At 40.6% G+C, this 61,680-nt stretch overlaps 4 protein-coding genes and 1 pseudogene across 5 annotated transcripts in view; 1 reads left to right on the forward strand and 4 right to left on the reverse strand.

Moving 5' to 3' along the window:
- Nucleotides 1-209: 209 nt before the first annotated feature.
- Nucleotides 210-21,356, reverse strand: CUNH6orf163 (chromosome unknown C6orf163 homolog). The gene is made up of 5 exons (XM_028108109.1): nucleotides 21,209-21,356; nucleotides 17,490-17,584; nucleotides 15,798-15,905; nucleotides 9,661-9,863; nucleotides 210-645 (listed from the first exon to the last, which is right to left on the reverse strand). Exons 1-5 carry the CDS (start codon nucleotides 21,354-21,356, stop codon nucleotides 210-212), a joined length of 990 nt encoding a protein of 329 aa, XP_027963910.1.
- Nucleotides 6,235-7,435, reverse strand: LOC114213064 (delta(3,5)-Delta(2,4)-dienoyl-CoA isomerase, mitochondrial-like). The gene has a single exon (XM_088024285.1). The coding sequence runs from the start codon at nucleotides 7,175-7,177 to the stop codon at nucleotides 6,431-6,433; it is 747 nt and encodes a 248-aa protein (XP_087880411.1). The 5' UTR covers nucleotides 7,178-7,435; the 3' UTR covers nucleotides 6,235-6,430.
- Nucleotides 21,357-24,984: 3,628 nt separating the features above from the next.
- On the reverse strand, nucleotides 24,985-35,917 carry SMIM8 (small integral membrane protein 8). Of its 2 annotated transcripts, none has more exons than XM_028108111.1 (3): nucleotides 35,850-35,917; nucleotides 27,144-27,304; nucleotides 24,985-25,432 (listed from the first exon to the last, which is right to left on the reverse strand). In XM_028108111.1, exons 2-3 carry the CDS (start codon nucleotides 27,276-27,278, stop codon nucleotides 25,274-25,276), a joined length of 294 nt encoding a protein of 97 aa, XP_027963912.1. In that variant the 5' UTR covers nucleotides 27,279-27,304; nucleotides 35,850-35,917; the 3' UTR covers nucleotides 24,985-25,273. The 2 variants fall into 2 exon arrangements, with proteins under 2 accessions (XP_027963912.1, XP_027963911.1); XM_028108110.2 differs by having other exon boundaries at nucleotides 35,738-35,877.
- Nucleotides 35,918-37,045: 1,128 nt separating this feature from the next.
- On the reverse strand, nucleotides 37,046-37,428 carry LOC114212969 (multifunctional methyltransferase subunit TRM112-like protein pseudogene; annotated as a pseudogene).
- An 18,630-nt stretch (nucleotides 37,429-56,058) lies between these two features.
- GJB7 (gap junction protein beta 7) overlaps nucleotides 56,059-61,680 on the forward strand; it is a 10,927-nt gene continuing 5,305 nt past the window's right edge. Inside the window, exon 1 of the mRNA XM_028107994.2 lies at nucleotides 56,059-56,252. The gene's annotated coding sequence lies outside the window, so the exon portion shown is untranslated. The remainder of the gene's footprint in view (nucleotides 56,253-61,680) is intronic.

The raw sequence follows: 61,680 nt of genomic DNA on the forward strand, positions 1-61,680 counted from the left end.
GTTTTGTTCCCTCTCACTGTTTTCTCTCCTCAAACAGACTTAGAACCCAATGTACCTGGAATGTGCTTTTTGAATATTTTTGTTTTCCATCAAAATGCCTGCAGCCCAACAGTACCCTGTATATAACTGGGGATCAATAAATGGTTTTTGAGTTGATTTATTTAGTCTTGGAACATTGACATTTGTAGTGAAATTTCACTCAAAGATTTCTAATCGAGAGTTGTTTCTTTCTCCTGAATAACAAGACTGGAAGGTGTTTTCTTTCTTTCTGGCAGAATAAAATCTGCATGTCCTGGCGAAAGCTTAGGAAACGTATAATTGATGTATTTTTGAAATGCTTCCCTTGTTTCCTGTAATTCCTCCTCCAGGAAATCTTTCCAATTTGTCATAATGCCTAGTTGTTTCGCTATGGACAGCAGCTCCCCCTCGGTGTTAACCAGTTTATCCATCACATTTCCAAGCGTGGCCTGATGTGTCTTCTCTGCTTCTCGAAGCACTTCCTGGACCTCTTCTTGCTTCTGCCTCTGAGCCATGCAATAGTACACATTCATTTCATGTTCTTTTTCTTTGATCATTTGGTTCACACTCTTGCTCTGATCCTTCATAACTGTTATACCAGTATTCAAAATTTCCTCCATGGCTTTTCTACAAAAGATAGGGATTTATAAGTTAGATGGGTTAGCCACTAAAAACAAAAAGATGTTGTCTTTTGCCTCAGATGTATGAGAAACTGTTGCATTGTTTAGATGAGCCATCAGTCTGAGATAGGTGGGTAGAGATGAGCTTTTGGATTGCAGTAGCTGTTAACAATCCAAAAACATTTTTCAAGCAGGGAAACTGCCCACTGACTTCCCTGATGGGGACTAGGGTGAGGCCTACTAGCCTAGTGTCTGATGGTAATTTTAGGGACCTGAGTCCTCTGTGGCCAGAAAAATATGAATGCAATGTGATTAAAAATGAAGAAATAGGGTCAGAGTTCTAAACCCCTAGAGAAAGTATTTCTGTGTATCAATCCAGCTACTTCCCTTTAGCCAGAGGGGAGGAAATTGTACTCACAGTTTTATCTGAACAATACTCTGATAGCCACCTCAAACCTTTTGGTCTCAAAACCCCTTTTCACTCTTAAAATGACCAAGGAACCCAAACAACTTTTGTTTGTATGGGTGACATCTAGTGACACTGACGGTATTAGAATTAAAAGTGAGACATTAAAAAAATATTTATACATTTATGTAAGGTATGATTAAATCTATGAAATATTAAACGTAATTAACTTTTATGAAAAATACGTTTTCCAAATTAAAAAATTTTGGTGAGAAAAGTGGTATACTTTCACATTTTTTGCAAAACTCTTGATTTGTCTGGCTTAACAGAAAAAAAGATGGATTTTTTCATATTGTTTCAATCTGTCGTGCCATCACACATCATAAAACTCTGGAAAATAGTACTCTGTACTCATGAGATAATGAGAGTGAAAAGGCAAATAATATCTTCGTATTATTAAAATAGCTTTGACCTCAGGGCCCCCCTGAAAGGGTCTCAGGGACACTGAGCATTCCTTGGACTACACTTGGAGAACCACTGCTGAATGAGTTCACAGACCTCTGGTTGTAATGTATGAAATTATATGTAATTTATAGCAGCCAACTGTTTTGAATTCTTACCATGTCCCAGGCAAGTAAGTGGATGAGCATCCCACGTATATATTAGCTTAATGTTTCCTCAAAACGAGTCCATGAGGTGGGTTTATGATTCTGCCTATTTTACCGATGAAGAGACTGAGACTCACAAAGGTTAAGTGACTTGCCCTATTTCACTTTATCAGTACAAGTGGCAAAATGAGCAACCCAGGCAGTCTGAGTCCAGGTCAAAAGCTTTTAGCCACTGTAATGCACTTTTTTGGTGGACATCTCTGCTTAACCTAGTTTCAAGACCTCCCAAGAGGTCTTGAGAATAAAACCTCCCCAAGATTTGAGAATAAAATAACTTATAAATGTTGATTCAAATACTTATGATTGTTCCTGAAAATCCTCCCCCTCTGCCTCCGGGTCTATTACGATCTTCCCAAGACTTAGCACCTGTCCTATCTCCTAACTTCTAACCTCCAAGATGCAATTCTCTCATTATCTCTGATTCTTTCAACTTGACTTTCAAATGTGATGAACTTCCCTAATCATGAGGTAAACATCAGTTGTCCTTAGCCTCTGTGGCTGCTATGCAATATTTCTCTCCTTCCTTTTCCCACCAATCAGGCTACATCTATGACTAATAACAAGGGTTAACATTTAACTGAGTACTTACTGTGTCCCAGGGACTGTGCTAAGCATTTGACATGCATTACATCTCATTTAATTTTCACAATAACTGAAGATGGCACAATTTTTATTTATTAGCTCTTATTATTCCCATGTAACAGGGGAGGAAATTGAGGCTTAGGGAGATTTAGTTATTGTTCAGTGACACAACTGAGCAAGTGGGAAAGTTCCTGCCCTTAACCATTACCTGCTGCAATAGCGTGAGAGATCATTATACATTTTTTATTGGGAGAACAACACAATGAAAGTAATTGTGTTTTAGAATGTTATTCTGGTAATAGCGGTTAAACTGAAAAGTAACGGGGTGAAGTAGAGATATGAATTGGTACTATTTTGCAACATTCTGGGTGTGCAATGATTAGGGTCTGAATTAATGATGAAAAAGAGAGGGGTAGGTAGAGGGAGAGAAAAGGATAAGTCCAAGAAATATTACAAAGCCATAAGTGCCAGAATTTGTGTTGGCTAGGATAAAGGGGAGGCAGAAAGAAGAGGAATCAAGACTAACTTCTCGATTCTCAGCCTGGGTCACAGGAGAATGGAGGTACTATCAGTAGAAATCACACTGTGGGTAGAGCCGGGAGTGAGCCTCTACACACCCTGAGGATTTAGTCTGATGTGTTATAGAATCTTCAGGATATTGGAGAGTCTGTAAAGGTGGCAACCAGGGACACTGGTGCTTTGATTAGAAGGAACTGAAAGGAAGCTTCCTTGAGTCTGCCTCAAAAGTCTCCACAGGGGAAGTGGTGCTCCTTCTCGGGAATCACAGCTCTGTCCCATGCAGGTGTGAGCTTCCTGCTGGCTTCGCCTGGCTTTCTCCAGGCCCACACAGAGGATGTGTTGATCTGTGGGGCCAACTAGAAGACTCCACCAGAGCTGGTCCTAGGTAAAACTGCTCAAATAAGGTGCATCTTAGATGACTCCAGCTTCCACCCTCTACAACAGTACCCCCCTACCGCCGCCCCGGCCCTTAAAACACCTTGCTCTCAAGGTCTGTTCTCACTAAAGGGATCTGTTACTTTTTGGGATGTCCCTTCCAACTCCTCCCAGCCGGCATTAGAGCCAAATTTTTGATCCTGTGGGATTCACTCCTTTTGGTTTAAGGTCAGAGTATCTCTGATCTTTATTCTGATAATTTCCTAGAAATCATGGAATTGAAGCCAGGAGAAAAGTGGGTGCAGGGCATGGAAAACTGGTCTGGAGTACCCATTCAGCTTTCTATCTCCCTTGTCTGGCATGGTGCCTGGTGTGTGTACAACAGGTAACCAATAAATGGGTGAATGAATGGGTAGTATAGATGTAGTTCTCTCCAATACATTTTTTATGCCAAATAATACTAATTTAAAAACAGCTTAATTACAGCATTATCAGCCTGAAACAATTCATGCTTAAAAAGGATTCTTAGCGGGCACCTGGGTGGCTCAGTTGGTTAAGCGACTGCCTTCGGCTCAGGTCATGATCCCGGAGTCCTGGGATCAAGTCCCACATCGGGCTCCCTGCTCAGCAGGGAGTCTGCTTCTCCCTCTGACCCTCTTCCCTCTCGTGCTTTCTATCTCTCATTCTCTCTCTCTCTAATAAATAAATTAAAAAATTTAAAAACAACAACAACAAAAAAGGATTCTTAGCATAAGCAAAATATTCATCATAAAAAACAGTCACTTCTTGTGGTATCTCTAAAATATTTTTTGATTTATACAAATTACCCACAATTTTTTTTCCTCAAAAGAGGGCCTAGAAATCATATCATATGAGGAAGGACTAAAGGAACTATTTAGTACTTTTTTTTTTTTCTTTTCTCCTCCGAGAGTCTTCCTCTCTTCTCAAATATCTGGAGGATCACCATGCATCGGGGTCGGGGGAGGCAGAACTGGAAGCCAAGTGTGGATGTGAGGACGAGACCCAACACATTCTGGATCCACATTAGGAAGCACATGACAAGTAGAGGCATTCAGCATTTTAACCAACCACTTCAACCAGCTGTAAAATTCCTGGAACAGAAGCACTCAGGAGGCTCACCAATGCTCGGCGGGCATCCAACAGAAGGAACAGCAGGTTCAATGGCCTCCAATGCCCCTTCTGACATGATGCGAACGTTTATGCTTCCTTCTGTAAGTGGTGAGATCTATCTGCCATCTCTCACTTTATGAGGCTCTAATCTTGGGATTTCAAAATTACACACCATATTTATATGTGCAGTGCTGGCCACAAATTGAACTTTTTTGAATAATTTTAGTGTGTGTCCATATATATCCATTGAATTCAGTCTGCTATTTTAATAAAATGGGTGCTCAGAGAAGAAAAATAGATTAGTAAATAAAAATAGAATCTAATATATAATAATTCAACCTCATTAGGCCTTGAGGAAAAAAATAAAGCATGGAAAACCATACCAGCAACTGATTTGTGCTTTGCTCTTGAGGGACTCTCTTAGCTCTCTCTCTCTCTCTCTCTCTCTCGCTGTGTTTGGGAGGTTACTGAAATGATTCAAGATACACTGCTCACAGGTTTAAAGAATAATATCTGGCTGTTCCTTCCCTTCTACCTATTAAGTGAAGTTTTCATTTTCCCCATAAATGTTGCTAAGAGCATACTTCTTAATCTCCTTTCTATGTCCATCAGTAAAAGTCTTGGTTCTTAAGACAGTAAGAACCAATACTTCATTTCTCCATTTCTTCAATTCCTAAATTATAAAAGAATTTGTTCCCAAAATTCATTTGTACATTAAGTATTTAGAGTGATATTAAGCATTTGCCTGATAAGCCCACAGTAAACTATTAATCCATTTTTCACTTGAACTATAGCACTGTTAGCACTATTTTATTTTTTTTAAGATTTTATTCATTTATTTGACAGAGAGAGAGAGCGCGAGCACAAGCAGGAGGAGTGGCAGGCAGAGGGAGAGGTAGAAGCAGACTCCCCACCGAGCAGGGAGCCCGATGCGGGGCTTGATCCCAGGACTCTGGGATAATGACCTGAGCTGAAGGCAGAAGCTTAACCGACTGAGACACCCAGGCACCCCGGTAGCACTATTTTAATTGGTTATAACCACTGTGTTTGAAGGAAAATATATTCTGACTTTCCACCTAAGAAACGGAGAACTTACTGCACCCCAGTCTTGCAGGAGGGTTAGTGATACCCCAAACTGAGGTGACAGGCATTGTATAGATTTGGTAGGGGGACATCTCCAGAGGCCACCCCTTAGTGGTGCATCTATATCTCAGGACCATTCATATTCTTGACCTTCCCTTGGTTCTGCCTCATTACACTATCCACCTTCCCCTCTACATGTTTGTTCATGCTGTTCTCACTCTTTCCAGTCTTTCACAAATAGGACCTCCTTCCTTCTCTCCAAGGCCCAAGCCAAGACTCACTGCCTCCAACAAACCCAGCTCACCACATAGCCCACACACTTGTTGCTTGATCTTTTCAGGACTTTCCCAGCACTTAGTGTTCTTTGTACCTGTCCATCTAGCCTTGGTCTATGAGGCAGCCATGCTTTAGTTACTACACATGTTGAGGAAACAACCTTATTTCCTTGCAGCAGAACTCAGGACCACATCCATAGAAGGCGTTGGTGAAATGAGCAGGATAGTGTAATGGAAGGTCATAAACTTTGGTATGGTATAGACCAGGGTTCACATGGGGCCCTGTCACCTCTTCTCTGTGACCTTTGGCAGGTTGCTCAATGTCTCTCTTAAGACTCAGGGAACTTCATCTGAAGATATGGAGGATGATGGAATCCCTCAGGAAGGGATATGAAAATTCAGTGAGAAGCACACAAAGGGCCTTGCATGTGCTGCATGTTAAATAAAGCGTAGCTATCATTAGCAATTATAGACATGAACACAAAAATTCCTGAGCAGTCACTTCATTCATGCCTTTGTCTTGGGCTAGAAAACACCTAGAACCTTTTTTTTTTTTTTTTTTTTGCATTAAGTTGCTTTATTGTTCGGGTGAAGATAAGGCCCTGAGCATGAGGAAATCAGGGTTATAAGGTTAGAAACGGGGGAGACCAAGGGAGAAAGCACCAGGCGACCATCTTTACTAATTCTCCTTCTCTATGGATGAGGAAATGGGCATGAGGTGGGGCAAGGCCAGGCCCTGGGCCTCAGCAGCTCTCAGAGCTTGGAGAAGGTGATGTTCTTCAGTTCCTGCTTGTCCATGGCAGCCTGGACAGACTTCACGATGTCCTGGGTTTGCAGCATGCTCATGTTCCAGGTGGCCATGTAGTTGAGGCCCTCAGCCACCAAATGGTTGCGGGAGTAAACCAGGTTGATCTTGGTGCTCTGCACTGCCACGGGGCTCTTGGTGGAAATCTCGGCCGCCAGGGTGAAGGCTGCATCAAGCATGCCCACCTTGTCTGGGAACACCCGGCTGACCAGCCCACTGCCCAGGGCCTCATCAGCCATCATTTTGCGGGAAGTGAAGGCCAGCTCGTTCACCAGGCTCTGGTTTCCGATAACTTTGGGCAGTCGCTGCAGCGTTCCCACATCAGCCACCAAACCTACGTCCACCTCCTGCACCTGGAATAAAGCATCCTGGGCACAGTACCGGATGTCACAAGCAGTGATGAGGTCCACGCCCGCACCAACGCAGGCCCCATGGACGGCGGCGATCACCGGCTTCGGACACTTCTCGATGATGCTGAAGGTCTCTTGGTATCTGCTGATGAGCCTACGGAGGTACCAGCTGATGCTGGCCACATCATCTCCATGGGGCTGAAGGATTTCTGAAGCGATGTCCGTAAGGTCAATACCTGCAGTGAACAGTTTTCCTGCACCAGAGATCACCACAGCCCGACAGTCAGGGTCTTGTGCTATCTTGTTGAAGCACTCCACCATCTCTCTCCAGAAGGCTCTGTTCATGGCATTCCTCTTCTCAGGCTAGTTTAGCTGCACATGCAGGATGTGTTTCTGAGCAACTGTCACCTGAAGGGACTCATAGCTATGGTCTGGCGTTTCTCTGGGGGCTGCTGTGGAAGCCTCATCTTGAGCAGTGGAGCTCATGGGGCAAAGGCTAAGGCTGAGACCCTGGGGCGTGGGAGCCATCACTCGCCGTATCAGCAGGTTCCGGAGACTGCGAGAAGCCGCCAATGTTGCCGCCATCGCAAACTAGTAGGTAGGAGGACTCCCTAGAACCTTTCTAAGCAAAACTTGCCTGCTTGCTCTCTTCCCTCCCTCTCCCGCCTCTCCTTCCCTCCTTCCCTCCCTTCCTTCTTTCCTTCCAGAAAGAGTACAGTGTTTCCTAGATAATCTATTTAGAATCTAATCACGCCAGTCCACAAAATGTTTTCTGTGAATTTGGCATATTTGTCATAACATGTAAATGTTCTGAATCCTTAATTCCTCAGTGGAAGTTTATAGTCAAATAAAAGATCTACAGTCAAATTCTAAAGAGTGGTCCTTCTCCATATATTCATTTCTGCAAATGCTCTAAAGAACACTGGAGGGGCGCCTGGGTGGCTCAGTCGTCAAGCGTCTGCCTTCGGCTCAGGTCATGATCCCGGGGTCCTGGGATCGAGCCCCGCATCCGGCTCCCTGCTCTGCGGGAAGCCTGCTTCTCCCTCTCCCTCTCCCCCTGCTGTGTTCCCTCTCTCGCTGTGTCTCTGTCAAATAAACAAAATCTTAAAAAAATAAAAAATAAGTAAATTTCCACCTAGAAAAGTACTAGACATTTGTTTAAAAAAAAAAAGAACACTGGAATCCAGCAATGTCTAGAAATAAGACCTGATGTGCGGCAGAGTGGGTTCAGCTAATTGGAACAAATTCGAACCTTTGTTTAATAAATATTTAATGCATGCATACCATGTGCCAGGCTCTCTTCCAGGCATTTGGAATACATCAATGGACAAAATGGACGTTCTAGTTGGATATCCTTAAACAACAGACATAGCAGTTCCCTAATTTTAGTCAATTCATTTAATAAAAGGCAGCCATTGAAAATCTTCTATTCAACCCTCACAGAGGGAAGGGCCAGTGGTGGAGTGTGGGGATGGTGAAAGCAGCAGAGTGAGGGAAAGAGCAGACACTGTAAGTGTGTGAGGAGTAGACCCAGAAGCTCCTACAGATGAGGCAGAGTTCCTGCAGATGGAGGGCGGGGAGAAGGGAGAGGGGTACCACCTTTCACTGCATTGGACTACAACTCATTTGGGCATTACCACCTTCTCTAACTTTCTCCCAGAATTCTCTTTCACCTCCCTTTTCCATCTCAACAATGATTTATAGCCTGTGCCTGAAGGAAGGTACCACTGAAACAAACAGTCACAGCTGCAGCCCTCACTCTTATTTATCTGCAAAATAAACATCGTACAGGATTTGACCCTTGGTCCTGTTCTAAATAGTTCTAACAAAGAAGATTTTACCCATTAATCACAAACAGATTTGTTCCTTAAGTCAAAGAGCAAAGCAAAAGAGACAAGTCCTAGACTAGAAGGCCAAACACAGAGGTTTCAGTCTTGGTTCTGCTGCTGAAGCTGCATGATCTTAGGTCACGCAGGTCACTTAATAGCTGGAAACTGGTTTTCTCTTGGTTCCAATAATCACTAGGGATCCTGACTGCTGTCCTGTAAAAATTGGCCAATTCCATCAAATGTTCATTGCCTACGTAAAAATGGTTACTTTGGTATTGTTTAAAAAAAGTGATCTGATTTGTGTAGAAATTATTTGTGATCATGTACAAATATAAAGCTGTAATGACATCAAAAGGGCATGGAAGGACAAGGGCCCCATTATTTAGAAATGAATGTCTCTGGGAGACAGGGAAGGCAGGGAAGCAGTGAGTCAGGACTTAGCAAGTTTTGCCCTATATATTTCCAAAGTGTCCATTTCATTTACAGCATGTATTACTTGTGTAATAAGGAAAAGACCAAAAGTAACACATCCATGCTGGTGATATGATATCAGCTAGTGAATGTGAAGATTGACTTTTATGTGTTTATGGGGAAATATTTCCTGATTCCTCTCCTCAGCCTCTTAAAGCTGGAGATACAGAACGCAAAGCACATTACTTAGGATGGTAGTTATCTCTTGAGAGTGGGGAGAGGAAGGAAATGTGATTGAGGAAGTGTCATGGGAGCGTCAGAAGTGTTAGCAATTTTCAATCTCTTCAGATGAGTGGTAGGTCTTTGAATATTCATGGTCTTTTTCTTTAAACCACACACACACACACACATACACATACATTCTACAATATATTACATATTGTTCTCTATGTTTGAAATATTTCATAATAAAAATATAAAAACACAGAACCTGGGAAATATCCACCTATGTGCCTCAACCTTATCCCTTGCTCCAAGTTGATTTGGCCAGAGTAAGATACTGATTTGCAAAAGTGTTCTCTGGAATACCTTTTCTGGGCCTGGATTGCTTCTTGGGCCATCTGTCTCTCTTCAGCCCTGGCCTTCTCCACAGCCTGGACCTTCTCCCTGTGGCACTCCATCATAATCCTTTGGATTCTATGTACCATGCGTTGTTCTGCGGCCAAGTGTTCTCTCTGTAGTTCATCTTCCATGTTTTGGTGCACCTCAATCTTGCTTTTGGCTGCCATTTCCTTAAGCAACAGTTAAATAGGTTTAGATGTTATAGCTTTTATTTATTTATTTATTTATTTATTTATTTATTTTTATTTAAAAAATATATATATTTTTCTTTTTCTTTTTTAAGTGTGGAGCCCAACCCAGTGCTTGAACTTATAACCCTGAGATCAAGGGTCAGATGCTTAACTGACTGAGCTACCCAGGTGCCCTTATAGCTTTGGTGTTTAAAAATGTACACTTGGGGCGCCTGGGTGGCTCAGTCGTTAAGCATCTGCCTTCGGCTCAGGTCATGATCCCTCGATCCTGGGATGGAGCCCCACGTAGGGCTCCCTGCTTGGCGGGAAGCCTGCTTCTCCCTCTCCCGCTCCCCCTGTCTGTGTTTCTTCTCTCACTATGTTTCTCTCTGTCAAATAAATAAATAAATAAATAATTAATTAAAAAAATGTACACTAGAAGGTCCTGAGTCAGTCTCAGTCTCATAAAAATGCATATTAAAAGGTTATTCAAATTTATTTATTTTTATTTATTTTTTATTTTTTTTAAAGATTTTATTTATTTATTTGAGAGAGAGAGAATGAGAGATAGAGAGCACAAGAGGGAAGAGGGTCAGAGGGAGAAGCAGACTCCCTGCTGAGCAGGGAGTCCGATGTGGGACTCGATCCCAGGACTCCACGATCATGACCTGAGCCGAAGGCAGTTGCTTAACCAACTGAGCCACCCAGGCGCCCAAAAGGTTATTCGAATTTAACCCAATGGAATGTGCATTTTTGAACACTGATGATTTAAAAGAAGAGTATGGGGGGCGTCTGGGTGGCTTAGCTGGTTAAGTATCCGACTCTTGATTTCAGCTCAGGTCATGATCTCAGGGTCGTGAGATAGAGCCCCGCCTTGGGCTCCACGTTGGGCATGGAGCCTGCTTAAAACTCTCTCTCTCCCTCCAGCTTTCTCTCTCTCTCAAAAAAATAAATAAAAAGAAGACTGTGTATAATATGGAAAACTTTCATTTATACAATGCTAATACCAGAAATGTTGCAAACCACAGAGCATAAATATTTATATAAGTAATATTGGAATATTCCCTAATATGCAAAAAGGGAAAATAGGTCTTTTTTTCCTTGATTGTCCAAATGTTCTATAGTGTCATGTTATCTTTATACATAATTAGAAATACATAATATGATTCTCCTTTAGGAAGTCAATCCTGGAAAATGACAGAAATAATGACTATGACTCCTAAGTGTCTCCTGGGTAGGAGGGAACCTGAAGCTCAGACAGCTAACAGTTGCCCATTATTGTAGTCACAGAAGCTTGTCTGTCTGTCCTCTTGCCATCTGAGCATTCCAGCTCATTAGCATTGAGGGGCCCTTTCTCCTTCACCAAGAGGACAGGAACAAGTGCTCCATTACTCCAGGGTAGAAGGACCTGTAGATGCCTTTGGCCAAGTAAAGGGAGGAAGCACTAGTCAAAGCAAGACTCAAGAAAAACAGATTCTCAAGGAAAACCCTGTAACCATTTTGGAAATGCCTACAGACTGCCATGTGCCAGGCACTGTGCTAGGCTCACATAATACAAACACAAGAAGGCTGGGATCCTCCTCCTCAAGAAACCAGCAACTTAGTCGTGCAATGAGTGTTTTAGTAGAAATGCAAGAAAGGAGGAACAATGAATTCTGCCTAGAGTTTCAAAACTTTCATTTAAAAGTAAATTTTTATCTCTATTTTAGGGATAACAAGAGAGCATAAAGAAATAAGTTATTTCACATAGTGAGTCAGTGGAAGAACTAGGAACAGAAACAGGATTCTCAATGCCAGTTTCTTGCTTCATTGCTGGCTGTGATGCTAGGGTCTTTCAAGAGATTCATCAATTTATTTTCATTCCAGAAATGCTGTACAATCCTCTAATCACAGTGAACATGTCTGCTTGCTTTCTCTTTCTTTTGAACTCTATGTCTCAATAGAAGCTGAAACCACTTTAGCTTTTTAGAAAAAAAGTATTTTAACAATTAAAATATTTGTTAGACTTCAGTTTTTTCAAGAGAAGGAAAGTTTTCGACTTCTCACTTTGGCTACTCCAAGGGTGACAATTTTAAAAAAGGAATAAAACAACAAAAGCAACTTTAGGAATCTCTCCAGAGTGGCCTCAGTTCACGTATTTAGCAAGAAATGTTAAGGAAAACACTGGCTGTTTAGAAAGGCCAGCTAGGTTTTCCATACGCAGAAGGCTTTGCCTCTGAGAGGACTAGAACTTTTTGACGATAAAACATTTTGCATGGAAATATTTCTAAACATCTTTAACATTTATCTTACTTCATAAAAAAGAGTATAGTGAACATACTTTAACCTTTCTTGATGATCCAGGCTGGTAGATAAAACAGAATGATTGTATTAAGCTAAATATACTACACTTAGTAATTGTTCAAGTTATTATAGGGTACTTGTCTCTGTTATAAATGACCCAAAACTACTTTGCTTTTTGGGATCTGATATCTGATTTTTAAAATTTTTCTTATTCTTCACATGCAATTGTGCTGAGGACCCTCTGTTCTCATGCTGTCTGTAAGCTCCTTTTTGTTATTTCTAGTTTTTGGCATTTAATCTATTTTGGATTTGTGACACTGAGCAGCCACATCTGTTGGGTTCAGGCTGTCAAGTAAGTGTAAATAACATTTGAGTGGGGAATGGAAGGGTTCTGCTGTGAGTAATAAGCCTGAGTTTCTGTCTTGTAGTCAGAGGCCTTTATTTAAATTCTTCAGGGATATTTTAAATTATTTCTGGGTTTTCAAGTATATTCTCAGTAATTGAGACTGCTGAATGATTGAGCTTTAGATAGATGAAGTAGTATCATAAAATATTTCTATTTGAATCACAGAATTTAAAAATGACACCCCAGCCCTTTATTTTGGCTGGGTTCTGAACTGGGATTCAAAGAATTAAACCAAGTCCTTCTTTTATGCAATGATGTATTAAAAGCAAAATCATTTTCCTGCCTCACAAAGCATGTGGAATATATATTTAAAGTTACAAAAATAATTCAATGACTGACTCTTTGGCAATGTTCTTATTCAGTGGAAAGTCTCCCAGTTAAATTACTTTTACTGAAATACATTTTGAGTAAATCAGTTCATATATTGAGATATTATAAGAAACAGCCTCATGAAATTCATCATATTTACTGCATTGATGTGTGACAGACATTTATGACACAATGTCTCCCTTAGGAGAAGTTTCTCTCAGCTATCACATGTAGGAATATCTGGGCCTCTCTGAGTATCTCATTTATTTTTGCCTTATGGACATGGTGACTCATGGCATTTTCCTTTTTGCACTGACTGTCAAAAAGTTCAAGGCCCAAATAGTGATAATTGTACAGGAACGCATGCATATATACAATTTTAAGTTTTTAATTCACTTCTGCCTTCATTATATTTTCTACTCTAATTTTCCCTCAGCTTCCATTTTATCATTTGCTCTTCAATATTATTGTATTTGAAAAAGTTAATATAAACATCTTTTCAAAATACTACCTACCTGCCCATTGGATAAGATCTTGAAATTTTGTTTAACGGCAAGCATCTGAGACTTTTGCCAAATTCTTAATATCATAAAATAGTAATTAATACCTGGTGAGATCTACATATCTGAATTTAATGGTATTTGGTTTTAGAATAGCTTGGTTTCTGCTCTACATACTGGCAATCTCAAACTGTAATACGTGTGAGAATCAGATGGGCTGCTGATTAAAAACCTTGCCCCTGACTGTGTAGGTCAGGTGGGGTCTGGGAATCTGCATGTTAAGCTCCCAGGTGAGTAGATTCTAAAGCAGGTTGTTCACAGACACCACTTGAGAAGCAATAATGATGTGTATGTCTGGGTATCCTATGTTGAAATAATCCTATGCATCCCTCTTAGACAAATCACTCCTCATTACACTAATAATATCCCTGTATGCCCAGGTGGCTCAGTTGGTTAAGCGTCTGCCTTCAGCTCAGGTCATGACCCCAGGGTCCTGGGATTGAGTCCCGTGTCAGGCTCCCTGCCCAGAGGGGAGTCTGCTTCTCCTTCTCCCTCTGCCCCTCCCCGCACTTATTCTCTCTCTCTCTCTCATAAATAAATAAATAAATAAATAAATAAATAAATAAATAAATAAATAAATAAAATCAATCTTTAAAAAATATGTCCCTGAGATGGTAGTATAAATGTGAATTCCCAAACCCTAGACAAATATTTCAGAAAGGTCAACCTCCTTCTAACTTTTCCCCTTTACATTTTCTTAGGACTTCTACTTCAGCACTCAGTGTATCAACTCCACCCAAAGACTATATGGAGTACAGTCAAATGTGAACTCCTTGGAACTGGCATCACAGCTTGGTCATCCTTGTATTTTCAGAACCCAACACCAGGAGTGATGTTCAAAATGTGTATCCTCTGGCTGCAGCAATGGGGCAGGGCCTTTAAAGGGTTGCCCCTTTACACTGCTGGATGGGGGGAGGTCTTGGAGTCTGGGGGAGTGGCCAGGGTGACTGAAAGGTGGTTATCTATCAACTAATAGAGAAGTATTTAAATACTTATGGCCATACCGGGCAGATGCCAGTGGTGCAGCAGGCCCACGTAGATGTGCTATAAATGCTCTTCATGTTTTGAACTAAAATAGGGAATGGGCAGTGAACCCCTGCAGCCAACTTCTCAGGGACCATGGCCACTGAAGCCAAACAGGGAGGATCCCACTACCCTTCCTAAAGGGAACCCTGGGGCAGAGCTCCCTTTCCTGCCAACAAGTTTCCTGAAGACAAGGACAGTCCATTTAATCTCATCTAATATCCACCTGATATATGGTAGGTGCTCATTACCAAAACAATGAATAAATGGGCCGGTGGTCACTGAACTGTTTATTAGTTCTGTTCTTATTAAGTTAGGCCGAATCTGGGGCCAGACTTCTGCCAGCTTCCCTCCAGCCTCTCTCTGCCCATGAATCATCACAGCTACGCCACGTCTTGCCCTGTCCCTCCCGTGGCGGACATGAGAAAACAGTTCTATATCCTTTTCCTTTGATCAGACTTGGTAACTGAGGTACTGAACTAAATAATGAATTCCTGCACCTCTGCCTGGAAAGTTGGCCAGCTACCTACAAGTTCTGGGTTAGAAAGAGGACCCCTCATTTTATGACCTCTGGTGCTGCAGGAAGTACTTCCGTAACAGCTCAGAGTCCCTCCACGCACTGCAGTAAATGCAAATTGAGGGGAGAGGAGGCAATCAAGAGAGCCTGGGAGAAGGAAAAGAAGACAGCCTACTTCCTTTGTTCGGCCACAAACCTGAACACTTGCTAAGTCAAGGCTCTGCGCTGGACACTGGGCTAGAGTGGGAATGAGAGAGACATGCCCTACTGGAGGCTACTATCGTGTGCGAGGCAGAAGTAATCACGCAGTCTATTTAACTGCAATGCTGATGGGTGAGGACCGCTATAAAAGGCGACAGGGCGTCAAGGACAGTGCACGGTGGCAGGGCAGAGCTGATCAGGTAAAGCTTCCCTTGAGTAGTGATGTTTGAGCTAAAACCCTTGAAGTGGGGGAAGAACATTCTGGCAAAGACCCTGAGGTGGGAAGGAGGTGGTGCCTTCAGGTTTGAGGACCCAAAAAACAGCGGTGAGAGAGAAGGGCTGGGGCAAGAGACATGGGGGTAAAGCAGACGGGGTGGCTCCTTTGGGCCTTGAAACCCCATAAAGGTTTGGATTCATCACATCAGAGACCATGGGATTCTCCCACACCCATCCATCACTGCTGCCTCTCATCTGTGAGTTCAGCATCTCTTCTGTGAAAATCCTGGGTCTCCAAACCAACCTCCATGAAATACCCATTGAGGTTTTACATATTTTGTTTTCTCTTATTCCTTTGCCAGAGCTTTTTATTAACCTATGTACCCTTAAAAAGACAACAAACAAGTCATTATAAAAACCTGTAAATCTTTTTGGTGTGCCTCTTCCAGAATCTGAATATTAATTTTGTGTTGGTCATTTGCTTCTTCAAGTGCTTTCTCAATTGCTTGTTTTTGACGTTCATCAGCCTTTGAAAGAAACAGCCCATACTTATTAATACTTATATATTAATGTATAAACTTATATTAACAGAAAATTTTCATGCTTACTGAAAATTAGCAACCACCATGGGTTCCCTAATTACTTACTCTGTTCCCATCTCAAATCTCCCACAGCCAACTGGCTGCCTCAGCCAGAGATGCCCTAACACATTCCAACTGACGGCTAACATCACTGTTTTGTGAAATGCTAAAGAGAGTTTTACTATAAGTTGCTGGGTTGTCTTTTCTTTTTTTTTTTAACTTTATTTATTTTTGACAGAGAGAGAGCACAGGGAGAAGCAGGCTTCCCACTGAGCAGGGAGCCCGATGCGGGGCTCGATCCCAGGGCCCTGAGATCATGACCTGAGCTGAAGGCAGACGCTTAACCGTCTGAGCCACCCAGGCACCCCTGGGTTGTCTTTTCTTTGGCACTTTATTTCTTGCTTGCTTATCAAAGTAATGTGTGCTCATTGCAGAAAATCTGGAAAATACAGAGAAGTGGAAAGATGCACAAAGCTAGACCTTGCTGAGAAACGCGGCTTAGCACCATGGCTGACCTCCTGAATCAAGCGTTCAGAAAGAGGTTTTATTATTTTATTTGAAGAGAATGCTCAGATCATTAGATGTGCTGACACGCAAATTGTAGATTACTCATAAAAGCATTGCTTTGTATTAGGGTGTATAATTAATAGTTTGCAATTGATTTGAATTTTACCATTATTGATAAAGAGAGATGACTACTAAGACTTTTGTTCATATTACCCTTTGCACTTGGAGCATTTTGCACTTTCAAAGTACTCTAATACCAAACTTGTGCGGGCACAGATGCTGGACAATTCTAACACTCTTTGCTATGATGTCTATATTATAAAAGACACTGAGAAATAATGTTCCAAGCACTGTGTCTTGTCCTGCTCTCATGGAGCATTCATTCTCTTTGGGAAGTTGTTTACGTTATTCTATCTATGACTGGAAGGAGGAGGGGTTGGAGGATTGAGATTTTGCTTCAGTTAAGTGTCTGGGAACTGACTGTGAGTCCCAACACACTCAAATTGCCCCTACGACCCTCAGCAGTCATAGGGACAAGGTAAACAAGGACCTTGGAGAGAAAGGAGAGCAGGCCATAATACAGGATTTGGCAAAAACAGGCACTTGGTCAGGGGTGTTACAACACCACACAAATGGATGGTCTACATATGAAATAGTAAGTAATAATAAACAATTATTAACAAGGATGTCTTTTTTTTTTGTTTTAATCCAATGAGATTAAAGAGAGCAGGAGTCATCCACACAGAGGGGCAATTTAGAAGGAATGAAACCCCTAATGGTGTCTGCTTCTCACTAAAGACCTCCTGTGTGCCAGACACATTATTTCAACTCTTTCAACAATCCTATAGAATCTTATCGTTCCTCTTTTACATTTGAAGAAGCTGAGACTGCAGAGTTGAAGAATTTGCCCAAGGTCCCACAGATAGCCAGGATTCAAAGTCAGTTCTGCCTATTGTTTTGGACAAATCCAAAAAGTGAAAGAACTGTAAAGATACATTTGGGTTGATATCCAACTTCTTTTACCTGAACCCACACGTCAGCTTCTGCTTTTGCAATACATTCTTTGAGTACTGCCTCTTGAAATTGCTCTTCTTTATTCAGAATATCTGCCCCAATATCTGTGTATTTGAGAAAAAACAATCACAAGAATCCACAGACTGTTTTTTCCTTTTCACTATCACCTAGTTACTTATTAATGTTCTCTAAAAGATATACCCTTTTAGATGTCAATCTTTTCTTTAAAGATACCGATGAAAGGGGTACGTTTTTCCCTAATTAGTGAGGAGGGAGCTCACAGCATCGTTGGGTCTGGAGACAGTCTGTTCCCTTCATCACACTCAGGAGACACAATAAGCAACTGGGGAAGTCAAGTGGCAGAAAAGAGCTCGAGCTGCGGTCCCAGAGCAGAACCGTGAGAGAACATTCAAGCGATGTTAGCACATTATCCTGCTCCCCACTCTGCCCTGATCTGGGTGCTGGCATTACCTCTTTCAGGGAAGGGGTAGCAGAATGCTCTCTTCACTCTGTTGCATGTTTTTCTTCATGTGTAAGTCTTCATAGGTTAGCTGCTTCAGTTGTGGAGTAAGGGGGTACCTGTTTAGTACTTCTCGGTCAATGACCTCAATTTAATTTCCACATGATAATATTCCCATAATAATAGCCTCCCTACTCGGACAAGAAAATAAAAGCCTAAAGAGGTTAGAGGGCTACACGGTACCAGATGGTTAGGGACAGAGCTAGATCTGCAGCTGAGCTCCATCTTCACCTGCAAGAGCGGACTGTCAGAGATGGCTCAGGACCTGTGTGCAGGCGACGAGCCTTTTCAGTGCTCGTGGCACAGTCATCTTTTCCCCACTCTAAACTCTTATACTACTTACTCTTCATTCCATTTATTTCTCACATCTTAGATTTGTTGAATTATTAACTTTTCAAGTGATTAGGTCTTGACGATCAACTTCTGAAAATTACAAAGCTTATCTTATATTGCGGTGTCTCTCTCCCAATGCCCAGCTTGGCAATAAGTACAGAGAAGCCATTGTGGACATAGGTGTCTGCCAACATCTCTGCTCTCCCTCTGGTTAACAGGACCCATTTCTCTCACTTCAGGTTGTTCTGGGGGGACTGGGGACTGCAAATCTCAGCAGCCAACCTGCTTCTCCCATCATATGGTCACCATCCTCCAGGCCATAATAGTTGGCCCAGGGTTGGGCACATGCTCCAGCCTGGCCAGCCAGGCTTTTCTTTAGGATTTATATAAGGATGTAAGGAGAAAATACCTTTTTCCTCTGAGATTTCTAAGCTGGAGGTAATAGCCACTTAGAACAGTTTGCGACCACTTCTACTCTTTTCCCAACTGCTGGAGTAAGCCTGGCTGGTAGTAAACAACTGGGCCAACTCATTGAGAGCAGATGTGGATAGATTGAAAGCCCTGGTACCAGATCCCCTTGGGTTTCTCTGTTAAAGGGTCAAGGAATTCTCTTTTATGCATAGTCTGAGTTGTGTTTCTGTCATCTGCAACTGCAAATCCATGTTTGATAGTATTAAAAGTCTTTGCTATTAGATTATTAGTGACTCTAAACACATAGGGCAGTGAATACTATAGTAGAGATGGACATATACTACATAGGCTCAACACTGTAGATACGATTATGAAAGATTTAGGAAGAAAGGGGACTAAGCATGGACCATCAAGGTATTAAACTTCATAAAAATGTGATACAACTGTGGGCTGCTAGTACTCTTTCTTATGCTTAAATTCCATTATTTGATATTAGTTGTTCTCAACCCTGATTGTACAACAGGATTCCTGCATAGCTTTAAAAAAATACTCAGGGAAAGACTAGTAATACAAAGAAGAATGTGGTTGGATCTCAAGGGCATTATTAATTATAATGTCTAAAGTGAATGAAAAAATCCAATTTCAAAGAGTTACATACTATATGATTCTATTTATATAACATTCTCAAAGGGATAAGATTATAGTGATGGAGAACAGATTAGTGGTTGCCAGGGGTTCAGGGTAGGGTGTGTTAAGGGGTAACACAAGGGAGTTCCTTTGTGGTGACAGAACAGTTCTCTGTCCTGGTTGTGGAGATGGTTACATAAGCCTACACATGTGATAAATTTTATAAAACTATACACCAAGAAAAAAAAATGCATGTAAGGTCTGCACCTGAGTTAACAGTATTATTCCAATACCAATTTCCTTGTTTTGACAATATACTAGCATTTTGTAAGATATCAATGAGAGAAACTGGAGGAGTACAAGGGAACTCTATTCTGTTTTTAAAACTTGTGAGTCTTAAACAATTTTCAAATAAAAAGCTATTAGAATATGAAACAAATATAAAAAAATAAAAACCAATACATGCTGAAGCCTGATTCTGAAGGTTCTAAGTTAGTGGGTCTGTGTTAAATTAACATTAAGTCCTATGACTCTGTATTTAGGTATTTGTAGTAAAAACAAATGTTTTAAAAGCTATGTGTGCTGAGGCACCTGTGTGGCTCAGTCGGTTGAGCGTCTGACTCTTGATCCCAGCTCAGGTCTTGATTTCAGGGTCGTGAGTTCAAGCCCCATGTTGGGTTCCATGTTGGGTGTGGAGCCTACTTAAAAAACCAAAACCCAAAAAACTACAAAAAATAAAAGCTGTGTACACTGCTAGCGTTGAGGACTACTGCCCTATGCAATATTCACTTAACGTTTATACATTCGCACATGCTCCTGAATTTACTTACAAAGAACAAAGAATTTTGACTCTTTCGACTTAAAATAGTCAATGACAAATACAGGTCACTGAATATAAAATATTAATTTCTAACTAGATTTAATTTCTCCGCTTAATGTTTGGACTCAGATATCTCAGAAGGCATAAGGAATCAATCAATAAACACACATCTAAGAATGGATATCCACTGACCTGGGCGTAAGAAGTCAAATCACTTTAGACATTGTAATTAATAAGTCATACTAAACATGTACTGAAAGTTAAAATCAGTTTTGGTATTGATTATTTGTAGAGGATGATTCCAATTTGATCTCCCCTATACTGTAATGTTTTCAAGACATTCTCCGTTCTTTAGCTTCTCATATTTTCCAAGATCAGGAGTGAAATCAAATCACTAGTTTACCAGGTTACAGGAACAGAGCATCAAAGAAGTATTTTGAGAGTCCTTAGGAATACATTATAAGGTTCAAAGTTAGACTGCAAACTCTTATAGGAATAAGGAGAGAAGTAAACCTGTGATGACAATCTGATTTGCTTAGTCAGTAAATAGTCTCAAGTCATCTCCATGTTACCTACATTTATGTCACCAGCTACTAGTAAAGGTTATATTGTCACCCACTTATTAAGGTGTTACTTAGAGGTATTTCCTCTCCTATGTGTAAGGAAGGTGACCAAGTATGGGCAAGGGCAAAAAGAACTCCCATTTACTATTATGTGTCAACAAATATTTCATTAAAGCCTCATAACCAACCTGCAAATAGGGATTAACATCCCTATTTTGTATAGGATCCCTAATATCCCTATAAGGAAACAGATTGAGAGGCTAAGTGTACTGTCTAAGGCACACAACTGGTCAGTGGAGAAGCTAGATTTCAACCCATATTCTTCTGGTGCCAAACAGACACCCATGCAAGACAAGCAACTTTGATCAGAAGAGCTGATAAAAGTCTATATAGCAGAAAGAATGACACATAATGCTATCAAATATTAGAACAAAGGAAACGAGCATTCACTTACCCAGTATATCTTTGTGAGTGTAAAAGCGTGTCTTAAATGGCTTGTATTCATGGATCCGTTTGAAGGTTTTCCCAAAAGGGGCTGGTGGAATTATTTTATTACAAACAGCACAGCAAACAAAGCTTGTGTAATTCGGATTTCTGATCATAATTAAATTTTAGATGTCTTTTACTATGTGCAGTTAAATTACTCTTATGATAAAAAAAAGTTTGAAGAAAAAGCTAGAAGTTTAAGAAAGCTGGAAGAGGTTCAAGGCTTTAGGACAATGTTAGAGGCTGGTAAGAATAAAATGATTCGCCATCATTAGGTAGTGGTTATGTGCCTAATGGCAAAGAATGGTACTGAAAGGCCTTGCCATATAAAGTATGGGCACTGGATTTGGGAAGATTTAAGCAGTGGCTCTCCTCCAGACTCTAGCATTAAATTGTTAATTTACTTGGCAACTGTTGCTAGGTAAGACAAGCTTTGCTCATAAAAGCAACTAGAAATAATAACCAAAGGAGCATGTTATAGCCATTCATTTCCCAGATACCCTCTGTACGAGTTTCCTTTTGCTGCTATAACAAATTACCACACATTTAGTGATTTAAAACAACACAAATTTATTCTCTTGCAATTCTGGAGGTCAGAAATCCAAAATGAGTCTTAGGAGGCTAAAATCAAGGTGTTAACAGGGTGGTTCCTTCTGGAGGATTTAGGGGAGAGTCTTTTCTTGCCTTTTTCATCCTCCAGAGGCCACCAAATTCCCTGGCTCATAGTCTCACATCACGTAGCCTTTTCTACCCCTGTGTGCGTGGTGACATTGCTTCTTCCTCTGATCTTCAGCCTCCTTCTTACAAGTATCTCTGTGACTGTATCAGGCCCATATGGATAATAAAGGATAACTTGCTCATCTCAAAATCCCTAACTTGATCATATCTGCAAACTCCCTTCTGCCATATAAGGTAACATTCACAGGTTCTAGGAATTAGAATCTGAACATCTTTGGGGGTGGGGTGGGACAGGGGAATCATTACTGAGCCAACCACACTTTTTCTCTGTTCTTTTCTTTTCTCCCCTTTCTTCCGTCCTTCCCTCCTTTCCACACTTTCTTTTAAATGGTTTATTTAAAGAATTGATTTCTTTTAGGCCAGAAAAGGAGAGAACTTAATTTTTTTCAGGTTATCTATAAATGTGATGTTTCAGTGTCATGGCAATAAAACTAGGAAACATCACAGTATCTTAAAGGAAAAATTACTTTCCTTTAGTCAGAACTCAAAATTAATAAGCCTGGTTTTTAAAATCACATAGTTAAGTAATTTATTGTCCTTGTTTTAAAATGGAAAGTCCTGCATCCCATGAACCACCTCCATGCCTGAAAAACTAGGAAAGATTGGTCACCCTAGGGAGGATAAGGCTACAAACCAATAAATAACTTCACTGTTTATTCATGAAATTCTTTTTTTTTTTTAAGATTTTATTTATTTATTTGACAGAGACAGTGAGAGAGGGAACACAAGCAGAGGAAGTGTGAGAGGGAGAAGCAGGCTTCCTGCGGAGCAGGGAGCCCGATGCAGGGCTTGATCCCAGGACCCTGGCATCATGACCTGAGCCAAAGGCAGACGCTTAATGACTGAGCCACCCAGGCGCCCCTATTCATGAAATTCTTGAAAACCAATTAATCAATTGAACAGCTTGCTCCTCCGGGAAAATAGCTCCTCTATCAGAACAGATTACTTCCCTGGGCAAAAAGTCACTTACCGCTTATTAATAGTTTACTTATTGAGACTTGCTTCAAGATCTAACCTATTATGTTACTGAGTTTGCCCAATCTCAACCAGATTCCCACACTGAAAGACCTTCCTTTAACCACTTGAACCCTGACTCCAAAATGCTGTACATCTCATGCCCAGACCATTCCTTTCTGAGACACTTTGTCAAAGTGGGGTTTTCCCTTAGAGAATGAATGAGAACATCAATACACAGCCAGGCAGCCTTTGACACTCCGCGTACACAAAGCCTGTGCTGTAACTTGTAACCACCCTGTAAAAAGTATCATAGTTAGGTTATTTGTTCCTAAAATTCAATGTGATTGTTCCCTCCCATTATTTTTCCCAGCTGTGCACCTTGCTGAATCTACTGCGTAAGTGGCAACAAATATTTCATTATAGTCTCATAACCAATCTGCAAGATAGGGATTATCTATGAGAGAATAACCCAATGCAATTAGAGTTTTTCTTTGGGAAAAAAAAATTATATTATACTGAGATATGATGTTTTTATTTGATTACAACCAAATGTTATCTATTTAAGTTTTTGTAAATTAATGTTACAATGATATTATAAACATAAAAACAAATTTTCTTATGGTTATTTCCCAATAACCAAAAGCAACGACACAATCCTATTTAATATAGGATCCCTAACATCCTTATAAGGAAACAGACTGAGAGACTAAATGTACTGTCTAAGGCACACAACTGGTCTGTGCAGAAGCTAGATTTTAACACATATTCTTCTCATGCCAAACAGACACCCCTGAAAGACAAGCAACTTTGATTAGAAGAGCTGATAAAAGTCTATATAGCAGAAATGATACATGTGAATATGTATGTATTCACATACATAGACGTCACATGGCTTAAGGCTGCTCTGTGCATTTCCCACTGCCCTTCTGTGCTGTGATGGTCTCTTGATAGTTCACCTAACTACTATCTCCTCCCCCCCAATATCAACTTATTTTGTTGAATAATAGAGGAATTCTAAAAGATGACAGTGTGACATTAAATACGTAAATTAAAAATAGAAGAATTCTAGCTTAACAGCCAAAGTACACAGGGAAACCAAAAGCAAAAGATAATACTTTAAATTAAAAGGCATTTTGTACCACCTAAGTGCATTCTAAACTGATGAAGTGTACTATATAGAGAGATGTAACAAAGGAATATTTAGGGCTCAGGAATAAAGATTTGATTTAGTTGCCTATAGATAACTCAATGAATTAAGCTCTTTAATATCTACAAACAAGACACAATTGCATTTTCACATATCTTACACAACCACAATGAAGTACTAGAAATTAAAAGCTCATAATATGATGATAAACCCTGCCAATGTAGTTATTGTTACTTGGTAATAATAAATGAAACAAAATTTCATAGGTAAGATTTATTTCTGAGCCCCAATTTCAGGGATTTGGAAAACGGTAAAAATCTACAAAAATGAAACATGTCCAAAATCCTTGTCAGAAAAATCTAAATTATATAAGGTAAACCCAGGAAACTAAGAAGACCTTCTTTTCCTATCTGTTGAATAGTTCTAGTTTTAAAATAACCATAAGAAAATTTGGTTTTATGTTTATAATATCATTGTAACATTAATTTACAAAAACTAAAATAGATAACATTTGGTTGGAATCAAATAAAAACATACCTAGGTATAATATACTTTCTTTTTCAAAGAAAAACTCCAATTGCATTGGATTATTCTCTCATTTACTCATGTTAGTAGTTGAGTGGGACTGCCTTATCAAAGGAAATAAAATTCTGGACCAAAAATAGCTGAAATGGAATGCCAAAATATATGAGTCATCTGTGACTCTGTAAAAATTATCTGTCTTGAATGTTGACTGCAGGCTTTATAATAATTTATAATTTTTCTTTCTTTTTTTTCATAAATACAGGTTCTGTGCCAGAAAGAAAATGAACATTGCCTTTACAAATAGCAAAACAAAACAAAACCCTCACAACAGTTGCAAATGCACAATTCACCTTAAAATATTAAAAATACCCTGCAAATTTGATAGCACTGGGTACTTTTATTATATAGAACATAATAATTAACAAAACGATTTCCATTTTCCTGGCACTTTGATATGAGGACTTAATAAAAGAACAACATTAAGAAGCTCCCGCTGTGGAGAAAGAATGAGGTAAGGACTGCAGCCTCAAGGCCTGGCTGCAACTGCTACCTTCTCTCCTCATCAACACGTTCCAGAACAAGAAGCTGATACTATGCACTCACAAAGTCTTTCCTTCAAAGATTTCAGAGCCCTTTATGAAGCTCCATCTGTGGTATCCAGCACTATTAATCCCATTTAGATGTTCTCCTCCTCATGTAACTGTGTCCCTCACTATCAACAGCTTCATACAGGTCCTTTGTATTCTCTTGTGTTGCATGTAGATAACCAATATACGCCACGCAAAGTGAAAGGGTTATCAATCCGAAAGCCATTAAAGGTTTGTTCTGCCAAAGAAAAAAAATGATAAATCCTCATTAAGATTAATAATTTGAGAAGACCCAAATATCTGTTGCACTTTCCTCTTGACATACCAAGTCTTTATTACCACACTAGCATTCCTATGGTAATATTTTCCATTATAACAATTTATCCAGTTCCTTATTCAATTAATTCAGCTCCTGATAATTCAGAGATTAGAAATGATTCTTGCTTCTCCTCTCCAGTCTTTCTCCTGTGTACAGCCTGGATCTCAGGCCTCCACCTTCAGGATGGTGGTGGTTGGGAGAGGGGCGAGGGAAATGAGGCACAAAAATGCGTCTGGTGCTCAGAGTTTTCACTGTTATCTGGGTGACATGGAGAAGTTGCTTAACTTGCCTGAACCCAAGTTTCCCCACTGGCAAACCTTCAATTAGTTAATCTTATTGGGAAGTGAGGAATGAAGTATATATGCTATTCTTCTTGCCTGACTTCATGGATAACTAGCAAAAAGCCTTTCATTTTCACGTCATATATTAAGTGTAGCAAAAATGACAATGTATACAGTCTTCTCTGGGAACCTACTCTATAACCTCAAGAAATTTAGTGATTGAGGCAGATATTATGCTGTTATAATAACCTTGATTAACTGCTGAAAAATCCAAGACCCTAAGAAAGTGATATAACTTTGAAATTGGAAAAAAAAATAGGAAAAGATGTTCACAACTCCACAGAAATGTTTTGTCCTGTCTATAGTATAACTCAGATCTTCCTTTTTGTGTCTTCACATTCAACAAATTAACCTTTCTTAAGGTCAATGTGAGTGCACAGTAGTGATACAAGTTTCAGTTAGTATTTTCTGCTTCTGTCACATCTGTTGTATTACTATTTCAAATCTTAATCATCAAAAGAATAAAGGTCAAATTTTTTCACTTGGATGGACACATAAGAAGGGCCACAAGCTCAAAGGGGTTTAAACCTACAAATTTTGAAATGCACTTGGCAATTAAAACAACACATTTGTTCAAAGGTTTTTAAAACATTCTACCTTGACTTAATGATTTTACTGTTAAGTTGACCTATTTAACTTTAAAACAGTTTATACTGGCAACTATGTTATTAATATTCTAACCAAATTCAATATATTTAAATATATTATATAATATTTGATTTCATTGACATTTAAGTTTATATTTATTTAAAAATAAAATTGGTCAAATGTATTCAATAATCTGCAACAAGAATATAAATAATTAGCTAACTCCCTTACAATGTATGTTTTAAACTTTTCATAATATTTACAATATCCTTTAAGTAAGAATATTATGATAAAAGCTGGAAGTGTAGTCTATAAGAATGATCAGGTTTTCACTTTGTTTTGTTTCAATGGAAGATCTTATTTACTTAATAGTACCTGATCAAACAACAAATATTTCCTTCAAATTAGTGCAACCATTAAAATAAAATTTTAAATAGGAACTAGAGAAGTTGATCTATTAAAGTGCAACTATATTCTGTTAAAGTTCTCAAATACCCTCAAAATAATTAGTTTTATGTGTATATTTACAGAAATAGACAGCATTTAAAATTTTCCTTCCACCTGCTTTTACTCAGAGAGATCTTATTATAATGTCAACATAAAATTTTCATGATACAATCAAATGTTACAGGAAAATAAAAACTTTCTATTTCTGATAGCCTAAACTGAACATAATGTCTTATCCTGGATATATTTCTTACAGGTTTAATGAAGAGCTCTGGATTCACAGCTCGAAATAAAGTTGTTGTGCGGACCCCTCTGAGCCCTGGGTTTTGAAAGTCTTTCTCTTTGGGTGGTTCGTTTTTAAAGGCAGGAGATTCCGGTGCTGAAGACATCTTCTTGATTAATGATGATTTATTACCTAAAAATAAGATGAGAGACTTTTTTTTCCTTCATGACCATGTTTTTTTTTTTAAATGTTCTTTAAAAAAATCATTCTGTACTCATTCATTTTTTTGAACTCCAGTCCAAATATATACCAAAGTGATTGCCAATTATATTATTACTTTGTATAACATGTACTTTGTAAAAGGTGCTTTAAATTTTGTTTGGTAAAATAGTTATTTTATTTCTCATCTCTTAGAACAAACCAGTGAAGTGGGCAAAAGTTGTTTTCCTACTTTCACAGAAGCCTGGACAATTGTTCCTTGGTCTGAGTCACATTGTATCTTGTTATGTGAAAGGCATAGCAGGGGTAGGAGGGGCCGGGGGTAATCCATATCCTTCTTTATTTCTTCCTTTGATTCTTCCTCACCTTCCAACAGCCGAAAAAGCCGCTAGCATTCCTCAATTTCTCCCACAGCTTCCCCCCGCCCCCACCGGCCCATGCTCCTCAGCGTCCGTTGGCCTACCCAAGCATGAGCACCAAACAGTAACGGCAAGTAGTTATTTTCACTCCTCATTTGCATGTCAGGGACTTTCTGGGAAGGACTGCTCTGCTATCTTCTCAATCTGAATATCCTTTTTTCCTCTTAATTACTCTATGCTATCAAATCCAAATGTGTCTTTTGGCTTCTGGTTCTCCCAGCTGGAGTGTCAACATTTTGTGAATATTCTCTTCTAGGTATTATTAGGCAAATCTTATTATCATTCCTGCCACCTAATGCTGGGGAGGGGTGGGAGAGGGTTGGAAGGAAAGAGGTAGGCAAAGAGACCTTCCAAAAGCTAGAATTAATGACAATACTATAAAATTCTCTGGGGAAATGCTGTAACCCTACCATACAGTAAATGTTATGAAACAAGTCAAATATCCATATTTAAACACTCATTGTGGCTTTGTTCATACAAGGACTCTTTAAGTCTTCCATTTTACAGACTTTATAAAAGTAATATTTCTATACCTTAATTATGGAGAAAATTAGTTCATTTTTTTAAAACTATTTTTTCTTTTTTTTAAGAAGATTTTATTTATTTGAGAGAGAGAGAGAGAGCATGAGCGGGAGGGGAGGGGCAGAGGGAGAGGGAGAAGCAGACTCACTGCTGAGCAAGGAGCCTGATGTGGGGGCTCCATCCCAGGACCTGAGATCACGACCTGAGCTGAAGAAGGCAGACACTTAACTGACTCAGTCACCCACATGCCCCAGGAGTTGTTTTTTCAAAACTGTTTTTGTTGAAGTGGTTACTATGTGGATGGCTCTACAGATCACTAGATCTCAGCAATCATTCCAATAGCTAGCTTCATTCTACGTTCTCAGTCTTCTCTTCACTATCTAAATTTAGAAAGAGTTGTTACAGCAGTGTGCTTACACTGTGAAAATTATAGCCCCATCTGATGGCTTTAGAATGGCTCATGCAGTTCAATGGGAAAAACTCAACACATGCATGATCCAAGCACAGGAGTGTGTTATTGGCAGAGCGACTGTCTACCAGCAGGAGGATATGGCATTTTGCTCCTTCCATTCTCTTGCCAGCATTTCCCAGCCATTCATTAAACAAACCTCTCATCCTTCAGGTATGTGTACTGGCTTTGTAATCACAGGGGAACAAACGAGCATTTCTGAAGCACTGAGGGTAAACTAACTTGCCAATGACAAGTAGTCTCACCCTTTCTGTCCCAGATGCATTACAGAATACAGCAATCATCAATCTTTATTTCTTTTGTAAAGTCCACGTTGGCCATGAAGTATATGAGATAGCAACTCATAAAACACAATTCCATCAGCATTTCAAACATCATTCAAACAGTAACTAGCAATTTTTTTTTTTCATTTCTCCTATATGCAAGTTACTCATTTTCTCCACTGGAACACTGGTTTTGTTTTGTTTTTCCACTACAGACAACTTAGGAAACCATTCCATAACATGCCTGAAATTTGTTCAGCCAGAATACACTTGCTTGAAACTCATCATGTCCAAGGCTGGCAAAAAATCCACTGCTTTCTGCTGACCAAGAGGTCCACCTATGTGCCTGAGTCCTGCACTAACTTTAAAAAAAAATTTTATGTTTATTTATTTTATAAGTAATCTCTACACCCAACATGGGGCTCAAACTTACAACCCCAAGATCAAGAGTTGCCCACCCTTCTGCCTGAGCGAGCCAGGTACCCCGTCCTAAACTAACTTCTTGATACCACACAAAAACAGCTATAATAGGGACCTGGCATTTGCTTCTGCTTTAGGCCCAGAATCCCTTTAACTTCCTCTTCATTTATGGCCTAATCTTTCAATAATGTCAACAATATAGGAGGAGGGATGGTAAATTCCTTTGCTACTCCTCCTTTCTTGTGGCAACAACCTACTCCTATTGCTTTCATTTCCTTCTATGAAAACTGCTGGCATTTCATCTTTGCCTCTCAGCCATGAGAGCAGGGTAGATGGCATGTACTAATGCATTTAGAATTTAAGTGACAAATGTTGGTCACCAGATGTCTAAGCTAAGTGCCAATGATGTTTCTACTTAAGTTAATAACATGACTGACTGTAACACGGGGAAAGAAAATTCTGAAAGAAGCAATCATTAAAGTGGAAGCAATATTATAGAGGGTAAGTCGGCTATGCCCATAAAAAAATAAAATGTGAGGCAGGAAATAGTTAACACAATAGCCATGTTAGGACTAAATCACAGCCTCAGTGTACTGCTAATTGAAACTGGGGCATTAGATAAAACTACTAGGAAGGGGGCGCCTCGGTGGCTCAGTCGTTAAGCGTCTGCCTTCGGCTCAGGTCATGGTTCCGGGGTCCTGGGATTGAGCCCCACCTCGGGCTCCCTGCTCAGCGGGAAGCCGGCTTCTCCCCCTCCCTCTGCCTACTTGTGCTGTCAAATAAATAAATAAAATCTTAAAAAAAAAAAAATACTAGGAAGGCCTGAAAAAGCAAATACACAAAGGTCAGTCATTTTAACCATAAACTGGCAAAATGGCATTCTCCTTCAATTATTGAGAAACTGCTTTGTGTAATTAAAACAAAGATATTCAGTAGACTCTGGTTTAAAATTGTTTCCTGGGAAGAAAAACAAGGTAACGGGGAAGGTGGGTAAAGAGGACACATACTGTAAAGCACAGAAGGGCCCTCCGATCACAGTTAATCACTTACATTCTGTGTTGATGAAAATGTGCCAAGAACTGGGTGCCTGGGTGGCTCAGTGAGTTAAGCGTCTGCCTTCGGCTCAGGTCATGATCCCGGGGTCCTGGGATCGAGCCCCGCATCGGGCTCCCTGCTCGGCCGGAAGCCTGCTTCTCCCTCTCCCACTCCCCCTGCTTGTGTTCCCTCTCTCGCTATCTCTAATTAATATCTTAAAAAAAAAAAAAAGAAAATGTGCCAAGAATTGAGGATGGTTAACTCAATCCTTACCTCAAGTCCAAAAACGAGAGAGATTTCACTATTTTAAAATCGAAGGGATGCAAAAAAAAATTTTAAAAATCAAATCAAAGGGATGCGGTGATCTTCAATATCAAAATTCAACCTATATGAAATGTCTGTAAAAACTATGGATTAAGAGTGTTCTAACATGAATTGTAATGACTTTTTTTTTTTTTTAAGTAGGCTCCAAACCCAGGAGGGAGCCGAAAACAAGGAGCCCAAACCCCAATGTGGGGAGCCCAATGCAGGGCTTGAACTCACAACCCTGAGATCAAGACCTGAGCTGAGATCAAGAGTCGGACATTTAACTGACTGAGCCACCCGGGCGCCCCTGTAATGACTTTTTTTTTTTTGCAAGATTCCTTGGTCTCCTCTTTTCCTTAGCAGAACCTCTTTTTCTTTGTAATGAACGAAGGAAGTAAATAACCGAGTCAGTATTTATTATACTGCAATCTCCAGACATCCATATTCACCTTAATAAGATACTATGTTAAACTTTTTACTGGAAATAACAAAGAATACCTGAACTGGAAGCCAACAGAAATGTTTATTAAAGGGACATTTACAAATTAAGGGACTACCTACCACACTATATTTTTTAAAAAATTTCATAAAATACCACAATTTCCATCATTTGTGATACTTTCTGCAAAGTATATAAGTAACATTTTCCATTATATATCAGTCTTTTATCAGATATGGTATAAGACAGCTCAATTTTATTGTTTTTTTTTTTTGAGATTTTGTTTATTTATTTGAGAGAGAGAGTGGGCAGGAGGAGGGTCGGACAGAGAGGGACAAGCAGACTCCACACTGAGTGCAGAGTCTGACTCGGGGCTCAGTCCCACAACCCTGAGATCACGACCTGAGCTGAAATCAAGAGTCGGACGCTCAACTGACTGAGCCACCCAGGTGGCCCTATTGCTGCTTTTTTTTTATAAGCCACAGTCACTGAAGATGTTATAATAGTTCTCCCAAAAACTGCATGTATTTGCTTATACAATCTATTCAACAAAGAAATTTTAACAACATTCTATACTTAAAAAAATATATATATATATAGATTACTGAGTACAAAAAGGGCTTTAGTAGCCAAAAATTTGTTATATATAACTATAAGAAACAAAACAACACAAAATCTTCTCATGTAGAAAGTTCTTTTGAATCTCTTCACATGCCTAGCCCACAGAGCTATAGACATAGGCTGGAGCAGAAATTCAAGATGTGCTGGTTGGATAAGTAAAGTATACAGAGTGTAAAACCTTAGTTGTTTGTTCACAGATGTGTTCACTGTCAAAACTTTTGGGGAAAACCAATGTCACATCAAAAGTAAACTTTTAATCTAGAAGTAAAAGCTGACTAGCTATTTTCAAGTGCAGAGCTAATGTAAATTCCATTTTTAAAAGCTGCAGAACTAATCATAAATTCAAAGCACAGCAATAATCTGACATCACCACTCAAATGAACTGTACCTATGACAAAAACATCTAACTTCTAGCACACTTCCTTTAGAATTTCCTGTTCTCCCATCACTTTGACCAACTTCTCCCCTTACTCTTTTGCTTCTCACTGCAAGTAACCAGCACTTACTTATTTGCGTATGATTTTGACTAATCTCTACTTACAATAGCTTTCAAGATAGGTTTATTTTTTTTTTAAAGATTTATTTATTTATTTGACAGAGACAGTGAGAGCAGGATCACAAGCAGGGGGAGTGGGAGAGGGAGAAGCAGGCTTCCCGCTGAGCAGGGAGCCCGATGTGGGACTCGATCCCAGGACCCTGGGATCGTGACCCGAGCCGAAGGCAGACGCTTAACGACTGAGCCACCCAGGCGCCCAAGATAGGTTTATTTTTAAGCTAGGAAAAAAAACCCTCATTTATTATGTTAAAGGGGGAATCACACAAAACAAACACACATAGAGTCTGGCAGGGATGATGGAAACCTGGCATTGCACTGCTCCTGGCAAAGCAATATGGTGATCAGTCTGTGTGTGGGCCCACTTGCAAAACACTCGATAAATCAGGTATCCAAGGGGCCACCCCTGGTGCAATCTATCCAGGAACCGCTAGTTGCATTTCTTCATTGTTCCATCATTCATTTCTTGTTCCCTTATTGACAAATGATATGAAACTGCCGTTTATACATTTTTAAAAAATAGAGTCAGACTTTTCATACGTACCTGTAAATAAAAATGATCTAAATTAAGCTGCATTTACTTCATATGTCCCTCCCTGGTAAAAAGTTCACCTTTTTCTTCTGCCCATCCTCTTGTGAAGGAAGTATATGATGGGAAAAGGAAGCAGCAGAAAGGATGCCTCCTTACGCAGCTTCATGAGGGTCATTCACACTTCAAAGTGTGAGTGAGAATGGTGCCCTCCTGGAATTAATAATGCACAATGTTTGAGGCTATGCAACATAGTCCTAGTCAGTCAGAACTGGTCATTTTTTGATGATTTTCCCTCCTTTACTAAAATTCTTGCTCAGGCGGATAATCCAGAATGTATTTGGCAACTGATATTAAATAATTCACTGGCATGACTATATTATGTTATACATGGAAATTAGACAAGATAAAAAGACTGAGTTACTACAGGGAAAAATTTAATCTTCAGATACTCATTTTTGAAATCAGCATCTCAGCAGAAGATGTCAAAACAAAATTATCAGAATTATAGAATGTTAGTGAGAAGGAACCTTAGCAATAATCAAAGCCTTTCTGGGGCACCTGAGTGGCTCAGTTGTTAAGCATCTGCCTTTGGCTCGGGTCATGATGCCAGGGTCCTGGGATCGAGCCTGGCATCGGGCTCTCTGCTCAGTGGGAAGCAGACTTCTCCCTCTCCCACTCCCCCTGCTTGTGTTCCCTCTGTGGCTGTGTCTCTCTCTGTCAAATAAATAAATAAAATTAAAAAAACAAAAACCAAAGCCTTTCTTTTAAGACTTAGGGAATTCTAAAATGGACAAAATATTTTAGTGAGATATAAAATACACTTGTTATTTTAGTTTCACATACCACACTATCTTAATATTTAAGAAAGTCATTTGAGGGGCGCCTGGGTGGCTCAGTCATTAAGCGTCTGCCTTCGGCTCAGGTCATGGTCCCAGGGTCCTGGGATCAAGCCCCACATCAGGCTCCCTGCTCCACGGGAAGCCTGCTTCTCCCTCTCCCTCTCCCCCTGCTTGTGTTCCCTCTCTCGCTGTGTCTGTCAAATAAATAAAATCTTAAAAAAAAAAAGTCATTTGAAGTCTGGGACAGAGCACCTTAAAAATTTATTTTTTTTATTTTTTTATTTTTATTTTTTTTTAAAGATTTTATTTATTTATTAGAGAGAGAGAATGAGAGATAGAGAGCACAAGAGGGAAGAGGGTCAGAGGGAGAAGCAGACTCCCTGCCAAGCAGGGAGCCCGATGCGGGACTCGATCCCGGGACTCCAGGATCATGACCTGAGCCGAAGGCAGTTGCCTAACCAACTGAGCCACCCAGGCACCCAGAGCACCTTAAAAATTTAAATTAGAAGAAACAAGTTTGGGATAGAATCAGAGGGCTTTATGTCGTGAGGGAATTCAGCATAGCCTCAAATTCCAACTTTGCTACATATAGGCTGGAGGTCTTGGAGTAAATGACAAACTCTGCAGGCCTCAGTTTCGACCTAAAGGGGTAATGTTATCTATTGCATAGAATGGCTGTGTGAATTAAGTGAGATAACACATTTTAAAGGATGTTAACAGATGTTCCATAAATGACAGCTATTGTCATGCTTACCATCTAGTCCAATTCCCTTTTTTTAAACAGAGAAACCTAGGGGCACCAGGGTTAAGCGGCTGCCTTTGGCTCAGGTCATGATCCCAGGGCCCCGGGATCGAGCCCCATATCTAGCTCCACCTCGGGCTCCCTGCTCGGCGGGAAGCCTGCTTCTCCCTCTCCCACTCCCCGGGCTTATGTTCCCTCTCTCGCTGTCTAATAAATAAATAAAATCTTAAAAAAAAAACAAACAAACCAGAAACCTAGACCCAAAGAGATTGTCTTTGCCAATGGGAGTGAGATAATCCAGGTCTCTCAATTTCCAGCCCACCCCTATTCCATTACTTTACCCCCACCATACTCCAAAATTGATAAGGCGCTGCATTTACAAGTTATCACCAGAATTACGAAACATAAAAGCGTCATCACTTAAATTTTTTAAATGGATTCTGTATTTGTTGTTTTGATGTAAAAAAAAAAAATACCGTTTAAAAAAGTGTCTTCCCAGGGCGCCTGGGTGGCTCAGTTGGTTAAGCGACTGCCTTCGGCTCAGGTCATGATCTTGGAGTCCTGGGATCGAGTCCCGCATGGGGCTCCCTGCTCAGCAGGGAGTCTGCTTCTCCCTCTGACCCTCTTCCCTCTCGTGCTCTCATTCTCTCTCTCTCAAATAAATAAATCTTAAAAAAAAAAAGTGTCTTTCCATCTCTTGAATTTACTGTACCTGCGTAAGGGAGAAAGGTTTTCACATGGCTGTTACAATCTGCGGGCTGTAAAGTATTATTGAGGTCTACTCCCCTCCCCATATTGTGGTACCTACACTACAGCTGGCTATTACTCAAAGACAGATGCATTTGAAATCTCCAGAAAAAGAAACTGCATTCAATTAAGTTCCAGACACTGTGTTGGGGAACTGCAAGGGGGAACACGTGACTTTTAACACAACTACTGTTCAACAATAACCCACAACCCTCGGACCAACTTAACACAATTACTGAAGGCAAGAGGCACTTCATGGAAAACAATTACAACACCACTTCCCTCTAAATAGGAGTTTGGTGAGCTGGGACACCAAGAAACTGTCCAGGAAATGGGAGGGTGTCTGGGGTGGAGAGTGTCCATGACCAGTGCCGGGATCTTGGCACGTGAGGGCCGGGAAATGGGCCCCATGGGGTCAGGGATCCCAAAGACCGTTCAGGGCGTCCAGGAGTGGCGACGGTTCGGGGTGCTGGGGAGAACGCCGTCAGGTCCTACGCACCTGGGAGTGAGGCCCGCAGGACGGCCGCCTCGCCAAGGCCAGGGACCAGAGCGTGGCGGCGGGGCGGCCACCCTGTTCCCCCCGCTGTCACCCGTCAGCCGCCGCTCCTCACCTGCCGCGAGGTCACCTCTGCGGCGCGTCCTCTCAGCTCCGCCTCGTCTCCGCCTGCGGAACAGAGCGGCCCACCGCGCCCAGCAGGCTCCGCGCCTCAGCGGCCCCTAGAGACCGGAGGCTGAAAACGCCGGGGCGCGTGCACTGCGGGACCCAGGCTGACGCGGCTCCTCGACCTCCCAGGCCCGGGCGCCGCCCACGGACTCACCTGCTGGAGTTTGCAAGGGGCGTTTTTAGTTTCTTCCTTTTTTACCTTCAGTTTTCAGCCTCCCAGGGTTCTAGTTTCGTGTGTCTGCGTTTTGTAGAAATAAAAGAAGACATCTAGAAATATATATTTATTTAATGGAAGGGGTAAGCATTCTGATTTGGGAAAGAAGGCTGGGATCTGGTATCCTCCTGCCCGGATTTTAGAGGCACAGTCATTCAAATGTACAGTTAATACTCTGTCATTCTATTAGTGTCTTGACACTCCAAGATGCAAGGTGTGTGTAGCTATGGTTGTGATAAGAATAGATACGGTTACTGGTTTTTACATACTTTACTGATGTTAAAGTTTGTTGGTATACCAGTTGCATTAAAACAAAACGGGGTGGGGGCGCCTGGGTGGCTCAGTTGGTTGGGCGACTGCCTTCGGCCCGGGTCATGATCCTGGAGTTTCAGGATCGAGTCCCGCATCGGGCTCCCTGCTCAGCGGAGAGTCCGTCTCCCTCTGACCCTCCCCCGTCTCATGCTCTCATTCTCTCTCTCAAATAAATTAATGAAATCTTTAAAAACAAACAAACAAACAAAAAACCCACAATGGGGTGCCTGGGTGGTTCAGTTGGTCAAGGGTCTGATTCTTGATCTCAGCCCAGGTTTTGACCTCAGCGTCCTAGTTCAAGCCCCATTGTTGGGCTCCACACTGGGCCTGGAACCTACTTTAAAAAATAATAATAATTTAAAAAAATAATAAATGAAAGAGAATGCAGGTGCCCAGATTTGGGCAGGAATTTGTGTAAAGTTTGGACAACTGAACTTTTTTTTTTTTTTTTTTTGGTTTTGAACCGTTAATGAGAAAGAAATATATTGAGCTCAAGAACACTGTGTTTCGTGTGTCACCGGGTCCAGGTTTGGGGATACACGACAGACCTAGCAAACAGGATATACATCAACAAAAACATTCCTGGTTACAGACTGAAAAACTAGTGCCTGGCACGATTAAGCCTCAGTTTCCTCATCACTCAGCAGCATGTTGGGAATCCCGTGACTGATGGGAAACAGACGTCCAGGCTCTGGGCACTACAAGGTGCCCTCCAGCACATCCACTTCCAGCAGCACGTGGTGCATCTGCCTCAGGAATTTCTCATCATGCTCATACCCTTCAATTGGCCCTTTGGGCACCTCGACCAGATGCAAGGTATCCGCCGCCTCCAGAAGGGCCGCCCACTCCACCTTGGGCATCCTACGCGCCACGAAGTCGGGGTTGAACTCAACCGGGTTGATGCGGACCTGAGTGGCCTGGAGGCGCAGTGGGAAGCCACAGCCCCCCCCCCCCCCCCCCGCACATGCGAGCTCAGCAGGTTGTGCGTGAGCAGCTTCATGTCGCCTCAATGCGCTCTCAGCAAGCCTGGGCAAATGAATTTTTAATTTAAAACTTGTTCATTCAAGCCGAATTAACTTTATATTTGACTTGAAGTTTAATTTCTAAAAGTTCATCAGCATCTGGTATTTACTAGATAATCTTTCTGACAAAATAAGTTAAAATTTAACTAAAAAGCTATTTGTGACATGAAAAGGTGCTCATTATCACTAATCATTGGGGAAATGCAAATCAAAATCACAATGAGATCACCTCACACCTGTTAGAATGGCTATCATGAAAAAAGACAAGAGATAAGTGTTGACAAGGATGTGGACAAAAGGGAATGCTTGTGCACTGTTTGTGGGACTGTGAATTGGGGCAGCCACTATGGAAAACAGTATGGAGGTTCCTCAAAAAACTAAAAATAGAAATACATATGATCCAGCAATTCCACTTCTGGATATATATCCAAAGTAAATGAAATTACTATCTCAAAAAGATATCTGCACCCCATAATGTTCATTTGCTGCATTTTTACAATAGCCAAAACATGGAAACAACAACCTGTGTCTGTCAGTGGGTGAATGGATAAAGAATATGTGGTATATATGTACAATAAAATATTATTCAGCCCTGAGAAAGAAGGACATCTTGCTGTTTGTGACAACATGGATGGATCTTGAGGACATTATGCTAAGTGCACTAAGTCAGACAGAGAAAGACAAATACTGTATATCAAGTATATGCAGAATCTAAAAGAGACAAATGTGTAGAAATAGAGACTAGAATGCTGGTTACCAGGGATTGAGGGCATAGGAGAAATGTGGAGATATTGGTCAAAGATTACAAACTTCCAGTTAGAAGGTGAATAATTTCTGAAGATCTAAAGCACAGCATAGTGATTACAGTTAATAATACTGTATTTTATACCTGTAAGTTGCCAAAAGAGTAGATCTTAAATATTCTCACACACACACAAAAAAAACAACAACCAAACAAACTAGTTGATGCTATTGGTGGTTATCAGTTTGCAATTTATGTATGTGTTAAATCAAGACATTGTACATCTCAAACTTGCACAATGTTATATGTCATTTATATCTCAATAAAGCTGGGATGGAGGGGAAGTTGCCCACAAAATCATTCAAAGGACCTACATACTAAACACAATACCAAACTTCCAGATGATGTTCCAAACTCTCTCAAAGAAAAGAAAAAGCTATTTGTGCAGTAGCCACAGAACAACTGAGGGTTACAAAATGTTCCTGTGCTGCATTATCAACATACCTGTTTTTTCTCCTTGTCCCTTAGGGTTCTCCTCCCTAATCAGTAAAACACCAAGTATCACTATGGAAACAAAAGTACCTTTACTGTCAGGATCAATCCAAAGTGATCTGGTAAAAGAAAATGAAACTTAAGAATGTAAAAAAAAAAAAAAAAAAAAACAGGCGCCTGGGTGGCTCAGTCGTCAAGCGTCTGCCTTCGGCTCAGGTCATGATCCCGGGGTCCTGGGATCGAGCCCCGCATCCGGCTCCCTGCTCTGCGGGAAGCCTGCTTCTCCCTCTCCCACTCCCCCTGCTTGTGTTTCCTCTCTCGCTGTGTCTCTGTCAAATAAATAAAATCTTTAAAAAAAAGAGAGAGAATGTAAAAAAAAAGAGCATAAACTGTAGGTAAAGACAGTAGAGAAAAGCCTAAAGGCCCTGACAATGTCATGAATATGAAAACAATGCAAGTGATGTGAATAAACAAAAGTTTTTTCTATTTTATCATGCTTTTAAGAAATTACTTTGAAGAATGAGGCCAGTCTGCAATCAGCTTTTATAATCATTTTAAACAGAACCATCAATACTTAATAATATTTAACAGGAGATTTGGTATTTGCTAGGATTAGAGATTTTATATTTGATGGGATTAGCTGCATAAAACAAAAGTTTATCTGTGTGACACTGCACTCAAATTTTCAAAATATATCTACTTTCATCCGGAGTTCATTAAGTGTGTCAGGGACAATACCGGTGGTCTGAGAGCCTTCTCAAGGGGATCTCTGATGTGCTGGTTCTTTTCTTTTCAGGCGTGAATTAATAGTTGACTTATAATATTTAATAAAAAATCATACATTAATTTATTTGTGTTTTATCAAAAGCAAGGGTTGTTTTGTTGTTGTTGCTGTTGTTTTTATAAAATAAATGCTGGCTTCTTTTCCCTAGCATTAAGGCAAGCCAAAGGTAGGTGATATAATTAATGTGGGCCATGGGGATAACTGACTCCATTGAATGAATTATTAGCTGAGAAACTGGAAAAAAATTAAGCATGTGTGGTATAATACAAAAACAATCCCAATTCTCTACTCCTCTATACCCTCCTCCTCACGCTTGTGTCCATGCCCACTCTGATTGTGGGATCGGCCTTGTGGTTTATTTTGGTTAATATGATATTAACAAGTATGACACAAGCAGAGGCTAAAAAGGTGCTTGAACTGGTGAATATGTCCCAACTAGCCCACTGGAGATGAAAAACACATAGAGCCAAATCAAGTCATCCTCAACATTCCAACCGAGGCCATCCTAGGCTGGCCATCAGTCAGCTGGCCCCCACACATGTGAGCAAGCCCAGCCAAGACAGCAAAGCTACCTACCAAGATCAGACAAGCCTGCACAGCTCAGCTGAGCTTAAATAGGTGTGTTCGTTGTTGTGCAGCTTTATTGTGGCAATAGATAATTGACACAATGTCCTCCATTGCAAATTCTCTGAAATCAAAGAGCATTTGATTTGCTTGGTAGCTTGAGGAGTAATCCGCTTCCAGTGGGAACTGTAAGAAGAACAAATGTTTGCTATTTGTAAAAACTATATTGTGGTCTAGCATCATAGGAATATCTGCTATGGGAAGGAAATGAAATCTATCAAATGGTAGGAAACATAAATGAGTTAAAAAAATTGAGAATGGGGAACTGATATTATTCCTTCCATATAGCATTTTTAGTAAAACTGGTTTTGATACTTTCCATGTCAGGTCATCTTATACTTATTTTTATCACATTTCCAATACTAGAAAAAATAATAAAAAAATAATAGTCAATATTAATTTTTTTTAAATCTAATAATCTCAAAGCACCTTAAAAAATAAAAATTAAAAACATTTTTATTCCAATTTTTTTTAATTGAGTGAAGGAAGCATCTCAATATAATGTGATAAGTGATAACATAATGATGTGCACACGTTTCTTTGGAAGCACAGAGAATGGTATGTAGCTTGGCCTGGAAGGGCTGATGACTGAGCTGAGAGAGTCAGAAGCATTAACTACGGCAAGGAAGTTAGAAAGGATGTTTCAGTGCAGGGGAAACAGAACGAACACAGTCTTTGTAGCATGAAACCATACAATGTGATGGGATGTGTTACGTATTCACCAGAGAGTGAATAATAAAATGGAAAATGGGAAGAAATGAGATTGGAAAAACAGATAGGGGCCAGTCCAGGAGGGCTCACATCCATGGTAAGGGACTGGTACAGTATTCTGAAGGTCGTGGGAAATTACTGAAGCCCTTTAAACCTCGAGCTACAGGATCAAATGTATGTTTCACATAGATTTCTCTGAGAACAAGGTGGGCTATAGGGCAGAGAACTCATTAAAAAGCCAATGCAGTATATTCCAGGAGAGAGGGAATGAAGGCCTGGATTAGGACAGTAATAAGACGTATAGAGAATATGGGATGGATTTTGGTGATATTAGTGGGCAAAACTGGTACGACTAGTGATTCTTTTGGGTTGGGGTAGAAGAGGTAGAAGGTGAGGGGAAAAAGGAAACAGGGAGGATGTAGTGGAGCCCGTGGTGTTCTGCCCAGAATCCCCCTTTTTGGGGCAACATGGAAAATCTGCTGCTGACTCCCTCCAGCTGCTCCCTCCAGCTGGGCATTCTCATGGCTTCAGGAAACTCTTATCCAGTCCTTCAGGGGTTGCCTGTGGCCAATGACAGGCTGATATGGGTGTTGGGTATATGCGTCTGAAGTTCGGGGGGAAGGGAGATAAAGATTTAAGAATCATCAAATACAGAATAGGTAGAACCATGAGAGTGGATGTGAGCATGTAAGGAGAGGAAGCAGAGAAAGAACGGTGGGCCACAAGACACTAGGAACATCAACAGTGCAAGAGTGAGCAGATCAAGAGGAAATCAGGAAAAGGTTCGAAAAAGGATGGTCAGAATGGTGTGAAGAACAGGGTAGGATTGCCTTGGAAGCTAAGGGAGCTGAAATGATTAAAGAAGAGAATAGATTAATGCACAAGCTTCTTTGCCCTTAGCCAAACTCACCTCCAAACTATTGGCCTTCTTTCTAAAATACAAGTCTAATCATGTCCCTCTTCTGCTCAACATTTCCTGCTGGGATGCCCTTTCCTGTCCTTGCCCTTTGCCTCACTCCTTATTCCATAAGGTTAATCAGAGGAGACATCACACGCACAGCCCAGAAATACTTGAGGTGTAAAAATTATCTTCCTGGAAGCTGACTCTTGGAGAAGAATCATACCTATCCAGAAGAAAGATTCCCCTTTTTGGATTCTCGGGTAAGGCTAAGAGGCTACATTTATTTCATTTATTTCATAAGCCAGAAGTCTAGCAGGATAATCTTGAGCCCCAGCAAAGACTGAGCACAAGGAGCCAGCAAACCCTGCCCCCACCCATCTAAAAACCCTGGTGTCAGTATGTAGGAGGTGATAGGTAAGGAGATTGTCTTTCTTGATTAAGTGGGAAGGATGAGATTTGTGCATTAGCTCATAGATAGAGAAGAAATGGAAAAAGCAGGGTTACTTGTTCCGTGGCCAATAAGAAACAAAATCTGACCCCCTGGAGACGTGGTAGAAGCAGAAGGGAGCATTTTTCGGATATAGGATCTTGGGAGACTCAACATACAACTGTAATTTCAGTTGTAAATCACTGAAACTAGCTCAAGTGCAAGACGATCTGTGTTAGGTCATGTAATGATAAGGACAAGGAGAGAATTGGTTTTGGGAACATTGAGTTATGGGACATCCAAAAACATCAACAAGGCTCCCTTGTCTCACCTCTTAGATACACTTATTCCATATATTGGGTACATACCTGCCGGCAGTTTTAGGCAACTACCGTGTTGAAGTACATCCAACTAGAAAGGGAGCTTTTCTAATCATTCATATATCAAATCTTATAGAAGTGCTCTAATTAGCCTTCATGACCTTTGGGTCATGTGCCCTTTTTCAGGACAAATTGCTGTGGACTGGAGGAAGGGGTGCCATGGCTGGTTAGGCCTGAGTTAAGTCATGTTATCATAGTTATGGAGGAGCAGTTGCCTGGGGGTTGGGATGGCTTAGAGATGCTAGGAAGACAAAATCAGCAGATGTCCACCCAACAGGTGGACCTGTTTTCCAGTTCAAGTTATGCACAGCTGGGGCAAGGAGAGTGCTCCTGAAATACAGCAGCCAGCAGGGACCATAGAACAGAGCTTTTCCACTGAGTAGTGCTGCTGCCATATTCTCACATGGTGGTAAAGAGAGACCTTCTTCCTATCATGGCTAATGACATGAGATGGCCAGAATGGAAGAGATAGGTGGGCTGGTGCCAAATGCACATGAGAGAATCCCAAGGGACTTCATTTATTTATTTATATTTTTAATTTGACAGAGAGAGAGATACAGTGAAAGAGGGAACACAAGCAGGGGGAGTGGGAGAGGGAGAAGCAGGCTCCCACCGAGCAGGGAGCCCGATGTGGGGCTCGATCCCAGGACCCTGGGATCATCACCTGAGCCGAAGGCAGACGCTTAACGACTGAGCCACCCAGGCGCCCCCCAAGGGACTTTAAAAGATAGTGTATCATGGGGTGCCTGGATGGCTCAGTCTGTTGAGCATCCAGCTCTTGGTTTAGGCTCAGGCTGTGATTTGGGTTTGTTGGATTGAGCCCTGTGCTGGGCTCCGTGCTAGGCAGGGAGTCTGCTTGGTATTCTCTCTCTCTCTCTCCCTGTGCCCTCTGCCCCTCCCCATGCTCACTCACTCTCCCTCTAAAATAAATAAACAAATCTTAAAAAAATGTTACCTGACATCACAAAGTTTATTTCTTTGTTGTCTTTCTTCTCCGTTATTGATGCAAGTTCCATGAAGGCACAAACACCCCATGAAAGCTCCATGAAGGCTCCATGCTTTGCTCATAGCTATATTCCCAGACACACTGAAAAGCTCTGGAAATATTTGCTGAACCAATGCTGAGTGAACTAGGGAGATGTTCAGGAGGAGATACAATGAGGAAGCAAAGCCAACCAAAGCATTACTTGGGGCATATGGACCATGAGAATGAGGGTGGGAGTGAGATATTGTGAAAGGGAGCCCTAGTGGAGGAGAGTAGAGCTGCCAGGATAGGTCGACAGGTGCCAGTTGATTCAGTCTTTAATAGCACCAAGGGCTACAGAAACAACTTCTCTCTAGATACTGAGGCATAGATCCTTTATTCCTTTGTCAACCTGCTCCCATCACTGAATAAAAACACAACCCTTCAAACTACCCTTCTTACTCTTCCACCCTTGCACAAACCCAATTTCCAGAAAAGAGGGATGGTCTTAGACGTAGAGAAGGGCCCCTGTGAAGCTTTGATATGGGCCTATTGTAACTAGGCATGCATGCCCCTGAGTAGGGAGGGTCTTGGACCTAAACCTTGCAAATAAGTCAGTGATATGGCAGTGTCAATGTTCAAGTGACCTTATTATTTTTTTTTCAAGATTTTATTTATTTATTTGACAGAGAGAGACACAGCGAGAGAGGGAACACAAGCAGGGGGTAGGGGTAGAGGGAGAGGGAGAAGCAGGCTTCCCGCCAAGCAGGGAGCCCCATGTGAGGCTCGATCCCAGGACCCTGGGATCATGACCTGAGCCGAAGGCAGACGCTCAACGACGGCCACCCAGGCACCCCCAAGTGACCTTATTTTTATCCAGATACTAGAGAAACTTGAGGACATTTGGGCTATATTAGAAACTGCTGTTTGCAGCACCATGCCTTTGAAATAAAACAATTGTAATGTATATGTAAAATGCCACATATCACAAAATACACAAACTCTTTTTTTTTTTAATGTTGGTTCCATGCTGGGCCCAACACAGGGCTTGAATTCACAACCCTGAGATCGAGACCTGAGCTGAAATCAAGAGTCGGCTGCTTAAGGATTGAGCCACCCAGGTGCTCCCAAATTTACAAACTCTTAAAGAGTTCCCAGTGCCTAACAGATGCACTTATAGGATTCCTTAGTGTTTCTGAAGCCTTGCCAATTGGTCTGACATTCATATATGGTCAGCACTATCCTACATCAAGCATTCTCAAACTTGAGTATGCATGCATCAGAATCACCTGGAGGGCTTAGGGAACACAGATTACAGAATCCCAACTCCAGAGTGTCTCATAAAACTGGTCTGGGGTGGGGCCTGAGCAACTTCCCTTCAAATCCAGGTGCTGGGGCTGCCACTCCTCGGACCTCACCTTGAGAACTACTGACCTACATGATGGGTCACTTTCCTTCTTCATTTGCCAAATAATACATAATTACTTTTTATCATATGGTTTTGAGATAGGAAAGCTGAAGGAATTCCATTTATTTTTTTTAAGATTTTTAAAATTTATTTGACAGAGAGAGACAGCGAGAGAGGGAACACAGGCAGGGGTAGAGGGAGAAGGAGAAGCAGGGTCCCCACTGAGCAGGGAGCCCGATGAGGGGCTCAATCCCAGGACCCCGAGATCGTGACCTGAGTTGAAGGCAGACACCTAACGACTGAGCCACCCAGGTGCCCCAAGGAATTCCATTTTAGAAAAGCTCCATCTCAGGGCACCTGGGTGGCTCAGTCGTTAGGCGTCTGCCTTCGGCTCAGGTCACGATCCCAGGGTCCTGGGATTGAGTCCCACATCGGGCTCCCTGCTCCGCGGGAAGCCTGCTTCTCCCTCTACCAGTCCCCCTGCTTGTGTTCCCTCTCTCGCTGTGTTTCTCTCTGTTAAATAAATAAATAAAATCTTAAAAAAAAAAAAAAAAAGAAAGGCTCCATCTCTACTGTTTTTCTGTGAGGTCCTATTTACTCATGTTCAGTATTTGCCTCTGAATAAACCAAAGAAGCTATGTTCCCACCTCAAGGGGGAAGCAAGAAAGTTAATCATTCTCTGAATTTTGTCCTAGGCCCCAGACACCTAGTAACATCTAAGAAGAGCTGGATTCCAAGCATGTTATAGGACATCAGCTTTGAACAAATCTCAGCTGATGCCAGCATCAATACCCCCTACCTTTGGTAATTTATGGAATAACACCTATTGTTCATTTGACACTCACCTTTGATCAGACCCTATGTTGGATTACTGAAGGAACACATTACTTAGACCCCTTTCCAATATAAACCCCTAACCGCAAGCAATGATGAGCCTCATTCTCCTTTCCTGAGTCTCCCCAACACTCTGTTTGCTGTTCTCTGTCACTCGTACTCCCAACAAACTATTCTTCCACTTTCTCCAGCTCCCATTTGATTTCTATCCTGAGTGAAGCCAAGGACTGTCTTGGCTGGTCCTGCGCCCCCTCCCCTGCCCCCGAGTCCTCTGACCCACCCTGCCTGCATCAGTTTCTACTCTGGGGACAGGGATGTGTGACATTCTAACTTAAGAAATTCCTCTGAAGATTTAAATATCTGACCCAATAGATCAGACTTCAGCAAAGCACACAAAACAACCATTTCAGATGATGGAGATTTAAGTATAGTTGGTATTTATCATAGGTCAGTATGGATTATGATCAGTGAAAATATAATTGAGTGGGACAATTTTATTTGGGTACAATGACACTTGATCATGAGAAGGTCCTCCCTAAGACTTGAAAAATACAGAGATGTTAGGAAATTTAGAGACTCTCTTCTAATTATTTTTACCCCCATCCTTTTAGAACATAAAGCAAATAATTGAGTTAGTTGGATGTGTAGCCAGGGCACTGTGTTGCAAGAGCACCTGGCTCCGGGGGTCCCACACAGACCAGGTTCATCTACTGGCCACTAACAAAATCAAAAAGCAGAGAAATGAGTGGTAGTGAAACAAGAAAGGAATTAATTTCAATGAGGCTGACACCAGGAAGACATCAGACTAGTGTTTCTAAGACTGTCTCCAAAGTGCTGAAAATACTTCCCAGGTTTGTATGAGGAAAATGTGGGACAAAGGTCAGTGGGCAGTGACGGTCAGATGGATCATTGTCATGGGCGGGGTCTTGCTGGCTCTGAGCAGTCCTTATTGCTTGAGGGGTAGTTGTAGTTTCCATCAGGGCATGCTTTGCCCATTGGGTCTTTTGCCTGAGCTAACACATGAGCTGGAAAGAACTTAATCACTTAGAAAGTACAGACTGAGGTCAAATTGGAGGTATAGTTGAAGTCTTCTTTCAGATGCATAAAATACAATAAAAGCCTTTACTGTAATAGTTCTATAGGATGTCCTGCAATGCCATAAACAACAGTGAAAGGTCTCTTTAAATTCAAACAAGTAATAAAGATTCCCTTGTCTTCTCTTTCCTTGATTTTCTCCCTCTCTCTCTTTTTTTCTTTTTCTCTTCCTTCTTTCCTTCTAGAACACTTGGGAGCTTTCCTCAAGTCATTTGGAAGGTGTTCTACAACAGATGATGCACAAGGCAGGGTTATTTGTGGATTACAGTTAAGTGTTTGTATTTACAAGAAAGCTGCAAATGTGCTGAATTAAGGTAAACTGCTGACAAGCTAAGGGCTTTTCTTCATTAATGATAGCAGTTGTTAAAAATCCACAGTAAAAAGATTAAAATCTCCAGAAGATTTTAACAATCTCATATGTTAACAAGAGTCGGGGTTTTCTATTCTGAGCAGGATGCTCACTCTCTTTTTGTTTTAGATCAATAAACCTCTACCACTCACTCCAAGCAACCAAGAATGTCTTCCAGCCATGTCTCATAAACATATTTGACGCTTGTTTTTGTTTTTGCAAGAGGTAGAGTTTTGATCAATACAATTTGAAAAAGCAGGCAAGGAAAGAAAGCATTAGCCCATAAATGCCTGATGGAGGGAGGCAAAATGACACAGTCACAGAATAATGGAAACTGGGTGAATCAAGTCAAACAGGGTAACAGGAATTTGTAATTTTGAGGAATTACTTCCTTTTGTTCAAATTTTCTTTAATATTGTTGTTGCATTTATTTTTAATTACAATCATTTAAGATATAAACTGGTACTAGAATTTAGGCCTTTTCTTTGCCCACCTCTATTTTTTTAAGTAATCATTTTGTTTAATTGAAGCATAACATAAACAGAAAAGCATGCAAGTCCTAAGTGTACAACTTGATGGATTTTCAGACTGAACACCCTCAAGTAACCACCACCCAAAATAGGAACTAGGACTATCACCAGCATCCCAGAATCCCATTAGACTTCCTCTCAGTTACTATCTCTCCCCTCTGTTAAGTGCTATTTTGATTTCTATCACCATAATAATTTTTTAAACTTTATGTTTTAAAATTTATTCATATTGTTGCATTTATCAGTTTTTCATTTCCATTGTTACAGAGTATTCCACTGTCTTAAGAATTGAGATTACTTGCACCAACATAAACTTAACTGATGGGACTGATGGCTGAGACCACTGCCTTTCAGCCCCAGGGAATTCTTGCCTCAAAAGAGATACAATAGCAGATCAATAAAATACTTCAGTGTTTACATCAGGATGACTTTGCAAACCAATTCTTACAAGCAAATAGTTTTCTTATCTGGGTAAACAACTCACTTATCAGGACAATAGTTTGCTCTTCATAAAACTCATCTCCAGACTGTAACCTTGCTATGACCAACAATCCTAAAATACTGTGTCATGAACTTCACCCAGTCCCAACCAGTTCCCAACCATGAAAGACCTGCCGTAAACCTGAGTTCAGAATCCCCAAACCTACAAATACTCTTCCTGAATGTTCCCTTTTAGAGACACAACTGTCACCAGCTAGACCCTAAGACTTGACCTTTAATGCCCACCTGCTTGTACTCACTGAACTTTGTCCCATATTTTTCCTTAAGTTTATCTCTTAACTCAGGCAAATGGAAAGCAAAATCACCCATGAGCAATAGCGATTGTCCTGACAAAACCTCCCAGCCAGCCCAGACCGGCCAGATCTGTGTGAGCTAAACCTCTGACTCGCACCTGTGCAGATGGACCATGGCGTGACCTCTAGAATGGCCGATGACAACCTTTACCTCATCCTAATACTAAAATCTTTACCCAAGGAGAAGCCTCAGCTCCATTTACATAACACACAATGTGTGTATAGGCATGTTTCATTAAGGCACAGGTGCAGCCTTATGCCCTCTCTACCTACAAAGACAAGGCTTTTTGCAATTCCTCCAGAGAGGTTGTTTTTTTTTAAGCTTCTGAGACTCAGTTAAAACAGGATCATATTATCTTCATCTAATAAGGGATTGATCTGATTCAGAGTTGAGTCCCAGCCTTTTAAAAGCCTTGTCTATTTGTTGTTTCCTTACTGAAAGTCTGGGAGTCCGCACCAGGAACTCTATATCTTGGCAAACCCTGAAGACCAATTTTAACTCCCTATAACTATGAGATGCCAGTAGCTTTGGTTAGGTTCTCAGTCTCATAAAACTTTCTTTACAGTTCTCTTTCTCCTGGCCTGTGCTGCTTCCATATCACTACATGGTCAAGGGAAACAGAGAAGTTGAATATTGACTTACCTTAGTGAGTTTCCTTTCTTTAAGGGATCTAGGCTCCTTAAGTCGTGGTTACATTGGTGGTTCTCTGATGCCTTCAGACAATTTCGTCTGTTTTGTTTTTGTATTGAATTCAGCTTTCCAGCTGTTCTCAACTAGATGGACAATTTGCTACAAATTAATCTGCCATAGTTGAAAGGAACAGTCCCCTTCTATTTCTTTTGATTCTGTCTTTGACTCTCAGTACCTGCATTTCCTTGGTTGGAATTGATCAGAACCTTTAATTCTGGTGGCAACGTTGTACAGACACCTTTTATCTCCTCCCCTTGTCCATGGCCACCTCTTCTCTGGAGAATCTTTATAAGAAAAATAAATAAACAGAAAAAATGGTCCTGCATTCAAGGGTCAGTTGAACTGTCCCCACAAAATTCTTAGTCCTTAACCTTGCCTGTCCAGTAGGAATAAGGAACATCATTGACTCAGTGCTTATCCTGTCTCATTACACCGTAATCATGTGTGTAAGCCTGGGAATGTCTCTGTCTTCCTCTAGACTGAGCTCCTTAAGGAAGGTTTATTGTCTGCATACTCTTCTGTTGCGTCTGCCTATGACAATAACTGTTCAATTTTCTCCAGAGAATACACAGAGACAATCCAATCATTTCTCTAGCATAGTTGTTCAAAGTTTGCTTTTTATTATTGATAATTTAGAAAACTATTTTTCTGATTACTTTCTACTAATAGCATATACATTGGAGATTATTGCCAATTTGGGGGAAAGCCTCCATGAGGTTTCTTCATATTTAGAAGAATTTTCTGGACCAAAATCTGCCCTGATATATTTCAAACTTCATTTCTCTTCCATAACCCAAATCCTTCTGGTCCTGGGTTTTACTAGACACATTCAGATTGCAATGAGACCACAATCTCTGCACCTTTGGCTATAGCAATGGGTGAGTGGGCACAATGGGCAGTAGGATGATTCTTGAAAACCATCCCTATACCAGAACACTTTGTAACAACTTAACTCTAAACAAAAGTGAATGTGAACTACACAAATATATTTCACTAAACCAAAACTAAGTCTAAAACAATATTCCTTAGCTAGATCCTCAAAATATCCACAGCCACTCCAAACTCTGATAGGAGGGGAAGTGCAACAAAGGAGATATTGTAGTAGAAGGAGACAGCAGTCTCAATTGATTATCTTATCAGTTAAGACATCTTAAATTTGCAAATTTTATAGAAACATACGCCTATGAAAACATGTTACTGGGGCCACTTCCAGGGCCTTGGAGGGAGCTATGCTGGTGAGAAGGGGCTTTGTTAGCTTTGCAGTAAATCTACCTTGTATTTAAATATTATTTATTTAATCACCCTCCACAGGGTAGCTTATTTAGAATGTGGACTCTGGGAAAAAGGAAACTTAGTGCACTGTTGCTGGGAATGCAAACTGATACAGCCACTTGGAAAACAGTATGGTAGTTCCTCAAAAAAATTAAAAATAGAATTACCATATGATCCAGTAATTCCACTACTGGGTATTTACCCAAAGAAAATGAAAACAATAATTTGAAAAGATAGGCACCTCTGTGTTTATTGCAACATTATTTACAATAGCCAAGACATGGAAGGAACCGAAGTGTCCATCAACAGATAGACGAAGAAGAGATGGTATACACACACACACACACACACACACACACACACACAATGGAATATTACACAGCCATAAAAAGAATGAAATCTTGCCATTTGCAACAACATGGGTGGACTTAGAGGGTATAATTCCAAATGAAATGAGTTAATCAGAGAAAGACAAATACTACATGATTTCACTCATATGTGGAACTTAAGAAACAAATGAACAAAGAGAAAAGAGACAAACAAAAACCCAGACTCTTAAATATAGAGAACAAACAAGTCGTTGCCAGAGGGAAGGTGGGTAGGAGGATGGGTGAAATATATTAATGGGATTAAGAGTTCACTTACCGTGATGAGCACTGAGTAATGTATAGAGTTGTTGAATCATTATATTGTGCACCTGAACCTAATATAACAATGTATGCTATTTATACTTCAATTAAAAAAAAGATAAAAACAAAACAGCTGAAACTAAAAAAATAAAGAATGTGGACTCTGGAATAACCATAGACAAAGAAAGGAAAGCTCAGTCCTTGCCCTTTATATAAATGCATATACATGGTCTTGGGGAGAATCAAACCATGTCCCCTGTCTCATTTCAGTAGGGCTTTCTGAGGGAAGGAGTAAGAGAACAATAATTGTTCTCCATATTCCTTCTCTCTCTCTAAATGTCTAGTCAAATATGCTGCCGGCACCTCTCTTCTTTTTCACTCTCGAAGTTCTCAGAGGACAAAGAGTGATGAGAGTATTCTGAAATACATTGTCCTTACAGAAGACTGGAGTGAATAAAACCCTGCCTCCCTCTATTCCCCATCTCCCCCCAAACCCACTGGAATAGTCTTTAATCCTTCTTCTTTCTCTAAAATGTCTGATGGAAGACTATTTAATACACTGGATTTACTTCTCTTTTCCAATACGCTAAAGCTGTTGAAGTGTCTGGGATTCAGGGTGTGGCTACAAAGTGTTGGCTCTGGGTGCCATTGTCTTAATTTTATGTACAACCATATGAAGGCTGTGTGCAAAGTTAGCTGTGTTTATTACACCACAAGAAGCAAAATATAAGCATCCTTGGGCATTAAAACTTAGAAGAATGGATGCCTATGTTGTGCCCGTGTTTACAGAACACCATCTGCTGAACTGTTATGGCAACATACAGAGTGGTGCAATTCATAGACCTTAAGCCCTGAGTGGGATTTGAAGTGTGTGCTTTTCATCTGAATTACAAAAAGAGATGTCTAAGGTACTTTTTCATGTGTGTGTGTGTGTGTGTGTGTGTGTGTGTGTGTGTGTGTTTTAGTTTAGTCAAGCACTGGAAGAAGCATTTGACCTAATTATTTCATCTTCCATAATTATGTGTGTAAGTATTAATACTTTTGCCCTTCTACCCCATTGGACTAACCAGTGGCCTGAAGGAATAATGCTACTACTTTTAACATACTGTGATCCTTTTTCAAACATGAATCTCAAATTACTTTATCAGCTATTATTCATTACTTTGCCCTTTCAACCTTAAATTGAAGTAACATTTATCAAATGCCTGTTATATGTTGGGCACTGTTACCCAATAATTTCACATTATTGCTAGATAATCAGAGCCAATAATTCCCAAGTACATAATGAAGTTATAGTTGCAGTGAGTCCAATCTATTCCAACGATCCTGGAATAGGAGATCCTTACTTATGTATATATGTTTCACATTATTAATCTCCAGGCTACATTTACAGATTTATATATATTTTCTATACAAAATGGGATTTTATTCCCTATATTTATGTCTCCATCTAAAATTTAACTATTAAAGGGGCGCCTGGGTGGCTCAGTTGGTTAAGCAACTGCCTTCAGCTCAGGTAATGATCCCAGGATCCTGGGATCGAGCCCCATGTTGGGCTCTCTGCTCAGGAGGGAACCTGCTGCTCCCCCTGCTTGTGCTCTTTCTCTCTGTCAAATAAATAAAATTTACTTTTAATATTAAAATAATATTCTTGGGGAAGGCATGCAAGTGATTAAATTAAGAACTTTTTATTTGGCAAAAGTTGGTGGAGAAGAGATAAAATTTGTTGTTTAATCTCCAATATCTGCAATAACATCTTTATGCACACAAAACCATTCATATTATTTCTTTTAAAGCAGATTATAATAATAAGCGAAGAGATAAAAATTTAGGTTTATCTGTCACACAGGTGTAATAACTGTTATATCGTATATACTGTGAACATATCAGTTGAATCTAAATGTTTTCCAATACTGTGCACTTGTTTTCTTAAATAAAGGTACACAAAATGCTCATAGGTAAAATATGGCCTTTTATCTCTTGACCTAACAACAAGAAGAATTAACTAGAGCCAGAGGCACATGCATCTATCAACTTTGAGCCCTGAAAGTTTTGAAAGAGTGGTGGTTACACTCATGATAGGTAATACGTGAGTTTCTTTTTCTTAGCAAAACAGTATCGCAAACATTTCTTGGATGTGGAAAGTGGGTAGAAAGTATTTGATGCTTTAAGTGCAAGTATTGAAAATGTGAGCCCTTTCAATGACCTGGGAAGAGACATAGTATCTGGATGGGGCCAGCACCATGGTTCTGCTGGCAGCCAGCTGCGAAATGGGGCAAGCTCGTCATACCACTGGGTCCAGAAAGAGCTAATTAAAGAGAGGTTAAAATCAAGGAGACAATGCTCACATTTTCATTCTAAAAATGTTAAAAACTCATTTTAGATATAGAAATGGTGCTAAAATGTGACCTTTTCTACAACCCTCAGGTATTCTATACCAATGAAGCATTTTCCCTTGATCCTTTCCTACATCAGTCAGAAGAGGAATGAGTCACTTATGGCACCAGAAGACACAGCAGTGGAAGGCAGAGAGCCCCTCAAACCACTCTTACCAGGATGTGAAACCTCAGAAGCACTTGATATCACAGACATCAATCATTTTTAAGTAATATTTAGTGTGTCCCTGGACTTGTCCCAATGCTACAAATCTACAAGCTTCTGGTGTAACTGGGAATTACTTCTTCCTTCATGAAGGTGTCTTGTGTTCACAAATGGTACTGAAAAGCAATTGCTCTGAGATGTGCAGGCAAGTTCCCCCCAACACAAAAGGTAACTTTTGTAGTTTGTCAAGTCCATGCATATGTCTCTCATTTCTGGTGCCATTTTTTTTTTTTGACAGGAAATTTCACAATCCAAGGTCAATGCTGCTTTCAGTAGACAAGGATAATGGTGGTTACAGTTTATTGAGCAGTTATTATTTCATTTAACCATCATAAGAACGCTGAAATAGGGAATTCCTTTCTATTTTGCAGATGAGGCAACGGAGGCTCAGAGAACTCAAGCATCTTGGGCAAAGCCACAAAGTTAAGTAGAAAATAGCTTCAAGTTTCCAACCCTGGTTCGCCTGAACTCAGAGTCTACGGGATCTCTACCATTGCAAAAAAAATCTTGAAATTGACAGAATTAGCATCAAATTCTGATAAGTAACTCCCTTGGATCTTGCCTCTCCAGGCTAAACACCTCCAGTTGCTCCAATCCTTTTTATGCATGTTTAGAGACACCCTCTCCACCCTGGTCAGTCTTCTAGACCTACTCGAGTTTGTCAAAGGTCCTCCTGAGACCAGAACAAAACACAGTGCTCCAACTGTGTCTAAACTGAGCAGAAAAGACTCCTAACCTCCCTTGGGAGAGACCTGCTGAGACACAATAAAGGTCAAGTTCAGAGCACGGTGATCTGTGTGTGATGGTCCCCAATGTATAGTAGTGTTTATTTTGCCATCACTGCAGCCAGCTGTGATGGTAACAATCAGAACCTTGGTCATGTTCTTCTCATATGGTGTCTGCACTTGACACACCTTTGTGGTCTTTCTTAACAGAGTGATCACCAAGATAGGCCTTCCTGAGCCCCCACCCTTATGCAGTTCATCCAGGGGGACACATTGGACATTTGAAGGCTCTGGCATACATAGCCTTTGCTCTGGGCTCTGCTCTTGCTGACATTTCACAGGGGCCACAGTCTCACCCTGAAGAGAAAGCTATCAAAATCCAAATCTTAAAGAAGAAGGAGAGGAGAACAAGGTTTACAGAATTTATTCTTTTTCTAGGTCTGCCTTCTCTTATTTCTCCCCACCCTTAGCTTTCTGACTTATAGATGCTGTTATTTCTACTACAATACAGCACTCTTCTTGCAGTTTTTATTATGTCTGTTTCTTCCAAATGAAAAATGGTGATGGAAGAATTAAATCTCTTTGTCAAAAGCATAGCAAGAGTCATGAGTGTAACTGAGAAGGTGTAGGGTTCAGCAGAGACACTTTGTCGAGAACACACCCATGTTCCTATTTCTCATTCCATAAAGATTCAACCCATGTCCCATCTCTTCTTTAGAGCATTTCCTGATAGTCCACTGCCCCCGGCAATTTCTCCCTCCCCTGGCTTCTGTGTAAGGTGCTGCAAGATCCTTGAGGACAGGGACCTTTGTCTAGAAGACTGTCAAATTCTACCGTTGGGTTTTAGTGCTAACATCATTAGAAGGCTAGGATCCTCTGACTCATTAATGCTCAAGGATTCAGTATGCCCTCCCTGAAGGTCATCCTAAAAACCAACTACCTCAATCCAACTGCTCCTGGCAGAAGGTGTCTCAGTACAAAGACTTTCTATCCTGGCTCTGGGACCTGAGGCCCGTTGTGCTCTGTGGTTCTGTTTTCTCATCTTTAAAATGAAGGCATTAAATTTCATGACATCTAATATCATTTCCAACAATGAAATTCTATTTGTAAGCTATTCTTATTCTAAGAGAAAAATGATTTCATTTTTATTTCCACGTATCTTTAATTTTAGCTGAATTCATACCTTGGAATAAAAAGATAAAGTACTTTCTCTCCCCCTGCCCCTTGCCTGTCCCCGCTTCTCCCTCTATCCTCCCTTTCACATCTGTTTGTTATATACGTACAAAATGTCTGTTATTGATGCTTCCTGGTTTTGTGAGAGTGATTTTTACTGTGTCTTCTTACTTTCTGAATTTCTAATACCGTATATGATATGAAGTTAAAGTAAGTTCATCAAACATACATTGACTTAAATTGTTCTTTGCCTATTGTTTTTGGTAGATAGGTTCTGATAAATAATCTTGGAAAATCCTTTAAAGAGATGAAACACCCTCTCATTGTTCCAGCTTCTTTGTGTAGATGATGACAAGGTTTTATAAAAAGAGATATTCAATGAACTGTGTGTATGTGAATGGCTTTGAGTTAGTTTTTCCAGTTTTAATTCTCTTTTAACATATATTGTAAACAGCAGAGACCCAAGACTTCTCATCTAAGTTATGAGCCAAAACAAATGATCGGGTTACACCTGTTTGGCTTATGCTCCCTTGGAAACCACTAGACTCCATTTGCCAGAGCTTAAAGCACTAGTTTCCTCTCAGGGAAATAATATAATCAGCTCATGATTTTTTTTTTCTTAATCAAATGAGCGACTGACTGGCTCTCTTCTTAATCTCCACATCTGTGTCAAAAGGTAAGTTAAGCTTATTTCTCTTATGATAGGATTTGTTTATTTAGTGGGAAGATGGCATTTCTTGTAATTAGGTAGTCATTACCTCTTTCCAAAAAGTTTTGGTGAGAGAAGTGATCCTAATTATTACAAGCTAGATGTCCTGCTATCCAGTCTTGTGCCGCATCACAGATGCCCCTTCTGGATAAGCTTCCTCTAAGGGAAGTTGCCCATGTGGAATGATGTGTCATGGACCCGAGGACTTTGCAGCTGTGGCCAAGTTGCAACGCATGGCCAGAGCACAGAATGTGAATGAGTGGAGGAACAGCCCAGGACCATTTGGCCCCTTCTGTGTGACTTGAGGACAAACTTTGCACTGTTCCCAAGAGGGGAATCTCTAAAAAATGGCAATGCCTTGGGGCACCTGGGTGGCTTAGTCAGTTAAGCGCCTGAATCTTTTTTTTTTTTTAAGATTTTATTTATTTATTTGAAAGAGAGACAGAGCACAACCAGAGGGAGAGGCAGAGGGAGAGGGAGCAGACTCCCCGCTGAGCAGGGAGGCCGGCATGGGGCTCAATCCCAGCACCCTGGGATCATGACCTGAGCTGAAGTAAGACGTTTAACCATGTGAGCCACCCAGGTGCCCCATAGCATCCAAATCTTGATTTTGGCTCCGGTCATGATCTCAGCATCCTGGGATCGAGCCCTGCATCGGGCTCTGTGCTCAGTGGAAAGTCTACTTGGGATTCTCTTTCCCTCTCTTTCTACCCCAACCACTGCTCATGCACACTCTCTCAAATAAATAAATAAATCTTTAGAAAATATTTTAAAAATAAAAAAATAAAAATGGCAATGCCTTTCTTCATACAGGACATTAAAACACCAGGCAAGAGTTGTTTAATATATATGTTGACACACATATATGTGTCGGCCTGTGTGGGTACTGTTCTACTCAGTATTGTTCATGGACCCCCAGTGTTGACAATTTATTTTTTTAGTATACCATTATTTATATGTATGAAACCTAAAATTAGATGTGAGATAATCTTACATCCACAGGCTAATCCTTAGACTTACAGCTCTTATGCAACTATGTTTACAAAAGAAAAATCAAACATCACAAAACCAATAAAATTAAAATTAATTAAAGTTTAGTGGACAAAAGATATGGTTTGGCTGAAATTAAATTACTACTCATTAAGAGAATAAGGTACTGACTGCAGAAGCCCAGACTCTTTGAAGTTGGTCCTACTGTCCCACTGTGGGTTGGGTTATGGCTTGTTCTTCCACCACTTGTCTCCATTCAATCCGCCAGCAGGCTTCATTCATGCTGCTGCACTGTCCATGTGCCTTCATATAGCTTTTTTTTTTTTTTAAGATTTTATGTATTTGTCAGAGAGAAAGCGCACAAGCAGGGGGAGCTGCAGGCAGAGGGAGAAGCAGGCTCCCCGCTGAGCAGAGAGCCCCGATGCAGGACTTGATTGGGATCATGACCTGAGCCCAAGGCAGATGCTTAACCGACTGAGCCACCCAGGTGTCCCCTTTATGTAGCTTTCTGTTGAGCAGGACCCATCATGTGTTGTTTCTCAGAAGCCCAGATAATTAAAGTTCTGCAACTTGGTTCCAATATGATTTCGAAGACAATATAAATATCAGAGGTCTGCAAATGGCCTTTGCAAAGGCCAGATAGTAAATAGTTTAGGCTTTGAGGGCTGTACTATCTCTGTTGCAACCAGTCAGCTCTGCTATTTTAGCATGAAAACAGCTATAGACAATAGTAAATGAAAGGGCAGTGCTGTGTCCCAACAAAACTTTATTTACAAAACAGGTGGCCAATTGGATTTGGCCTGAAGCCTGTGTAGTTTGCCAAATACTGGTAAATATGAGTACTGAAATCCTGTGGCAGTCCTTGGTTATGAGCTAGTCATCAGCATTGTTTTGATTGCTTAAGATCATAAAAATAAAATACACACACATAAACTTCTCATAAACCCTTGAGAATCTAATGACAGACACTCAGGGGTCATAGATCCTGGGTTGAGAAACACCTTGGTTTAGGGATTTTCCAAACAGGCTATTGCTAAACATGAAAATGCTTGTATTCAGACAGGGGGTTTTATGGAATTTGCAAGTGTCAGCAGGTGGTGGAAAGAGACTCTTGAGAGGAAATTCTATTCTTTAGAGGTTAAATAATTTGTGTACGAGGTAGCACAGAGTTATTAATGAACCAGAAAACCCAGCACACTGCAGGGAGCTGGAGACCAATTATTCAGGATCTGGGTTCTGCTGCTGGGTTTTCTACTGATTTGGGGGAGTCTTGCACAAACCCTTTCCTTCTTTGAGTTTCCCTTTCTTCATCACTACGTTGGAGGTCATACCACCGACCTTACCTACTTCAGAGGATGGAGGTGGGGGTTACATGAGATGCTATGAGACACTTCGGAAATGCTCAGGCACTACCCAAGGGCAGGCGCTGTTATTATTGAGACATGAAAGGAGCTGGGTATGGAAGCTGACGCCTTTTTCAGGACTTGTCACTGGTGGTCTGCAAGGAAATTGGAAATCCAGTGCCCCTCCAACACAAGTTTCAAATAGTTCTTTTTGATCATTTCAGAGCAGAACTCTGGCTCCTGGCATTGCTTTTGTGCCAGTTCAGAGCACAGAGAAGGCACTTGCTTGTGGATGGCTGAACCACACTGGAAGTGAAGTTTGGTGTGGGGGATGTTGCTGGATAGCAAAGGCTCATCTTGCGATAAATGAAGGACAGGTGGGCTCGTGCTCAGTACCAAAGGCTCAGAAACTCGGGTGTATGATTCACTCCAAGGTGAGTCAGCTCTAAGGGACTCATTAACCAAACCCAGAGGAGCCTGGTTTAGAAGGTGCCTCTCCTGGGACTGGAACTCTTGTATGTAATCTCAGGAGAATATCCTCACACAGTTTAGGGAATCTCCTCAGCAAGAAAATTATTATTGCTTGGTAAATTGGAGGAATGAGAATCAAATGATTGTAACGACATTTAATCCAGGATGTAGAAAAGTCAGATGTATTAACTATCCTTGCTCCTATTGTATGGTTTTTATTTTTTATTTTATTTATTTATTTTTTTATTGTATGGTTATTGTAACTCATTTCCTCAACCTAAAACTTGTACACGTTCTTATTAGTTCTGACATCAGTATGTTTGCAATAGGGTTGTCCTAGAAAATCCAAAATCCTTGGCTGCAGAAGAGAGTGATGGAGTATTTTATATTTCTACATTATAATCTTTTCCCCATATACAGAACTGTGTAGACATTCAGAAGGTCTATGTAGTTTCTGTTCACCTAGCATTCATACAGGGCTCTACTCTTCTGTTAACTTTGCTGCCATGTCATTATGCCAGTCACAGGCCCACATGGTTGATTAAATTGTTTCTTTGTTTACTATCCACTTTACTTAGGTGCCCTCTGGTTGCTAAGTTTCCAATTCTCACTTTGACTCTTAAGGTCTTACATAATTTCACACCCTTTTGTCTACTAACATTCTAGTATTTTCCAGGTTATCTCAGGAATATAGGACAGATGATCTTTTTGGGATAGTTTTCTGCTATGAATTACTAATTCTTTCCCTTGATGGTTTTTAGTCATTTCACACTCAAAGGAGGTATTTGTCTCCAAATTCTGAGTTACTTAATTTGGTCTGATTATGCTTCTTTTCTTTTCTGTGTGTGTGTGTCTGCATGCTTTATGAAATGCTTATATTTCATCTTGACTTATGATCACAACAAACGTCATGAAGTCAGCTTGGAGAATATTAGTATCCCTCTTTCATAGAGAAGGAAACAGAGCCCTCAAAAGAGTGAACTTGCCTATAGTGACGTAGCACAGAACAGCCCACTGTGACCTTTAAGGCTCTCTGTGACCTGGCTGGACCTTCTTTTCCAGCCTCATCTCAGACCATCCACCCCTCACTCACTGAGGTCCAGTCATGTGGACCTTCCTTCTGTTTCTCAAACACATAAATTCATTCTGTCCAACCATTCCATTTTCCTAGGACGTTCTTCTTCATAGCTTCATGTAGTTGACTTCTTGCCTCTTGGGGCTCCATCCAAAGACCACCTCATCAGAGAGGTCGCCCATGGCCATCCAGTCCAAAGAGGCTCTCCTGGTCCTACCAAAATTACATCATTCTGCCTGTGCTTCCTCACAGTCTTCATCATTATCTGATATTATGCATTTCTTTCTTTCTTGTTTATTGTTTCTCTCCCTCCTTAGAATATAAGCTCTACGAGAGAAGGGCCCTTCTCTATCTAGCTCACTCTTATATCCCAGCACCCAGAGCATATACTTGTCACAATTCTTTTTTTAAGGGAGAGAGAGAGAATGGGAAAGAGAGAGAGAGAGGGAGAGAGAGAAAGTGTGTGCAGGGAGGGGCAGAGGGAGAGGGAGAATCTTAAGCAGGCTCCATGCCCAGCACAGAGTCCAGTGTGGGGCTTGATCTCACGACCCTGAGATCATGACCTGAGCCAAAATCGAGTTGGACGCTTACCCAACTGAGCCACCCAGGTGCCCCTTTATTTTATATTTTAAAAACTGTACTCATCCTAGTAAATGTGAAGCAATATCTCATTGTAGCTTTGGTTTTCACTTTCCTAATGACTGATGATGTTAAGCATCTTTTCATGTATGGACTGGCCATTTGTATGTCTTCTTTGGAGATATGTCTATTCAAACATTTTGCCCATTTTTGAATTATCTTTTGTTGTTGAGTTTTAGTATTTCCTTAAGTATTCTGGATATTAAAACCTTACCAGATGCATTACTTACAAATATTTTTTCTCACTTTGTGGGTTGTCTTTTTGCTTTCCTAATAACGTCCTTTGATGAACAATGGTTTTTAATTTTGATGAAGTCCAATTTATTTTTTCTTTTTTGTTGCTCATGCTTTTAGTATCATATCCAAGAATCCATTACCAAACTCAAGGTCATAAAGATTTACCCCTTTGTGTTCTTCTAAGAATTCTATGGTTTTGGCTCTTTTATTTAGGTCTTTGATCCATTTTGAGTTAAGTTTTTAAATGGTGTAAAGTAGGGATCCAACTTCATTTTTTTCCATATGGAAATCTGATTGACCCAGCACCTTCTTCTCACCTCCACTTTTAACTCAGATCAAATGTTTGGGGAGAATTTGCAACTCCCCAAAATTATTCCCGATATTGGCAATATTGAATATTTTACTTTCTGAGACTATTTGATTAATTGAATTTTCCAAACTAAATTCCTGTGCAGTTAACTGCTACTTCTTACAAGAAAAGAGAAAGTCATAGGAGAATTAGTACATTAGAATTGGCAAGTAGAAACTATTCAAAAATTTGTAGTTATCGGGGCACCTGGGTGGCTCAGTCAGTTGGGCATCTGCCTTTGGCTTGGGTCATGATCCTGGAGTCCTGGAATAGAGCCCCGCATTGGGCTCC

The sequence above is a fragment of the Eumetopias jubatus genome, unplaced genomic scaffold (assembly GCF_037043125.1).
Source record: "Eumetopias jubatus isolate StellerSeaLion01/CBP00866 unplaced genomic scaffold, mEumJub1_p1.0 scaffold_6, whole genome shotgun sequence".
Classification (NCBI taxonomy): domain Eukaryota; kingdom Metazoa; phylum Chordata; class Mammalia; order Carnivora; family Otariidae; genus Eumetopias; species Eumetopias jubatus.

Coding starts and splice junctions, on each gene's coding strand:
- LOC114213064 (XM_088024285.1), bottom strand. CDS start 7,177: ATGAACAGAGCCTTCTGGAGAGAGATGGTGGAGTGCTTCAACAAGATA.
- CUNH6orf163 (XM_028108109.1), bottom strand. CDS start 21,356: ATGATCAGAAATCCGAATTACACAAGCTTTGTTTGCTGTGCTGTTTGT. Junction 17,585..21,208: donor CACTCACAAAGATATACTGG/GTAAGTGAATGC, acceptor TCAAATACACAG/ATATTGGGGCAGATATTCTG. Junction 646..9,660: donor GCAATCCAGGCCCAGAAAAG/GTATTCCAGAGA, acceptor TATCTTTTGTAG/AAAAGCCATGGAGGAAATTT.
- SMIM8 (XM_028108111.1), bottom strand. CDS start 27,278: ATGTCTTCAGCACCGGAATCTCCTGCCTTTAAAAACGAACCACCCAAA. Junction 25,433..27,143: donor CAGAGCTCTTCATTAAACCT/GTAAGAAATATA, acceptor TTTCTTTGGCAG/AACAAACCTTTAATGGCTTT.